The sequence below is a fragment of the Notolepis coatsorum genome, assembly GCF_963971535.1.
Source record: "Notolepis coatsorum genome assembly, chromosome: 19".
NCBI classification, from domain to species: domain Eukaryota; kingdom Metazoa; phylum Chordata; class Actinopteri; order Aulopiformes; family Paralepididae; genus Notolepis; species Notolepis coatsorum.
Window position 1 is genome coordinate 87,050,552 of NC_140183.1, and position 72,089 is coordinate 87,122,640.

At 47.2% G+C, this 72,089-nt stretch overlaps 1 protein-coding gene across 1 annotated transcript; it reads right to left on the reverse strand.

Annotated features, from left to right (window-relative positions):
• Positions 1 to 8,023: 8,023 nt before the first annotated feature.
• tnfrsf1a (tumor necrosis factor receptor superfamily, member 1a) lies at positions 8,024 to 23,324 on the reverse strand. The gene is made up of 10 exons (XM_084336184.1): positions 23,169 to 23,324; positions 22,451 to 22,556; positions 22,193 to 22,307; positions 21,894 to 22,019; positions 21,624 to 21,773; positions 21,297 to 21,384; positions 19,715 to 19,770; positions 14,589 to 14,767; positions 14,364 to 14,493; positions 8,024 to 10,843 (listed from the first exon to the last, which is right to left on the reverse strand). Exons 2-10 carry the CDS (start codon positions 22,517 to 22,519, stop codon positions 10,542 to 10,544), a joined length of 1,215 nt encoding a protein of 404 aa, XP_084192310.1. The 5' UTR covers positions 22,520 to 22,556; positions 23,169 to 23,324; the 3' UTR covers positions 8,024 to 10,541.
• Positions 23,325 to 72,089: the final 48,765 nt, after the last annotated feature.

Sequence of the window (72,089 nt, forward strand, 5' to 3'; positions counted from 1 at the left end):
TGGGACGGGTTTTGGCGAGGAAGGATGTTTGGTGACCAGAGTCACTGCTATATGGGCGGTGCCACCATGGGGGCGGAGCCCCATACAGGTGGGGTGCATGTAGTTTTTTGTTCGTGGGAGATACAATAGGTATCATAGGAGATAAGGATATCTCATAAGGCTCAGAGCGGGACGCTCAGCCAATACTAATATAACTAGGTTATCTACATAACCTATCGTTATCCACCCCGCTACATATAGTAGTGTACATAGGACCCAGTGCCTTTAATTCGTAGCTCAACATTGTATTGCATTTATCTCAGTACTTTTAACATGTCTATTTTATCATGTCTATTTTTATTAGCTTCTACTTATTTTATTTACTATTGTATTCTTGCACAATCTAAGCGGGCATGGTCACCCGCATTTCACTGTATGCCCTGGTATGTATGTGATAAATAAACCTTTTGAATCACTTGAATCTTGAACACACACAGAAACAACATGCAAAAGAAATGATGGACAGATATGTGGGCTACCTAAGGCCCCAAATAATAGACACAACTAAATGGTCTTTAAATCAACACCCCTCAGAGGTGCTGAAGGACATCCATGATGGTATTTCTTCCAAGGCTCACCGTCAACCACCTACAGGAGGAAATCACCAACTGTTCACAACAAATACACAGTATGTTGGGGAGGTGGGCTGCTATTAAACAACATTCTGTTTCATTACAAATGACATTGCTGGCATCTACAGCCAGCCAAACTGGCCCTTCTACATTACCTTGAGTGGAGACTCCATTGGTTACTGCTCAGCCCAATGTACAGTAAATGACCAAGTATGGTTTTGTCAATATTCCGAAGTACAGTTTTGCTTGTACAGTTATACAGTCCCCCCCCCCACCTACCCAACCTCCTCCAATGTACAGTTCCCCCCCACCCACCTACCCAACCTCCTCCAATGTACAGTCCCCCCCCCCCCCCCACCTACTCAACCTCCTCCAATGTACAGTTCCCCCCCCCCCCCCCCACCCCACCTACCCAACCTCCTCCAATGTACAGTTTTTACGTCAAATGTATATACTCTCTTTTATGGACTATTTTTGTATCACAAACAGTACTGTATTTGCAAATCTGGTATGTCATAAATGTATAGATGTAGCAGTACTGTCTATCTGTATGTCGTGTGTGTCATATATGTTATGATGAATTGAAAATGGGGGACCCTGATGTAAACAAGACGAAAGTCTTTCTCTGGTCTGCATCCCCTTAACAATTGTATGTATTGGGCGGCTATGTGGCGTAGTGGGCAAGGCGCTCGCCACGAATGACGGAGACACTGGGCTCGCCTGTTCGAGCCCAGCGCTCCACATTGCTTTCAGTTTAGCTGGTCGTTCATACTAATACACATTGGCCGTATTAGGGGGTGGGAAACTGATGGGTGGGGATCGGGCGTTGTGGACAGCGACTCCTACAGGTCGGTTGGTGCGCCTGCGCAGTAGAATCAGGAAGTGTCGGGGGCAGCGTGAGCCTCCCACGCGTTACTCCTCGCCACTGAGAGATCGAGCTGCGCAGGTGAAAAGATGCGACTACTGTTACCTCAAGTACCGGAGGGGACTTGTGCTATGTATGACTTCGTCCACATTGCAGCCGGCTTGTGGGAGGCAAGAAACAGCGTCCGTGACATGGGAGGGTTGAATTGGATGATACGAAATTGGGATGGGAGAAAATATAGAAAATGGGAGAAAAAGTGGAAAAAAAAAAAAAAAAAAAAAATTATGTATTGAGCTGTACTGTACTGTACCCATTCTGCAATCTGTTAATAAAGTTTTCAATCAATCAATCAATCAATCAATCAGCTTCAACGACTCCAGTCTACCATGCAGCCAGAGAAAAGCACTTCCCCTTATTTGGCAGAATGGAGGACTGGAAACATGCCACGTGCTTTGAACCCACCTTCCGATGGGGAACTCATTGCCACTCTACAGAATGTCCTGTATGGGCGGCTAAGTGGCGCAGTGGGCAAGGCGCTCGCCACTAACGCAGGAGATGCTGGGTTCAAGCCCAGCTCTCGGCGTTGCTTCCGGCTTGGCTGGTCGTTCATACTAATACAATTGGCAGTATTAGGGGGTGGGAAAGCCGGTGGGTGGGGATCGGACGTTGTGGACAGCGACTCCTACAGGTCGGTTGCTGCGCCTGTACAGCAGAATCAGGGAGTATCGGGGGCACTGCTCGCCACAGAGAGATCGCGCTGTGCAGGTGAAAAGATGCGACGGCTGCCTCCTCGTGTACCGGAGGGGACACGTGATGCAAGGCTTCGTCCACATTGCAGCCGACCAGTGGGAGGCATGGTCTAACAACGTTCGAGACAGGGGAGGAAAGAATTGGATAATACGAAATTGGGATGGGAGAAAAATAGAAAAATGGGGAGAAAAAGTAGATAAAAAAAAAATAATGTCCTGTATGGTACAGCAGGGGACTGGTGGGATGTTGCTCGCCGGGACCCGTGGACCTGTGGACCTGGTCAGAGTTTAAGCATAGGTTAGGTTTGTCACTTCATTTTTATCTGAGGATTATTTGGATGAATTGGAGGAGTGTGCATGGACACGGATACAAGGTGAGAATGAAAGCATCAGAGATTTAGCTTACATGTATTCTAGTAGGGGTGTGCAGAGATGTCATTATCTGTATCTGTTCAACCAGCTAAATTATCTGTCTCTGTATCCGGATATAAGCCTGGAAGTGGGCATGTTTTTTTTTCGTTTGCCAACAATTATTGTACAATGGGAACAGATATAATCAAATCAACATTCGATTAAAGGAAGTCACGTTAAATCCAGCAAATGTATTTTCTAACCTAATATTCACTGCCAATACAATCGTTGTGCCTTCAAAGCATCAAATTGATTTAATATTGGCATATAATTAATTATGAAATATGTCTATCTCCTCATACGGTACTTTGTATCACTCTTTCTCTCTCTCTTTTAATTAAAATGTTTAACTAAAGTATGTTGTATGACCTTTTTGAACCCCACCACCACGCTCCTTTAACTGGGGGACATTGAACAATCAGGAACTGAAAATAAAAATGTTTACAACAGTACATAATAGTATTTATTTTTGTATTGTGGTGGAGACTAGATGGAGGTGTCTCACCTCAGAATGGACACTGATTGGGTGGTAATGAGAGGTAATTAGGAGGTGACTTAGGAGTGGCTGTACCTTTGTAAAGCTCAGACTCCATCTGTTCGTCTTAGTTATTAACTTCCACAGTATTCTTTTTTCATCTCTCTCTCTCTCTCTCTCTCTCTCTCTCTCTCTCTCTCTCTCTCTCTCTCTCTCTCTCTCTCTCTCTTTTGTATGAACTGTCTAACACCCCCCTTTAACTGGGAGACACTGAACAATCATTAATAATCTACATTATTACATAACAGTAATACATTAAGGAAACTTTATTGCACAAATTATTATCAAAAAAAATAAAAGTTAGGTGGCTGGGTGGCGCAGCGGACATTGCGCTCGTCACCAACGCAAGAGACACCGGGTTCTAATCCGGCTGTCGGTGTTGCCTCCGGCTTGGGCCGGCCGTCATACTAACTCAATTGGCAAGAGTTAGCGGGTGGGAAGTCGAAGGGTGGTAGTCTGGTCGTTGTGAACAGCGACTCTTATAGGTCGGTTGGGGCGCCTGCACAGCAAGGTCAGGAAAATGGCGGGGGCAGTGTGAGCCTCCCACACGTTACTCCTCGCCAAATGAGAGTCCGCGCTGGCAGGTGAAAAGATGTGACAGGCTGCCTCCACATGTATCGGAGGGGACATGTCATGCAACCCTCTAAACACTGATAGACCCTCTAAACCAGGGGTAGGCAACCCTAGGCACGCGTGCCTGCATAGGCACGCAGGGGCATTTTCATAGGCACAGGGGGCAGCATTAAAAAAATAAAAATATTATATATTTTTTTTTTTTTTTTGCTTTAAAATATTATAGTGAAATATTTTGCACTGTTGTCGCATTTATCTTGTTGAAATCCTCCCACAGGTTCTTTTTACTACCACATATTTAATTGAGACCCTTTATTTGTTTATTATTTCAATTTAGCTGGAACTACATTGCTACATCATTCAGTAACATTTGCAGAGCCTTATAACAAAAACATTATTACGGTCACCATTGTGACCAGTGGGATTAATCAACACATTTTATTATTTATTTGTCTATTTCATTGAACATTGCACATGTTAAAAGCCATTTTTTTACTCAAAATGTGAGTATTACCAAGTCAACTTGTGTTCTTAAAACAATGACAATAAACATAGTTTTATTAGGTTGAAATAATGTGGTTGTGTGCTTATTTTTCTGTTAACTTATTATGGATTGAAAACTGAAAACCTTTATGCACAGTAACTGAACTCAATATATTTACGTTCTGGTAACTTATTATTATAATTTTTTTTACAGTGTAGTCTTGCGATCAATCAAAACGTATTTACACGATATACCTCACATTCACCCTCCATTCACATCCTGGTGTTCTCCTGGTGTTCTCCATTAGGCCTGTAGGTGGAGCTATGACAGTACACGTACAGTACACACACCGATGGTGTGTGATGTCAAAAATGAATGGGCAAATGTGAGTGAAATGGTTGCACTGTATGCAGCTGTTTGTCTGCATTGCATTTCCCCCCCCAACTCAGATTTAGGGTTGATACAACCATCATAATAATATTGTTAATAATAACAATAACAATAATGATGTAATAATGTAAAAAGTATCATTAAAAAGACCTGATTATGAGAAAAAGAATGTACGATGCATGGAATATTGTTGAGGCACACTAGTTACAGCTATATTTCAAACAGGCACTCCATGTCAAAAAGGTTGCTGACCCCTGCTCTAAACACTGTGATAGACCCGACAAACACTGTGATAGACCCTCTAAACACTGTGATAGACCCTCTAAACACTATCACAGTGTTTGTAGGGTCTATCACAGTGTTTGTAGGGTCTATCACAGTGTTTAGAGGGTATATGGTCTATCACAGTGTTTAGAGGGTCTATCACAGTGTTTAGAGGGTCTAGCACAGTGTTTGTAGGGTATATCACAGTGTTTAGAGGTCTATCACAGTGTTTAGAGGTTCTATCAGTGTTTAGAGGGAAGGCTTCTATCCTCCCTACAACCGGCCAGTGGGGGGCATATGCGAGCAACGATCAGGACAAGGGAGGGAGAATTGGCACGAGAGGTAAAATTGGGATGGGGAGAAAAATCATGGAAAAAAGGAGGAGAAAAAGTAGATAAAAAAATATATATATTTAAATCAAACATCCAGATCGTTTATCACTGCTGGTGACGGAAATATGTTGTCAGGGGCCCTCTCACATCCCGGGGCAACACTGGGAGGAACTGAATCTGGCAGCTATACTGGTGGCTAGGGGTGTAATGGTACATAGAAGCCACGATTCGGTACGTACCTCGGTTTTGGGCTCGCGGTTCGGTACAAGTTCGATACAACAGGAAAAGCAACAAAAATCCCAAATGCATAAGGTTAGGGTTTTCTTTTTCATTTATTTTGAACAGACAGTAGTGCAAATTATACTTAGTTCCACCTAGTGTTGTATAGTCCCCCCTGAGAGAGTTGGTACAGCCTGGCCCTGTAGTGCAGGGGTCACCAACCTTTTTGAAACTGAGAGCTACTTCAAGGGTACTGAGCAGTACGAAGGGCTACTTGTTTGATACAAACCTCCTGAATAACAAAGTTGCACAGATCACCTTTTAACCCTCTAAGCCTACATAGATAAAGTTTCACCTGGACATATTTTTGCCAATTCTGAGCTTATTATTTGAGTCAGTATGTGTTATACCTATCATGATTCAGGGGAATCTACCCTTTATTTCTGGTGCAGTGTAAAGTCACCATCATACATTACCATTGTGTGAGCATACAATATGCCCAGTGAAAAAACCTTGTGATAACACCATAGTTTAGCACCGTCTCCAGCGTAATTCACAGGCAGCCATCTTGTCACAGGCAGCACGCCCACTCATAACATGAATGTCTATGGTGCATGTACTATTACATGAAGTGCTCTATGCCTCACCTTCAGCAATGATAACGACAGGCAAAATATGCTCTACACTCTTCCCGGTCTCTAGGTCTTCTAGGCAGGGTTGTCCTATGAGCCCCGGACTATTTGTGCTTTCCCTCGAACCAATTTATTAGGCAAACAGAAGAAATCGCCCCTATAATAATCGATACACCACACAAAATTGCTCTTTATGCGGATGACTTACTATTTTTTTATGAAAGACCCCTCCCATTAAGCCACAGTTACTGAATATAATTGATGATTTCTGTATATTATCAGGCTTCAAAATTAACTGGCCCAAATCGGCTTGTTTGCCTCTTAATGAGTTGGCCAAAGCGGTGCAACTACCGGCTGACATGCCCATAGTTGAACACTTTAGTACTTGGGCATAGAGTTTTTCCGACACTAAATCAGACAACTAAATATAACTTCACAGGTACATATAATAAAATACACCAAGATCTGAATAGATGGTCAAGCCTTCCTAACTCATTACAGGCCCGAGCATCCATAGTCAAAATTAACATACTACCTAGGATACATTTTGTTAGCTCAATGCTCCCCCTACCTCCTCCAATAGACCACTGGCGCAAGACACAAACTATGATATCTAAATGTATTTGGAATAACAAACGCCCAAGAATCAAAATAACTACCACTCAACGTAGGAAACAGGATGGGGGCTTGGCAAGCCCCGATTTTAAGTTGTACTTGTTTATTTCCTGTTGCAGTGAATTTGTGTGACTGAAAATAGTCCTTGGGCCATTGTTCTGAAATTTTTTTTGGTGCAGTCAAATAAATGATTGTATGTTTGACTTTAATCATATTTCTGCTGTGGTTGAAACATCTAAAAGTTTAGATACCCATCTCGATTTCAAAACGACACGGTACATTCAAAACCGCTCTTAAAGAGCACCTACGGGAGGCTGCAATTCGAAACTGGCCACCATAAATGTCCAAACCACCCCCTCCTAATGTACAGTCTCCTCCCCATCATATGTATATATTTTCTGTTAGGATGTCTGGGAAACAGTACTGTATATTTGCATATCGTATGTCACAAATGTAACAGTACTATATACCTGTATGTCATGGTCATGTAGGTTGTGTATTGTATGTCATAAATGTCACTATGAATTGAAAATGGGGACCCTGATGTAAACAAGACAAACATCTTTCTCTGGTCTGCATCCCCCCAATTGTGTGTATTGAGTCGTACTGTATTGTACCCATTCTGCAATCTGTTAAATAAAGTTTTCATTCATTCACATTTTGATTTGATTTGAAAATGCTGAATTGAGAATCATGACTGAGCGACAAGTACAATATTCATTCTAGACAAGTATTAATTTCCGTACTCACGTTTCTACCCATGTTAATCAATAAATCACACAATTTACCTAGGCTTGATAGTATCCATCTTATTACACGCCGTTGTGTTTAGTTTCTGTGAGGCTTCGCTAGGAGAGGTGATGATTGAGGAGGATATGCTGATGTTTTAAGTCAATCAGGCTGATCGATTACCCCGAGCAAACAGGAGGTATAAGCATTTCGAGAGGAGCTATCCCATCCAGTCCATCAACACCCAGGGAGGCGAGACATGAGTTTTCTCTGCTCATTGCATTTTAACAGAGAAGACGTGTAGTCAGCTGATAGAAAGGTGGCTGATACAGGGGCTGGATGGAAATAGCTTATAGGTAGAGGTGAGTTATGGGGAAAAGGAAAATGTAGCCGTTAGGTGTAAAAGAAAAATAAATAAATAGGAATGCAGTAAAGTGTACATAAAAGGAGAGGGAAAGGAAGAGAGGGAGTATGAGAACTCGGAATGTAGAGAGACAACATGCCAGAGGTTATGCACAGCATTACATGCTCATAAACACTCACACTCTCACACACACACGTGACTACATCATAATGTTTCATTCAGACAAGGTGGCATAATAGCCATATTTGAGATATAAAATATTGCTTTATTTGACATTTCAGAAGGTAAACAATAAATCAATACAATCAATTACTGTATTTACTCAAAAAAAGTAATATTATATACATGATTATAAAATATACTGTATATACAGTATATAAAAAGTCAGAAAAGTGAAAAAGTGCTTCAGAATAATAAAAAAATTATCTATTTATAAATGCCTTTCGAGAGAAGAGCTAAATACCTGCCTGCCTGTCTGACTGATGCTTAATCTGGCAGAATCTTTCACCACAAGTCCTGCAACAGACTGAGACAGGGTATGTACTCTCTCAAGTCATTAACAACATCTGTATGATGGGGCTATAACGAATGCAAATGGAGGGAGAACATACTTCCACAGTTTAAGTATGTTAGTATGCAATTATAAACATGGACTTAGTTTGTACAAACAATAAAATGATTGTATAGCACTGATATATGGAAAGCCATTTTAATATATAAAAAAAGAAAAAAAACGTATTCTTACTGTTTACCTACCTAGTAGTAACTCATTCTTGTTGTTATCAATAAATAGTCACTTTTGGAAATGTAGTAGTTACTATTTAAAAGATAATAGACCTAATACTTATTCAGTAGTAACTAGGAACTATTTTGTACTGTTTTAGTAACAGCTTTGATTGTTAATTGTTAATTATATGAGCACCGGTCTCTATTCTAAATTAAGGTATTAACAATCAAAGCTAACAATCAAAGCTATGAGTACATTTGCAATAGTGACTAGCATCATTCAGACCCGTTACTTCTGGCCTAATCTTGCGCAGATTTCCATCTTGTCAAGCTTCACAGTAGCCCCTTTTAAACAGAGATCCTTTTAAAAAGAAGACCCCTCATTCTGCCTGCTTTGCTTTTTTACACAGAACCAAACAAAGCCGCCCAAAATTGTGATATTAGACAGCAGACCGACAACACCGGTGTTCCAGAATCAGAAGCGTGACGTGGAAAAACTAAACTGGAAGAATTCCTAGAGGTCTCATTGTAAACGTTCTAATGCGCTAAGAACATTGTTCCTCTCTCCCCAATTCATTTGGTGGCAAGAAACAGCTGCTTTTATCTCCACTCTTTCATACATGTTAGGCTTATTTGAACCTCCCCTTTGTAAAGTAAAATACAACGTTTTTGTGGCGACCCACATCTTCAAAGGTATACGCGTGGCGATCTCGGGGACGTGCCTGGAAAGGACACACAGCTATCGTGAAAAATTACAAGCTGCCGTTTGAATCAGTAGGAAACGCTCACATGGGGATAACATAAACTATCTAGAGTACTTTTCATTTTTATTAATAGGTTGTGTACCAGGGGCTGGTGCTGTACGACTAGGGAACATCTTGGTGGGAAAATTGGCATGAGACTGTTGAAATCCTGAGGCAGTCATTCAATTGGCTGCAAGTTTGAAAAAACATCCGTCTCCGGAAACAGCACCACTGGTTAGTTTTCTGAGCACCAGCACCAGGCTCCGCTCTCATTGGTTCGTAGTATGATCATGTGATTAGTAGTAGGATGACAGCCCATTAGGATGCCGTATTTTAACTCACTTCTGTGCTCGAGGTTCCCCCCAGACCTACCGTGAAGCCTGATGAAGCGGGAGGTCTGGCTATATGCGACATTAACCTCTAACCTAACTCTGTTAACTGTTTGCCACGTTACCATCTATAAAGAGACAACATGAAAATAGAATACAGCGCATCACCTATTTGACCAATTCAAAACTAGTTTGATCATCTTGGCCATGTTGTTCATCAACAAAACAATGTCAACAACAATAACACAATTCAAGGAAGGACTGTCGATTAGAAATACATACACACATATAGACAAGTATAATATGGAATGATCATAAACATGTGGTAGATTAAACCGCTCAGCTTTGAGCACCTGTTCCAGTGTACAGCATTTAACCTATCATTTAGTTTTGCAGCAACACACAGTCAAATCATGCTGGTAGTGTGATTCATACTTGCAATATGAGAAACAATACTACGTGTTGACCTTTTGCAGAATTCACAACTCAATGGAAGATACAATGGAGGATACATGATATCAAAGTAAATGTAGGCACACACTTTACAAGGATCATCTTCCAAGCCCTCCTCCATCACTCTAACCTACAGTAACTGAATCATTTAAACAGACATCCTTTCAGTAGTTCATCCCTCTCGTCTCAATGAATTAAGGACAAGTGAGTGAGTAGGACAAGGAGGAGTGATCATTCACACATGCTATCACTGTTTGCCGATAATCCTGTTTTGTTCTGCTCACATCTTTGCTCATTGTTATAGCACCATGTTCCTCAGGCTAATGTGTACGTTGTGTGTGTGTGTGTGTGTGTGTGTGTGTGTGTGTGTGTGTGTGTGTGTGTGTGTGTGTGTGTGTGTGTCTCTAAAAAGCACAATACTTGGTCTCAAGAGCTTTTTGCTCCACATCCCTTGTGTGTGCAGAATTCTGGAGTTTGTGTGAGTGCATGTGTCTACTAACCAGATCACATATACCCCTTAATGAATGCTGTACTTTGTTTCCAGCTTCTGGGCTGTGCCTCCTAGGTGCATCTCGTCCAGTTGATCCAGCAGCTCACGCAGTAGGGGCTGGTGAAGGACCCCTCCATGTCCGGCTCGTCCCCCAGCGCGTGCCCTTCGCTCTGCCCACACTCTCAACATCTGGTAGTGGGCCTCCTTGCAGGACCGATGGTCTGTCTCCACCCGCTCGATCTCGATGTCGGTCACGCCCAGCAAACGTGCCAGCTGCTTTACCCGTGGCACGGGCACCAGATCTAGTACTGTGTAAATCAGCTCAGACGCTGGGGGGGGGGGGGGGGGGGGGAGTAAAGGCTTAGTACAAAGAGGACTATTGTGCGATATGAGTCTTTGCATACCATTCGACAGGTGCAGGCATTGGCCCACGCGTGCACTCTGACACACACACGCACACATACACGCACCAACATACATTTTGAATGCTTCACTTGAATCTACCAATTCAATTATACATAACATTAAATAGACATATTCCACGCTGTTCTGAGGGACCACAAAGACTGCAATCGGCTCGGATTACATGCCTGACAAGTAAAATGTGGATTCCGGATTTTCTTTTCCCCATGCGTTTTCATTCAGTCCAAACCAAAGGGTGCATTACCATCCGGGAGACGATAGGGGGTGGTATTTTCCCTGTTCGAGCTCAGAGAGAGTCCCAGTGGTAAAATGAGGCTAGATTGATGAAGAATTAATGGAAATCGCTAATAAAAAAAATAACTATTAATAACAAGATTTCTCGTCGTTGGCACTGAACGGTTGGCATGAAATAACGAGAATTCTCGTCGTTGGCACTCAAAGTGTTAAGGATACAAAGCCCATTGTCTCTGCTACATGGCCTGTAGCTAGTTATAAGCAGGTTTCTTGTTTATCAACATTACTAGTTGGTTAATGAATACCCATTAACAGTATTCATTCAGGCACATTACTTTAATAGGAACACGTTGTGTAAAGCCGGTGGAAGTCAGTGATTGAGGAATAGAGAGGCCTTGCATAAAATGTTTAGAATGCCCATTTGTCTTCCATGTTGGAAGACACAATGTTTTACCTGCTCTACCGCTGTTCAGAAATGAGGCATTCTCTTTTGAAAGTGGTTGCCAATGGTTACAGGCAGCCATGCTTGAAGTAAGAGAACTACACAAACATTCCGCGCGAGGCATCTATTACCAAACTCCTCCTTTGTTCCAGAACACAAATTAATGTGTGCAATTTACTGCACATTAAAACCTTTTTGTCTAATGTCCTCCTAGGCTATGTGTACCCTGGCTGAGCATTCCTCTTTGTCATGACATTACAGATAAACACACCTATTGAAACAGAAACGGAACAGAATCCCAATTGTTTTGGCCCTTTTCTTTGGTAGGCCAGCAATGTTAAGCCACTAACAGCACGTTTATGAATATATCCCAGTTATAATCCTACATATACCGCCAAATATCAGCATTAGCCTTCAGACATAGCCGAGATCTCATTATGTGCCACTGCCGTGATCACTTGGTCATGCTATGTCCAAGATGGCTTACTCCTCAGGCAGGTGAAATATAGCTACAACTAATCATATCAGCTATGGAGCCAGATGAAAAGAGGATGGAACTGAGATATATGAAAGGGGACATATGCTTAAAAAGAAATAAAAAAATTACATTTAGTGTGTTATATACTGTAGCTGAATGTGTGTGTAAGGTCGCTTTCACACAGGGGCTGTTTGGTCCGGACTTTCGGACCAGAATTCGATAGTCCGGTTTTTCGGGTCTGTGTGAATGCGCGTTGAACTCGGTCCGCGGACCAAGCAGGCGAACTCTAGTCCGCCTGAAAACGTAGGTCTCGGTTCGGCTTCAGCGGACCAAACGCGAACCAAATATAGGAAGTGATTATTATTACCACTGCTTGCAGCACTCACTGCAAAACAAGCACACTGCATCTAATCTATCTATCTATCTATCTATCTATCTATCTATCTATCTATCTATCTATCTATCTATCTATCTATCTATCTATCTATCTATCTATCTATCTATCTATCTATCTATCTATCTATCTATCTATCTATCTATCTATCTATCTATCTATATATCTAACTGTGCATCTTGGGAAGAAGGAAGAAAAACGCGGCTTATTATTATTACCGAGGCGCACGGCATTAATAATGGATCAATGCCACGTCAATACTATTATTATTATATTATTATTATTGGTCTACAAGTTGTTTAGCGAGAGGATGGTGGTAATGTGCTTCAATAGAACAATGGATCAATGCCATGTCAAAACTCGCTCCGCTGATCTGGAGGACTCGCAGACAGTCCACACACACGCGCGCGCGCACACACGGCTTGCAGCCACACACACATTTCCACTGTCCAATAGACAAGCGCCCTTTTCGACCGCGTAACATTGTTCAGAAGGTCTCGGTGCGCTGACAGATTTCTCTATGTGAACGCAGGCGAACCAAATGAAGAATGCAACAATGTTGCAACTTCACCCCCAGAACCGCACAGAGTCCACCAAAACTATATGTGAAAGCGACCTGAGACACCATGCAGAGTTACAGAGCTCAAAGTCCATGCCAAAGGGAGTTATTATCTCCGACAGGAAAACACTGCTCCTAAACTGCCTGAAACGCCTCGTTTGTAGTCACAATCCTGTAGTCCATCCGTTTCTTCCGTTACTGCTCTACATCAGTGGTTCCCAAAGTCGGGTTCGCGACCCAAAGGTTGGCCGCGAGCAGCCACGGGAGGGCCGCGAGATAATTTAAAACTATTAGAGGAATTACGGTATATGGTTTTATATTAACTTAATAAATAAACAAAAACGAAAAATCTACTTATTTCAACGAACATTTCAAACTAAATAACAGATTATGCACATAAAATGCTGAAAACAACCGAAGCAACAATAGTATTTTAATGAGGCTATTATTATTATCATTATTATTTTGCAACAAGTTAGCCCTCTCATAAATAGCACATATAAATGAATAACTAACTTGAACTAACTTAATAGGATTGAAGTGATATTTGGCTTAAAAAATCGGTCGCCTGGCCAAAAAAAAAAAAAAAGCCTGACGATGTGCATTGGGCCGCGGCTCTCTGACGCCTTATTTTCTGGGTCCCGGCCTGAAAAGTTTGGGAACCCCTGCTCTACATCACTATGTAACGCGTTGCATATGGGTGGTCCTTGACTTATGTGTCTCTGTTTTTCAAGATTGCGGCTTGCTCGTAAACATTCTCGTTTTCCACCTAAACGGTCCGCTAAAATTTTTCTGACTGATTTTAGTAAAGAAATAGGATATGCAAAGAATATGGAGTTGCACGTCGTGGAGAAGCAGCAGCTCTTTTGCATTTGAAGATGCAGACACTGAAACCGCCTGTTGAGAACAGGACTGAAAACGAGGAGTATAGAGGCATGCTAGAATGCATAATCTGAGTTATTTTAAGCCAAAAACTTCAAATACATATTTTGGGAACCTCAGAGATCTATATTAACTTGTTGAAGAAAAGCCCAATATGGCCTCTTGAAATGATGTACCAATTTGAAAGGGTCACCACTTATAGTGAAGACCAGGGTTGGCGCGCGCGTGCGCACACACACACACACACACACACACACACACACACACACACACACACACACACACACACACACACACACACACACACACACACACACACACACACACACACACACACACACACACACACACACACACACACACACACACACACACACACACACACACACACACACACACACACACACACACACACACACACACACACATTCACTCACTCTTTATCTCCAGAGGGATGCAGTCAGGTAAGTTGTTCAGCTCTTGTTCAGACACTGTTCTGAATACTGGTCTTTGAGGAATAGCCTTGTTGCAATCATTGTACGATGGCTCCCCTCTGTGGATCAATATCTGCAGTCACAGAAATGTAAAATTATTACAATAACTAAGTGTACATCTAATGGGAAGACATAACCAGGCTTCATTTCAGTTGCTAAAAAACGTACCTCAACTGTGTTATCAGTGTCTAGGGAGACTGCAGTCTCAGACGATTGGATGGAGCCTCGAAGCTTTTTCTTGATGCGATGTTTTGTGGCTTTGTAGGTGGTGAGGGCAACAACCATCAATAACACAATCAGAGCAACTCCAATCACCACAGGTAAAACACCAAACTCACTCTTGGGAGCTGGACAAGGAGAAAGAGAGGGACACATAGGACATAAGACATGAATGCATACAGTATGTACTACTTGTAAAGATGACCTATAACCATAGGTGGAGCTGATCCACATCTTACTCCTGAGCGAAGATGTCAAGCCAGAGAAAAGTTATAGCTTAGCACAATGATTGGAAGCGGACAGTGCCGGTTAGCCTTCGGGGGAGGTGTTAGTTGGACAATGCCTAGGCTAACCGGTCATGTCTGCTTCCATTCATTGTGCTGAGCTAGGCTAACGTGCAGCCAGATAGCTTTCTACTGAACGCACAGAGAGGAAACTGGTATCTATCTTCTCGTCTCTCTCTGGAGAAGACGGTAAGCTAATTTCCCTAAATGTTGGCGTGTTCCTTTAAGTTAATACAACACGGTTCTGACCCACCTCACCGCCTATAGCCTAGTGACAATGCCCCCAACATTTTTAGATACCTCTACCGGAGGTAGAACAAAACACAACATTGTTTTTCCTCATCTCTAAGGTCTCCCATATATGAAATGGATTCTTGTATAAAAACAATTTACTGCAAAAATTGTTAAATTGATAGATATTGTTATACACCCCCAAAGGAAAAAAGGACCAAAATATAGCCTGGTCGTATGGGAGTTGAGACATATAAACTCATGTAGATTAATAATACAAGCTCCAAGAGCTTTCAAACTTGACATGCTAGCAGTCAGACAGTTGCTTAACCTAATAGAATAACCTGGATGTGAATATCTTTATGCATGTAGGAAATATATACCTATGTACACATACTTAAAATAAGCAGAAATGTAAAAAAATGAATATCTATGCAGAATGTTTTCATTTACTTTGTAATAGCTCTGCCATGGTCATAGAAACACAGATGAGGGCTTTTTCGGAAAGGTGTGGTTGTGCTGAATCCAGCAATACCACACGTGTAAATATCAGTACCACAGAGATCAGTTTATAGAGAGACACACAAGCGTCTGACCAGAAAGTGACCAAGAGGTCTGGTCAGACAGATTAAATACATAATTGAAATGACGTACATTAGACATCCAGATATGACAGAAAGGTAAACAAAATCTGCCCTAGTGGGAGAAATGAATAAACGAGCCTTGGCTAGGCGGTGTTATTGTTATGTCTTTCACACCAGAGGCCAAATGCTCCTAACCTTGGTTCGTCGTTAAAGAGACAGTCAGACTGTCGCCTAGTGTCTCTGCTGTAGTCAGACCAGTTTACTAGTTGGTCATATTAAACTAGTCAAGGCTATCAGAGATAGAATATGTATTTCAACACAGATCTATAATGACATGATAATATTTCCCTCACGGTGACAAAATGGATCATATTTGGGCAGTCAGGGAAAGCGCAAGAGCAAAACTCAGTGCAAGTCAAGCCCACTGAAAGACATTGGCATTTGCTGGCATCATTGCAGTTTCCATCTTTACAGTACAGGTGGGTGATGTCTCGAACATCCTTAGGTGCCGGTGCTTTCTGGAACATCACAGGTTCAATGGACCCATCTTCTCTGAGCCTCCACCCTCTACCAACTGGGTTCCAGAGAAGAGGCTTGGCCAGGTGGTGGCTGTGACGCCACACTGCCGTTCGCTACAAGGCTCTCCACACATGTTGCTGGAAGGCATCTTCTGTTGGGGGTAGATTAGCAGCTGATGAATCTGTGGTAGATGCTAGTGTGTACCTCAGCTCGTCCAGGTTGGTGCAAGGACGTCCATTCTCCATTTTCTTTTGGCCATACAGGAGGGGGGCATACTTTCTGAAGAAGATGGGTCCATTGAACCTGTGATGTTCCAGAAAGCACCGGCACCTAAGGATGTTCGAGACATCACCCACCTGTACTGTAAAGATGGAAACTGCAATGATGCCAGCAAATGCCAATGTCTTTCAGTGGGCTTGACTTGCACTGAGTTTTGCTCTTGCTCCTTCCCTGACTGCCCAAATATGATCCATTTTGTCACTGATGATAATGGTGATGATGAGTGACGGTGATGTGTTGCTGTAGATTGAAATAAAGGTGTTCTATTTCAATTTCAACCTGATTCAATTGGATCTTTGTTTCCATGTGAAGTATAATAAAATGTATCATATGAAATGTATAATTTATTAAATGTATCATAAATATATTAACATTATAGACCAGAACATTTTGCAGTAACATTGAATTTGTCAACATGCTTCTCATCACTGATAATGGGCTTTGGACTGAAGACTTCATTATGTCAATGTTTCATTTTCTTTCATTTAGGACACCTCATACATTTACTGATGTAACTCCCTGACCATGCATGCTATATTTACACATGTGGTATTGCTGGATTCAGCACAACCACACCGTCCCGAAAAAGCGTTTCTATGACAATCCATGGCAGAGCTACTACAAAGTAAATGAGAACATTCTGCATAGATATTAATTGTTCTACATTTCCGCTTATTTTAAGTATGTGTACATAGGTATATATTTCCTACATGCATAAAGATATTCACATCCAGGTTTTTCTATTAGGTTAAGCAACTGTTTGACTGCTAGCATGTCAAGTTTGAAAGCTCTTGGAGCTTGTATTATTAATCTACATGAGTTTATATGTCTCAACTCCCATACGGCCAGGCTATATTTTGGTAATTTTTTCCTTTGCCGCCTTTGCCTGAGCCGCTATTTGTTCTGTGTGAAGTAAATCTGGACGATTTGTAGTGCGACTACCAAGCATCCCATCACATGTATACACTGTGTTCATGGAAGTACATTTTTATTTTATTTATCTCAACAATCATCGACAAGATAGACAACGTATATGTCTGCGCAAGATGAATAGTTGCACAAGATTTGATCCACAGATTTGATCATACCGGGTAAAGGGCAGATAAAGATGTGTGGAAATGTATCATGATTAATTATATCTCTGGTCTACTACGGCATTCTTAACCAGGGACAATTAAAGAGGGCATGAGTAGTCGAAAAAGTTACATGGTCCTGCTAAGCTTCTCACACCCCAAACCTCACATCGGACACTCGGGTCCGGCCGCTCGAACCTCCTCGCCGTGCCCTGGACAAAGCTGAACAGTATTTCAGCCCTGGGTGCACGGCTGTGGAATCAGCTCCCAGAAACAATTAGGGCCTCAGACGCCATTACTGTTTTAAATCAAAAGGTCACACCTCTTCCACAGTGCTGTTCCCTCGGGTCCTGATGTGTTTTCCTTATTTGCTTTCTTTGGCCATTCTGTTGTTTTAATTACATTAAAATGTATGAACTATAGTGCTGGAGCATATCTTGCTGCACAGGCATCTTTTTGTCATGAAAGAGAACTGGCTCTTGATCCAGCGTATAGTTGTAAAATCACACAATTACTTTAAGGAAGCTATCAAACTATACATTTAAGGGGCGCCCCAGTGGCGAACCACATAACGCACTGAGTCGAGGCACGGCCGACCCGGGTTCGATTACCGGACCCGTCGTTATTTGCCGAATGTCTTCCCCCCACTCTGTCTCCTGTTCCTCCTCTCTCTCTCTCTCTCTCTACTGGACTGCCCAGTAGTAAAAAGCAATACACACAAAAAAAAAACTATACATTTAATATGTAATGGTAATGAGTTGTACTGTGAGTATTGTCACCCCCGACACTCCTGTGTTTGTCGTTGTCCGGGCCCACAGGGTGTGCACTTCAGACAGTCGTATGTTTCTGAGTCGATGAACCTTGTGAAGAAACCGCCTTTACAGCGGCATTCTGTGTTCTTGGATCCTTCACACTTTGAAACCTCCTCTTCATTAGACATTTGCAGTAAAAATTTACAGTATCTGCTTTTTAACGTTTTATTATGATGTATATTTTTTTATTTAGTATGCCATGTTAAAGCACCTAGATACTACACTGTAGTCTGTTAACACTTTGGTTGCCTTGGGTTAAATTAATGATATACCATAGGTTGCCGGCTCTATTTGTCTATGGAGAAGTACCCCTTCTTTGCAGGGCTATAACTTTTTAAATTCTATTGCTACATTGCCATTATTAGGGCCCATTCAAAGTCCTATATGTATTGTTCATTGTGTAGCAACGTTAAACTTTTTCATTCACATATTCATAGTAAAGTATGGTCTAATGTATAAGTATGTTTTCATCTCTTTCTGCAGCTTTCTCCAGAACGTGATCTATAGCCCCAAATGCATTATATTGATGATGCAATACAGTTTTATGGCAATCAGCGCGATATAAAAAATTCCAACTAGACGTACTTCTAGAAAGTTACTACACGTCATCTGATGTTGACCGGATGGGCTAGGGGGCGTTTATAATTCCGTGGGCAGCGTTATACCAATCATCTAATGTGGGTCAAATGTTGATAATAGCAGTTAGTATCGAAGACGGTAACGTTACACGCTGAAACTCACCCCAGTCTCCGCGCGCCGTTGGGCGATCATCGTCGAGTTGAAATCTTATCATTATGGGATGTAAATTTACCCGGTCCATCTCCAGCTTGTATAATGGTATATACGTCCAAATCATGTTGTTTATCGAGTTATTGGCAATCGATCACTGTGTAGTGTGACGAGCCAGAGTCGCGGGACCTATAGCGAGCGCCGGAAGTACTACGGTTGTCTAGGACAACCTCTATTCAACATCCTGTTTGGCGATTGCGCCGATCGGCCACCAGATGGCGCTCCTGAACCGCCAGAGAGCTCAGTGGGTCCTGCTGGTGGATCCCAGGCCAGCGGAGGGGACATATGAATCCGATCGCAGATTTTTGAAATATTGATATAAGGACGCTGTACAGCGTCCCCCGGCAACTTGAGCATGGCCAGCAATGACGTGAAAAGACGTTTCATGGCAGTCAAAGTGTAAGTGTGCTCCATAAATACAATTCATTATTATTATTATTATTATTATTATTATTATTATTATTATTATTATTATTATTATTATTATTATTATAATGTACTCACGTTGTTTGCTCTTAACATCAAGAGCTGGTGGGCAATATTCACAGTCAGCTGTACAACTGTGAAGATACAAGAGGTTTCACATCACTGAGGAAGTGTTTAGTTTGAAGAGGAAGTGATTCACACAGAGGCTGAGAGAGAGACAGCATTATCATTACCAAGCGAGACGTTCAGGCCCTCATGTAAAAACACTTCTGAAGTGTGAACTTATTATAGAACTACCATTGTTACAGAAATGGTTACTTCTTGAGAGGCAGTTATAATTCTATCTTAGAATTCTAGAGCTCTACAGCTTTCAACGACCAGAATCCATTCTGATATAATCACTAGAATGTTCAGTTCTCATATTCTATGGGCTTGGACACCTGAAAGTGTTAAACATAACCAACAGCAGCCATATTTGTATTATGCCTGTCTTTTTTTCTTTTTTACTGCTGTGAAGCACTTTGAGCTGCAATTTCTGTATGAAAGGTGCTATACAAATAAAGTTATTATTATTATTATATTTGTGCAGTGATTATGGTAATTGGTAAAAAAGTATAGTGAATAGGATGGAGCAACCGCCTAACAAGCTACATTACTTAAAGGGAAATTCCACCACAAAGCAACATTACACTCATTTACCAGACTGAAGCATAATTAATTCTCTCGATGTGGCCAAAGCGATCTCTGCTCAGAAACATCGGCTGCGAAAGGTGCTACTTTCAGAGTCAGATGTCATAATGACACTCCACCCTCACTCAATTTTGAAGAACTACAGTGGGCGAGTAATGTGAATTTCCTGATGCCTCGATGCATCTCTTGATCAGCTTCGCACTCTCTCTCGCCAGGTGTTGGGGACGAGTGGGGATGAGTTTGGATTGCTTAAGTGAATACCCCTAGGCTGGCTATTTGTCTTAACACCAGGTAACAGAGTAACCAGAAGTAAATGCTCAGGTAGGCATATCAATCTGAGACCCAGAGACGCCCACCCTTTTCCACCTCAGTGTAGCCCTTTGTGAATCCGGAAGCTGGAGCATGCACAGTAGTTTAGTGCCATATCGCTGGCCTGGCGACACTGACGGAGCTGGCTGCGAGCTCATTTTACTCTGTAATGAAGCAACTCCTCTACAAATAAAAGAGAGACCCTGAGTGGGATGTCCCTGGCCTGTAATGACTAGCAAACTCTGAGTTAGTGAATCATTCTGTGTCATTCACTCAAACTAAAAATGGCTGGGTAATATCTTATGGCTTCCTTTGGTACCTCATGGAAACATTGAACAACATCGGAAGTGTGCTGCAACTTGCTCCGTTTCAATTCAACTTCCCTATCAATATGGATACATGTTTAAAAAAATAAAATAAAAATAATAATAATAATAATAATAATAATAATAATAATAATAATAATAATAATAATAATAATAATAATAATAATAATAATAATAATAATAATAATAATAATAATAATAATAATAATAATAATAATAATAATAATAATAATAATAATAATAATAATAATAATAATAATAATAATAATAATAATAATAATAATAATAATAATAATAATAATGATAATGGTTTTTAAATAATCTCATATACTCACTTTCTGCACGGTAGACACTCCTTTTTGTTGTTGCTATTTCTATAGTAACCCATCTCACATTCACACATCCTGTCCTGCTTGTGCGTACCTGTGCATAGTGACATTCAGAAGATCAGTACAACGTGCATTACATTAAAATGTATGAACTATAGCGCTGGAGCATATCTTGCTGCACAGGCATCTTTTTGTCATGAAAGAGAACTGGCTCTTGATCCAGCGTAGTTGTAAAATCACACAATTACTTTAAGGAAGCTATCAAACTATACATATTAATATGTAATGGTAATGAGTTGTACTGTGAGTATTGTCCCCCCCCCTGACACTCACACTCCTGTGTTTGTCGTTGTCCCGGCCCACAGGGCGAGCACTTCAGACAGTCGTACGTTTCGGAGTCGATGAACCTTTTGAAGAAACCGTCGTTACAGCGGCATTCTGTGTTCTTGGATCTTTCACACTTTGACACCTCCTCTTCATTCGCTGCAGATGAAGGGAAAGTAGAAATGATTATTATTAATATTATTATTTATTTTACATTTATCACTCGCCTGTTAGCCTCCCGTGGTTTGAAAAATTACTCTGAAAAACATAATAAATTACCTTTGCAGCGTTTGCAACGTCTGCAATTGCTGATGTAGTTAATCTGATCTGTGTACTGTCCATCGGGACATCGCTCACAATCACTCCGCCCACCTTCCCTGAGACATTCCTGTTTAAGCTTAAAACCTGGGGGGGGGGGGGGGGGGGGGGCATTGTGTTAAACACAGTTACAGCCAAGAGACCTACTTAAAAATGAGAGGCAACAGTTCAACCAATACAGTGTGTAAATTAGAGACAGTCGGTGTAATAACTTAATAATATTCGGTGTTGTGTTCATCACAGTGGGTCAGACACAGTACCTGCAGAGCACTTGTTACAACAGATTCCATTGACAGAGTGATAGTCCCCATCTGGGCATTTGCCCTCCGCTGCAGGTGATGGCGAGGGTGAACTCAAGGTGGGAACGAGTGTGCACTGCAATAAAGGCGGTACAATAATGTCATTAGTAATACAAATCACTCCGTGTTCATACACAACAAATACAACCATTAGGCTAGAATTTGTTGGAGTAACTTGGGGTAAAAAACACGTTCAAAATGTGCATTTTTCTCTCTCACCACCAAGAGGAGTAATGTGCCAACGGGGGTCTTTTTCTTCCATTTCCCTAGCAAGACAACTCTGGCCATTCTCTTCACAGCTTTCACTCACTCCATCTGAAGTCACCTGCATCATGGCGTGACGTTATATGTGGCATGTGGAATGTGAAACAGTACATTGACGTTAAAAATGATTTGATCAGTAACCGGTAGCCTATAATCTAGGCTAGAGAATGAAAGTGAGAATGAAATAGGCAAATGGTTTAAATTAACAAAAACGCATTTCATGTTCATTTCATTTTTTTGTTGATTGATTGATGATTGAAAACTGTATTAACAGATTGCAGAATGGGTACAGTACAGTACAGCTCAATACATAGGGGATTAAGACCCGAGAAAGGCTTTCGTCTTGTTTACATCAGGGTCCCCCTATTTTCAATTCATCATGTTGTGTTTGTTTTTCTTGTTTTGCGACCTCAGACTTCCGTTGCTACGGGTAGCTGTCAATAAAGCAGACACTATCGTCAAAATTGTACGATTGAAACGAACAAAGAAGACAGCATTTGGACACTTTTAAATAGGCTAGTAGTAACACGTCCATAAACAACTATAACATTCAAAATCGTTCCAAAGTTTAGTTTCGGTTTTCAATACGCCCAGGCCACCCAGCCAAGTCTGATATGAATCTACACAATACATATTCACCACAATGACGAGCAGAGGTTTACCGTCAACTTACCCGGATAACCACTTTCGCGCGAATATGGCCTACTTAAAGTTTCTCCTCGGGCCCAAACTTCAGTAGGAGGCTAAATTAGTCAATGAAATGTAAATAGTTATTTTGAAGTAGAGAGAACGCCTGCCGTTTCCCGTGCTGAGCCTGACTCCAGGAACAAGGGTGGACTCAAAGTACGGGAAATGGCTGGGGACGTCATACTGTTCGAGGAAATGTGAGATTCATTTGGCAGAACGAACAGCAAGCAACTATCTCAAATACATTTCATCGCTTATTATGATTACTGTATCATGTGCAGTACCTGTATGGGCCGGCCTGCCATCTAGACAGTGGGAATAATAATGACAATAATAATAATAATAATAATAATAATAATAATAATAATAATAATAATAATAATAATAATAATAATAATAATAATAATAATAATAATAATAATAATAATCCTACATTATTAAATAATGTGTGATACATTGTATGACAATAACACCGCATAAATAAATCAGACAGCAGTACTGTCTGTATGTCGTGTGTGTCATATTTATATGTAATGAATTGAAAATGGGGGACCCTGATGTAAACAAGACGAAAGTATTGAGATGTACTGTACCCATTCTGCAATCTGTTAATAAAGTTTTCAGTCAATTTATAAACCTATGCAAGGTTACATCCCATATCACCTGTTGTCGCACTTCTAAAGCGTATTAAAGGGGAATGCCACCATTTTATTTTTTAAAGATTAGATTAGATTCAAATTATTATAAATTATAACACCAGTAAATAAACTGGACATAATAGGAAAAATAAAGAAATATATGAATGTAATTTTTTTTGCATAATGTCGCTAAATAAAACCCTCTAAAGCCTAGACAATTCAGGCAGACCTAGCCTTTATTTCTGGTGCAGTGTAAAGTCACCATCATACTAACTACACTAATACCTTTGTGTTAGCATACAACATTTGACATTATATGATGAATTGAAAATGGAGGACCCTGATGGAAACAAGACGAAAGTCTTTCTCTGGTCTGCATCCTCTTAACAATTGTATGTATTGAGCTGTACTGTACTGTACCCATTCTGCAATCTGTTAATAAACTTTTCAATCAATCAATCAAACATCAAAGGAAACGGCAAGTGAAAAAACCTTGTCCATAGTTTACCAGGGAATTGCTTTCAACATGGAAAGTTCTATTTAGGTGTTTTGAACCTCCATGTGAAATGTGGTGCAAATAAAAAAAATCTTCAGTGAGTGACAGCCATATGGTTCAGGGAGTTTTTAGCAGACAATTGTGAAAATATATACATTTTGGTGTTGCCTTTATATTTGGACCAATTATCACCTGAGTCCCTGCAATTTACCCCCCCCCCCCCCCCCCCCCCCAGACCGACGGATTCTCAGTTACAGTGGGTGACAATATTGTCACAAGGAAAGACGAAATTACCTACCTGGGTTCCATCCTAGAGGCAAATCTTTCCTGTGACAAAATGGCATCCAATGTAATAAAAAAAGTCAACCAACGAACTAGATTCTTGTACCGGATCTCCTCTCTGGTAAACAAGAATACCCTGAAGACTCTGGCAGGAGCACTCATTCAAGGGTACTATGACTATGCGTGCACCTCATGGTACCAAAGCACCTCAAAGGCGCTTAAAACAAAATTACAAACATCACAAAACAAACTGGTCAGACTACTACTTGACCTGAACCCCAGAACCCACCTCACCCCTGCCCACTTTGCCAACCTAGGATGGCTTAGAGTAGACGACAGAGTACAGCAACTTGCAATGGGCCTGGTCTACAAGATACACTATACGACCGGGGTGGCCATGTACATGTCAAAATACTTCCCAAAGGTCAGTGAATACCACAACCACTACACCAGAGGAAGCTCAACAAATCATGTTAAACCCAGATTCGGCTCAAACAAGGGACTAAACACGTTTCGCAATTATGCCACAACAATGTGGAACGCCCTACCCAAAGCTGTAAAGGAATGTGAATCCCTGCCCACATTCAAAACCGCCCTTAAAGAGCACCTACGGGAGGCTGCAATTCGAAACTGGCCACCGTAAATGCCCAAAACCCCCACCACCTCCTAATAGACAGTCTCCTCCCCACCGCATGTATATATTCCCTCCCCGCCGTATGTATATTTCCCTCCCACCCACCCACCCCCTCCTAATGTACAGTCCCCTCCCCATCATATGTATATACTCTGTCAGGATCTAGGGGTAACAGTACTGTATATTTGAATACCGCCTATGTCACAAATGTATCAGTACTAAATACCTATATGTCCCTATGCCATAAATGTCATGTATGTTGTGTATGTCATAAATGTCTATATGAATTGAAAATGGGGGACCCTGATGGAAACAAGACAAACGTCTTTCTCAGGTCTGCATCCCCTTAACAATTGTATGTATTGAGCCGTACTGTATTGTACCCATTCTGCAATCTGTTAAATAAAGTTTTCATTCATTCATTCATTCACCCTCATCCATCCACACACACACACACACACACACACACACACACACACACACACACACACGCACGCACACACACACACACACACACACACACACACACACACACACACACACACTCAGACACAGACCTCAGTTATCCTTTTCTGTTGTGGGCTCCTATCAATGTCACTCTCTGCATCTTATCCAAATAGCATAGTTACACACATGAATCATCAACAGGTGATTTTTATTCAAGCTGCACAATAAATTATATAGCTGTCAGATCAATTGATACAAGAGTACGATAGTTCAAACCATAGCTTCAAATGCATCAACTCCTTGAACTCTGAACTGCTCACCAACTCCGCCTGATCAGTCTCTGATCCACCACCAGTAAAAGGATCCAATTCAGATTGCAAAGCAGGGATATTTAAACTTTGGAGTGAATCTGTGCCAAGAGGGCTACAGTATACTATACGGTTCCAACCTTGTCACCCCTCTACACTCACTACAGTCAGTGACCCTAGATGGAGAGCTGGGCTCAACCATTATTATTTGGGTCATTATCCCAGTACATCCAGGAAGTCATTGGATGATGTTAGAAAACGAGATCCAGTCATGTTCGGGATGTAAAGAGAAGTGGGCAGAGAAGAGTCGGTTGTAGCTGGTGAGTGTGGGGAAATGGATGATTGGATCGAGTTTTTTGTTTTTGTAATTACACCATTGCTGTTACCATAATAAGCTAAGATCAATCCATGCCAGTAATAAATAAATGCAAGGAACAACAATACAGCAGAATTATAGATAATTGGTATAGTGACAAACTGTATATATTTTAGCTGTGCAACCAAGTATCTTGCATGGCTGGTCCACCTGTTGGTCAGTCTGTCTCAAAGAATGACACAACATAGTACACGATAAAACTATAATTTGCCACAATGATAAACAGTGGTTTTCCAGTGCATCACAACAAATACCACACCAACCTAATGATGGTGCTTATAATCAAATGTGAGAATGTCCAACTTTGAAAAGCCATACTGTACCTCATACATAAAAACGACAAACAATTTTGTACACATATAAAGCTACCATTCATCTACAACTTTGCCAATAGGAAACGTAAGGTTATCCTATAACCCTAGTTATATGATACTGGCTGAGCGTCCCGCTCTGCCTACTGAGATATAACCCATCATCTCTAGCACCTAGTGTGCTCCAGGAAACAAAACAAATGCACCCACTTGCACGTGACCACGCCACTCGCATGCGCCCTATATTACGCCGGAAGTGGTCACGCCTCACCCTTCCCAGTTCGATTTCCATAAGCGGAAAACATCCAAGGGACCTCAGGGCGCTAAGAGCGGGACGCTCAGCCAGTATCATATAACTAGGGTTATAGGATAACCTTACGTTATATATCAACTGGCTATCGCGTCCCGCTCTGCCTACTGAGATAAGGGCAGAGCAGACGTGTGGCCCCGACAAATGCACCCCCTGAGGGCCCGTAAGCCCCAGCCAGGGAGGAGGGGAGTCCCGTCCACCCGCCCGTCCTAACGAAGGGGGGGAGGCAGTCAACTCCACCAAAGTGCGAAAAAAGGGGGGGAACTAAGAACCCCTGAACGCACAGCGCAAGCGAGACCACGTGTGACACAGCACCCCGCGGTCCACACCCACACACCCCTGCTAGCCCACCTGATGGCAGGATGCAGGAGAGGTCCCGGACCTCAGGACCGCCTGGGAGACAGAACCCCCAGTCACGTCCATGAGGTAAAACCTAACAAAAGGACTCGGGGAGGACCAGGAGGCCGCAGCACAAATGTCCTCCACCAAGGCCCCCCCTAACAGGGCAGCAGAGGCCGCCAACCCACGAATGGAGTGCGCCCTGATGCCCCCGGGGGGAACCTGTCCAGCCAACGTGTAGCAAAGGGCAATGCCCTCACACAACCAATGTGACAGGCGCTGCTTGGACAGCGCCTCACCCGCACGAGGGCCAGCGTAACAACAAACAGTTGATCGGAAGCCCTGAGACCCTGCGTGCGACTAAGGTAAACCCCCAGTGCACGGACAGGACACGACAGGTGAAGGCTCAACTCCAACCCACTAGCGTGAGGAGGAGGATGAAATGCCTGAATCACAATATCCCAGGAGCGACAAGAGCTCCGGATAACCTTTGGCACGAAGGCCGGATCAGGCCACAGAGTCGCCTGCTATCGGCCCGAATAGACAGGTACTCCGACCGCACCGAGAGAGCACATAGCTCACCCACGCATCTAGCGGAGGTGATGGCCCAAAAAGGAATGCGGTCGTAAGACAGACGATCCAATGGCGCCTGCTCAAGAGGCTCAAACGGGGCCCCCAACAGCCTTTCCAGAACAGTTGGAGGTCCCAACTCGGAGACAGAGAACGTTCCACAGGCTTGAGACGCCGTGCGCCAAGCAGGAAACGTCTCACGAGAGGGTGGCTGAACAGTGTTCTGCCCTCAAAGCCCACATGACAAGAAGATATAGCTGCGGCATATACCTTCACTGTCGAGGCCGACCGCCCATCCAGGATAGACTGGAGAAGGACAGAAGCGAGTCCAGGGGGCATGACACCGGGTCCAAGCCCCCAACCTCACACCACTCTCGAACCATACGCCACTTCCCTGCGTAAGCCGCGGTAGTGGACGGAGCGTGCGCGATCCGGATGGCGTTAACCACAGAAGAGTTAAGACGCATCCCCACCAGATTCACCCTTCCAGCAGCCACGCCATCAGAGGCTGCCCCAGAACAGGAGGCAGAACCGAGTTCCACGTGCCTGAAAAAGGGCCCGCGGTGACCACGGAACAGGCCACCAAGAGCTGAATCAGGGCCGGGAACCACACAGCCGTGCCCCGGCCCGGCGCGACCAGGATCAAAGTCCCGCGCTCCTGACGTACCCGCCCCAAAAGCTGAGCTATCAGGTGTATGGGGGGGAACGCGTACAGAATCCCGGGCGGCCACGGACCGAATCGGCCGCCGCCCGGCGGAGACAGGAGGAGCACACTCCTCCCTGTCTGATGACATACGACGCCGACGTCGTGCTGTCCGTCCTGATCAGAACATGCTCGCCCATCACATGATGGCAGAGCCATCCGAGGACTAGAAGCACTGCCTTCAATTCCAACACATTGATATGTAGCGCAGACCGACACGTCCCCCCCCATCCCGTGAGGGAGGCGTCGGTGAAGACCGTGACGTGTGACAGCCTGCCGCCCATAGGGACCCAGGCCCCCCCAGAGGGCGAGGTCCCCCAGTACTGACATGGGAACCGTCAGCAGCTTCCACTTGACTCTCACAGGGTCTATTTTCACACTGAAAAACCCACCTCTGTATCCTCCTCATGAAGAGGAGGCCAAGAGGGACCACAGCTTGAGCAGATGCCATAATACCGTGCAGGCGTATCACGGTCAGCGCCATAACCGTCCTGCCAGGACGGAACCTCCCGAGCGTGCCGAGAACACCCACTCGCCGCCGCTCTGAGAGGGATGCCCATATAGACCTTGAGCTTAGAAATAAGCCCAAGTACTCCACCCGTTGACTGGGAAGAGGAGTACTCTTGTTCCAGTCTACAGCAAAACCCAGGCTGGTGAGGAATCCCACCACCTGCCTGGTATGAGACCTGGCGATCTTCTCTGACCGGCCGAGGACCAGAACGTCATCCAGGGTAGAATTAAATCCGTATCCCCTGACAACGCAGAGGCCCCAGCGCGGCACTTGGTGAAGATGCGAGGAGCCAGAGAGTAGCCGAACGGCAGCCTCTGGTACTCGTACGCTAAGCCCTGAAAAAGGAAGCATAGGTATGTCCTAGGAGGGAAGATCAGGATGCGAATATGCATCCTTCAGGTCTATGGAGGTGAACCAGTCCCCCACCTGACAGCGCTTAACATGTGGGTGACAGTCAACATTCTGAACCTTCCATGGGACAGGTCCAGTATGGGTCTGACACCCCCCCCCCCCCCCCCCCGATTTCTCGGGCACCAGAGAATATCGGGAGGAACCACCGCTCATCGCGTCCTCCCATGGGACCACAACGATGGCCTGTTTCGCCGCCAGAGAACAAATCTCCTTGGCCAGGGCTGTCACTGCCGCGGACTCTGATAATAGAGTCTGTACCAAACCCAAAAACGGAGGGCGGGGGTGTGTAAACTGTAACACAAGCGCCGCCCTAAGCGTTCTCTCCATCCACACCGACACATGGCTACCACTGCAGCCACACGTGGTAAAAAAATCCAAAGCGCCCCCGCCGCCAACTGCCGCTGATCCACTAGGAATCGTAGATAGGTGGCCCGGTCCCTCCCGCTGTGCGTTGTCAACTCTGGTCTCGCCAACCGCGCGAGCAGGGTGTCTCATGGAGCCGGGATATCGCACCCTGACTCTACCAACGAGGCAATTGCACCCAAGGGGGGGACCCCGACAGAAGGGCTGGTCTGATACGGGGGGAGCGGCCATCACCCCTGGTGACATAGGCTCCCCCGCTGAGCATCTTCCCGGCTTAGCTTGCTGAGGACAGCCTGCTCTGCAGCTGGACATGCATGGTGTGTGGTCCTCACACTGCCCGATAGGGTGGGTCTCTACACACCATAGCCCTGTAGTGATATTACTACCACCCAAATTACGCGTGCCTGCTGACCACCGCGGGATCGGAAGTCCAGACGGGGGAGGCACTAACGTAATACCCGGCCTGGCAAGGGCGGGGCTAGGGGGAACCCAAGCTGCAACCTCCTGGGCCTAGAGTTCCCCCTCTGACAAATTCTTTTAGATACAGGGAACCCTGCTCCGTCGACAGATACAACACCAGGCTCACCAAACACAGATGCAGGACATGTGGTGTGGGAGCCGCTTGACAGCACAGCATTCTCATAGACAGACCCAGGCCTAGCTAGCAACTGGGTGTCAGCCCCTGTCTCCATGAGAAGCGAAATGTGGGGTCACTTGCGCTTCACTGGAAGAACGCGGCCCGCAGCCAAAGGGAACAAATCAGAGCCCTGTGTCCCATAGTGTAGCAAGGGGGGAGTAACCGGAGAACGCGCTAGACACAGCTAGATGGCAACGGTTTTTTAGGGCGTGCCCATCTAATATAGCCGATCCCTCTGGCCGCCGAGGCTGTCGGCCTTGTGATCACCTGTTTTATTTGTGTCCAGGGTATCTCAGGCGGGGGAAACATGGCCGCTGGCCGGGGGCCTCGCCGCAGCCGCTGGCGAGGCCGTGCTCTCACCTCTGGCTCCACGGTGTGGGGCGGCGTGGGGCCCAGGTCAAATACCGCCCGCGCCTCCGTGGACAAACCAATGTCCACCCGCGGAGAGGGGAGCCCTGAGGAGGAGACCCCTCCCCTCCTCAAGGGGAGATTGTTCCAACCAAAGATGCCTGTGAACAACCGTTGACAGCATCCTAGCCCTCCCTGCGGTTGTAGCTTGCGGCTAGGTCAAAAGCTGAATAACCTCAAAAACTTGCGTGATGGTTTTGACGTCGGCTGGCCCTAAGGCCCCACCACCCGACACCATTTTTGACAGAAAAGCAGCCAATTGAGCAATGTTGTCAGTTGCTGCTAAATTCTGTACCGCGGCGGTATAAGCTTCATCAGCCCACCAGCCACCTGCCGGGCCGACTCGCCTCATGGCGTCGGCCGGGCGGGACACCGTTCCACCATGTCAGGGCAAAGGACGGATGCCACCTGCTTCACTAAGCACGGAACACCAGTGGTGGCTGCTGACCAAAGTCTACTACTAGTGAAGCACTGCTCCACTAGTAGTCATGCAACAACCTCCACTGCGGTGTGCACCCGTGAAGGGATAAATGAATGAATGAACGAAAACTCTATTAACATATTCCAGAATGGGCTAGCCCAATACACACAATTGTTAAGGGGATGCAGACCAGAGAAAACGTTAGTCCTGTCTACATCAGGGACCCCCATTTTCAATTCATAGATTCACAAAAAGCACACCTGCCCTGAGCCCTGTCGTCAGCCCATCCACCCATGTAAAGGGTAAATAAGCCTCCGCTAAACCCCCAACATTAGACACCGATTGGCCGTCAGCATGAATGGTTAAGAGGAGGAAAGACAGGGCGGTTAGGTGGCCGAGCGGAGATTGCGTTCGTCACCAACCCCGGAGCTGTGAGCTAGATTCGCCTGTTCGAATCCAGCTCACAGCTCCGGGGTTGTCACCAGCTTGGCTGGCTGTCCACACTAATACAATTGGCTGTATTAGAGGGTGGGAGAAGCTGGCGGGGTGGGTCCGGGTCGTTGTAAACAGCGACTCCTACAGTTCAGTCGGGGCGCCTGCTAAGCGCGGATAGGACTTGAGGGGGATAGTGTGATCCTCCCACACGCTACGCCCTCTCAATGAGAATCCGCGCTGCCAGGTGAAAAGAAGCGGTGATTGGCTGGACGTGTGTCGGAGGAAGCACGTGGTAGCCTCCACTCTCCCAGATGATCTGACTGTGGGGGGTAAGTGCGCAGCGACCAGGAAGGGACTGGGAATTGGCATACGACTAACATTGGGATGGGAGAAAATCAGAGGAAAATGGAGGGGGAAAAAAGATAAAAAAAAAAAAAAAGAGGAAGAAAGACAGCCCTCGGCGGGGTACATGGGAACGGCAACACTGTAGCATTAGCATTAGCTGCGCGCTAGGATACTTGGAAAAACATCCAAAAGTGAGTCATGATGACCACGTTTATCCAAATATCCCGCCCTGCGCGCCAATACATCACCCGGCTGTCTCACGAGACAACGAGCAGTATTACATATACCAATGCCTGCTAGTGCAGGCCCTACCTGGGCGCGACATAGCTCGACTGCTAACCGTCGCGCGAAGTCCCTCGGTCTGCTGTCATACGACGAGGAACAAACACGATAGGGCCGTTGTGCTGTCAGGACGTGCCGAGAAGGTTCTGGGGGCTGGCGAACTTCTGGCGAATTCCCAACATTGTGTAATGTCTCCTTCTGCTTCATAACAATCTCCAGTTCCGAAGTGCATCTAGCTGCTTCCGCGTTGGAAACGAATGAGGAAGGGTGAGGCGTGACCACTTCTGGCGTAATATAGGGCGCATGGGAGTGGCGTGGTCACGTGCAAGTGGGTGCATTTGTTTTGTTTCCTGGAGCACAATAGGTGCTAGAGATGATTTTATATCTCAGTAGGCAGAGCGGGACGCGATAGCCAGTTGATATATAACCTTCTGTGTAGCATTTGTGGATGGATGTCTTTCACTGTGTAATTCTAAAAGTTGCTTGGCCAAGTCATATAAGTTATAACCGTCACTAATCTAATATAATTTTGGATTTATTTGTAAATAGGAAGTGAATACTGATTTGCAGCTAACTTCATATGCATGTGTTCTCCATGATGGGGAAGAGCCATCATGTGCACGTTTTTGTATCATTCTGGCGTTATTCGCAAAAATCACATGCTAGAGACATTACATTTTCCACAATGGTTTCTTGTTTATAAACATATGTTCGAGCCAATCAGCAATACCCGCAGAATCACGCGACTGAGTTGCCCCCTACCTGCTCGCTACCTACTGCGCTAAAAAATACTATATTGTAAGCAGCACTCTCCTGACTAAAAGTTGTTTAAAACGAAAACGACTTGGTGTCATTTTGTAAACTCAGCATGGCTGTGAGTGTGAGTCTTTTAACTTTTACATATCTAGCTTTGGCATGGATTGATTGTTTAAACCATGCACTAGCATGGCTAACAAATGCAGATATATTGTAGATTGTAGTCTGTCCTATTGTTCAGACCGGGATTATGTTCCTTTTTGCCTCTGAGTCTGACATTGACGAGAAACCCGTAATCAATGTACGAAAAGTACAACTTACTAGCTATTACTTCACACATATCTAGCTATCGTAGACTACAACACTGGCTTTTGCCATTAGATAATTTCTTAAAGATAATGGATACAGTGCTGAGGTTAAAGCACAAACCCACAGCAAAAAGCAGTAGTACTGGTTTCCTGCAGACAAAATGTTCGCAGCTTATCACAAAATCCGTGCTTGTTTTTAGATGTCTGACAGGTTCAACTTAATGTTAGAGGAGGAGGGAGAATTTTAGGTCACGTGTTTCTGATTTCTGAGGCTCAGTGGAGCAAGACAAGGACTTCCTCTGAAAAACCACATCCTTCCTTTCAATAATGTTGACTGTTTCGGTTTCACCCCCCCTCTCTCCCTCCTCTCTCTCTCATACACACACATACATACATACATATAGAGTTAGGGCCTACACAGTGCAGTCCATTGACCATGCATGTACACATGCAGGCCTATATACTGGAGCTAAATTCAGACTAGCTACCTGGTAGGAGTACAGGTACCTTGGCAGCAGGATGCCCTCTAGGGTCAGTAGTAGTAGTCTGTACACAGACTGTGGGAATCAATGAAAACAATGAAATACATTTTATTTCACAATCTAATTCCTTTGTCAACATTGAACAAAGATTCCTTTTTGAGCGAATTCGTTTTATTTATCTCGCTTTATTTAGTCATGCTGTGGTCCAGTTTTTTTTATTTTTTATTTTTTGGTCTTTTTCCCCCTCCATTTTCCTCCGATTTTCTCCCATCCCAATGTTAGTCGTATGCCAATTCCCAGTCCCTTCCTGGTCGCTGCGCACTTACCCCCCACAGTCAGATCATCTGGGAGAGTGGAGGCTACCACGTGCTTCCTCCGACACACGTCCAGCCAATCACCGCTTCTTTTCACCTGGCAGCGCGGATTCTCATTGAGAGGGCGTAGTGTGTGGGAGGACCACACTATCCCCCTCAAGTCCTATCCGCGCTTAGCAGGCGCCCCGACCGAACTGTAGGAGTCGCTGTTTACAACGACCCGGACCCACCCCGCCAGCTTCTCCCACCCTCTGATACAGCCAATTGTATCAGTGCAGACGGCCAGCCAAGCTGGTGACAACCCCGGAGCTGTGAGCTGGATTCGAACAGGCGAATCCAGCTCACAGCTCCGGGGCTGGTGACGAACGCAATCTCCGCTCGGCCACCTAACCGCCTGCTGTGGTCCAGTTGTATTAAATTAAATTCAACCTGTAAGTCGCTTTGGATAAAAGCATTGGCTAAATTACTAAATTGTAAGTTGTATTCAGTTAGCTACTTGCACATTTGTGTCTCGTATGGAGCTGTATTTACACATGTGATGTTCTCTAGTACTGGGGGAAAGAATTGAGAAATAAAAAGAATCGATTAACAAATGTGAGAAAAAGATTCCTTTGATGTCCTAATGTTAGATCCTAAGGGGGCAGGAATAACCATATTATGAGAGATTGAGAAGATGTAACACATCACATTATTTTAGTTGTCGACCAATAAAGGAACAATTGTTAGACTACATTATAACAAGCAGCAAACTTAGTTTCAAAGAGAAGTGTTGTAGAACCTTTAGAGGGGCTTCTGCATCAGGAAGGCCAGTAACGTGGTGGGGGTGGAGCTAAACTCTCTAGCGGTGGTGGCGGAGAGGAGGAGCCTTGCTAAACTCCACGCCATCATGCAATAGCATAAATCTGCAGTGCCGCAGCCCCATACATAGGAGGGGGCTGTACTGTGCGGTGCACTACTGTGCATGTGGATGGGGGGGGGGGGGGGGGGGGCTCTCTCACTCTCTCATTTATGACATACACAACATACAAATCTAACATACAGATATACAGTACTGTTACATTTGTGATTGATTGATTGATTGAACATTTTACAGTACAGCTCAATACACACAATTGTTAACCCTTTCCCTGCCACACAACCAAACGGTTAACCCTTTCACTGCGACAATACACAGGTTAACCCTTTCACTGCGACACGACAGCAGGTTAACACACACTCGTCACCAACGCAAGAGACACCGGGTTCGAATCCGGCTGTCGGCGTTGCCTCCGGCTTGGGCCGGCCGTCATACTAACTCAATTGGCAGAGTTAGCGGGTGGGAAGTCGAAGGGTGGTAGTCTGGTCGTTGTGAACAGCGACTCCCAGGGCCGGACTGGGGAAATAATTCATACCGGGAGATATAGCGCGAAATATAGCCCCAATCAGGCCACTTTTTAAGCGGGGGGTCTGGGGGTCCCCCACCAGGAAATTATTTGTTACAAAGACTTAATTTCCTGCATTCTGTGAATCACAAACTAATGAGCCAACAATTGCTTAGTACAATGTACTGTTATGGACCTCAAATAAAACTGTTGTGGCACTAGCAATGCTACTCTCTCCACCTTCAAAAAGAAAAAAGCAAGAGCACAACATATTTTTCTATTTACTATTATAATACTGTTAACCACTCTCTCCTGTAAGGGCCTTTCTTTTTCTTTGTTGTATCCCTCTCTCCTCCACCCTTTCTCTTTCTTCCACTGTCCATCTTGACATCAACGTTAATTGACTTTCGCTCTACTGTATCTCTCCCGAGTCCCTCACTACCTGGCTCATTGCCTGGCTGTTATTCTGCATCCGAGTGCCGTCTGCCATTCCATTCGCCGCCTCAGCTGTCAATCAGTTGTATCGCCTGGTCCCGCCTCCACCAATCACAAGCGGCAGCACGGCTCCATTGTGTGTGTGTGTGATCCGCGTGAGGGAGAGAGTCAGATAGTTCTCCAACTCTGTCGCAGACAGTGAAATCCTGGTTGTTCCCCACCCACCTAGGTTATCTAACTATCGCGCCGCGCCGCCGCCACAACTAGAAACAATGGCCTGGCAAATATTTTTTTTTAATTATAATAAACAGAATTAAATAATTTTTTTTTTTATATAATTTTTTTTTTTTAAATCTGTGCAGGCCAGGCCACCGGGAAAACTCCCGGTGCTCCCGATGGCCAGTCCGGGCCTGGCGACTCCTACAGGTCGGTTGGGGCGCCTGCACAGCAAAATCAGGAAAAATGTCGGCGGCAGTGTGAGCCTCCTACACGTTACTCCTCGCCAAAATGAGAGTCCGCGCTGGCAGGTGAAAAGATGTGACAGGCTGCCTCCACATGTATCGGGGGGGACATGTGATGCAAGGCTTCTATCCTCCCTACAACCGGCCAGTGGGGGGCATATGCGAGCAACGATCAGGACAGGGGAGGGAGAATTGGCATGAGAGGTAAATTGGGATGGGAAGAAAAAAATCACAGAAAAAAGGAGGAGAAAAAGTAGATAAAAAAAGGTTAACCCTTTACTATCACACTAACGACGGTTAACCATCGGTAGTGTGATAGTAAAGGGTTAACCTTCTGTAGTGTGGCAGTGAAAGGGTTAAGGGGATGCAGACCAGAGAAAGACTTTCGTCTTGTTTACATCAGGGTCCCCCATTTTCAATTCATCATAACATATATGACATACAGATAGACAGTAGGCCTACTGTTACATCTAGACATTTATGACATACCAGATCTACAAATAATAATAATTATATAATAATAATAATAATAATAATAATAATAATAATAATAATAATAATAATAATAATAATAATAATAATAATAATAATAATAATAATAATAATAATAATAATAATAATAATAATAATAATAATAATAATAATAATAATAATAATAATAATAATAATAATAATAATAATAATAATAATAATAATAATAATAATAATAATAATAATAATAATAATAATAATAATAATAATAATAATAATAATAATAATAATAATAATAATAATAATAATAATAATAATAATAATAATAATAATAATAATAATAATAATAATAATAATAATAATAATAATAATAATAATAATAATAATAATAATAATAATAATAATAATAATAATAATAATAATAATAATAATAATAATAATAATAATAATAATAATTGTGTGTATTGAGCTGTACTGTACTGTACCCATTCTGCAATCTGTTCATTAAAGTTTTCAATCAATCAATTCAATCATATACAGTACTGTTAAATGTGTGACATACAAGATATGCAAATATGGTTAGTTACATAGATGGAGAGACTAATGAACTAAGTACCAGTCTTCTCCTCAGACATAAAATCAGTTTTTCACATTAGGATCTAACATCCCAACAGGCCACATTGTTTATGGTTTGATTCAGTTTTAGTAGAATGTGAAAGACATGAATGACATTGATGTGACATACTATAAAATCAGTGCAATGAAATAGTTCTGGATTACTGTTACTGTTGCTGAAATATCAGAGGTTCTGGGGCTTAATACATGGCATGATTAGGATTGAGAATTGACTCGAGAACTTAGCGAGTTTAGCACCTCGCTGAGGGATATCGAGCGGCCACAGGGTTTTATCTCAAAGAAGTGTTAAGATAAGAGACCCCTGTAGCTCTTAACAGGGTTATACATCGTACAGTATCCCCAATATATAGTGAATAAACACACGTTTTGTAACAAAAAACAGTCCCTCACCAGGAGGGACTTTTTATTTAATAACTAAATTATATGTTGGGGGGGGGGGTAAACAGGGGAGTCACTAGCGCCGCCTGCTGCGTGCAGAGCGCTGTTTGCCCCCACGGGGAGCCGGCCCGGAGGGACGGTGCTGAGGAGCCTGGTCACGTCGATCCCTACCGTACCCTCCGGGCGTGGGGCGACTGGCTGCAGCGGTCACGGCACTCCCTCCACTCCTGGCCTTCTTCGCTGAAGGCCCGGCGGCGGTGACGGAGGCAACGGTCGCGGTCCTCTGCCGGCGTTGCTTCTTCCGGACATCACCGGTGGCATCGGGTCGGGGGAAATGTGGCTGGAGCACGGAGCGCTCCTCCTCCATCTCCCTGCAGGCTGCCGTCATCTGCTGCATGGCCAACCCGAATAATCCAGCATCGGAGAGGGGGGCCGTGAGCAGCGGAATCCTCCTCTGGTCCGGCACCCGTGCCTGCTCCAGCCAAAGGTGGCGCTGGATGAGAGTGGCCAGGGTGCGCTCCTTCCCGGCGGCTATCGCCTGCAGCTGGGTAAGGTGCAGGATGGCTCCAGCCGCCTGGGCGTGAAGGCATCGTTGATGGTCATCCAATACCGACCCACCCGCCATCAGCCCCGACATGTAGCGCGCCAGCTGCGCAATGTTGGAGGTCGCAGCCAGGCTCTGTGTCGAGGCGATGTACACCTGGTCACTCCACGACACCAACTGCCTAGTCGATTTCCCCTGGGGACCGGCTTCCTTAACGGCTCCCACACCATTTCGGGATAAAGTATGGCTGCCATCAAGCCGAGGCACCCCGTCCTTAAGCCCCCCCCTGGACCAAACCCACCACCCGCGTGACTGGCACGTAGGCGGGGGTAAGGCCGATGATGCAGGATATTACCTGTCCCTGTGCCACGTAAGCCTCCATTGCTGGGAAGAATGGGCAGACAACGCCCGTCTCTCTCACAGGACGACGTTGCCAGAGATGACCTATCATGTCATCAGGTACAGGTGCCGGCAGTGGCTGCGGCAACGCTACGCCATTAGCGGCTGCGTCGGCCGCCATGAGCTCGGGGAACAAGGCAAGCAACTCCCCTTGCATACCTTCCTCCACGTCACTCGCGTCCCTCGCGTACGGGAGGCTGCCTCGGCCGCCAACGTCCGACGCGGCAGATAGCTGGGCATCTCGTCTCAGGGTCGGAGGTTCTAACCCAACCCTGGAGTACAAGGAACCCCAAGGAGACTGTGGCAACCCCAAGCCACCCCTGGGCTTGGTGATTGAAGGACGTTACGTAGCGACCCAATGGCTGGGCGCTGCGCATATTTGGGCGTCCGCTTCCGGACGCACCTGTCGCTAGAGGATCATCAGGAGTGATTATCCAATCACGGCGCGGTGCGCCTGTTGAGGAGGGGGGACTTAATGGAGCCGAGGAGCCCCCTCTCAGTCTCCCGTAGCAGCGCAAGGCGAGAGGCCACAGAGCGGAGACGCCGCCCGGCCGAAAGATCCATGCCAGAAAGCAGTTATTATTTAGTGGAAAATAAAGAAGTATGATTTTGGGAACTGCAACCTGTCTGTGTGTTGTTTATTCTGCCACCCCTACACCTGGAATTTCCACAGTGGTGGAGAATGCGGGCATAGTCTACTGGCAATCAGGGGTGCAGAATAAACAACGATAGACTTTATAGAAATAAAAGAAAAGGGGGCTCCCCAGTGGCGAACCACATAGCACGCTCAGCCGCGACACGGCCGACCCGGGTTCGACTCCCGAACCCGTCGTTATTTGCCGAATGTCTTCCCCCCAAACTGTCTCCCATTCCTCCTCTGTCTCTCTCTACTGGACTGCCCAGTAGCAATAAAGCGATAAAACGCCAAAAATTAATCTTTAAAAGAAATAAAAGAAAAGGATTTTTTTTTTATTATTAATAAATAGAAAAGAAAAATAAATAAATAGAAAAGAAGCATGGACGTGCTGGTGCAGCAGCTCGTACAGGCGAACCTGGAACAACAGGCCCGGCATGAGGAGGCCCTACATGAACAGAGGAAACAGACGGGGATGATCCAAGCGGAGCTCCAGCGGATGGCCTCTCACAGGCAGGACGAAGGGCTCACAGGGACGCGGCCTAACCCCGGGCGCTTCATCCCCAAGCTGACGGAGCAGGAGGATATAGAAGCCTATCTCCTAGCGTTCCCCCCATAACCATCAGAACCGGGGAGGACCCGAGACCCCCGAACCCCCCTAGCGGAGGACGGGAGGGAGTCGGATCCGACTGCGCGAAGAGGAGACTTCAGCAACTCAACGCACAGGGTGAGCAGACCGTGGGGCGTACCCACGACTACACAAACGCACAACCCGCATGCCACTAGGGAACGAACGGAAGGAACAAACCACCCCTAATATCACAGGGTCAAGAGCAAAAACCCGACCCCGTGGCAAGGCCGTAGCAGCGGAGCGCGAAGGAGGACCCAGACCCAAAAGGGACTGGACCCCCCCGGGAAAAAGGGGGCCTGGAGAGGCCAACGACGCCACAGCATCGAGACCTCACCAGGCGGTCACTAGTGACACCGCCCCCCACATCGCCAGCGTATTCGGACAGGGCCCACCCAAGAGCAGGCCCTCCCCCCCTATAGCACGCCACTTAGCTCACTGATCCTGGTATACTCAGGCAGTCACCCATCCAAGCATAACCCAGGCCTGAACCTATACAGCTTCCGAAATCGAACGAGATCGGGCGTGTTCAGGTTGGCATGGCTGTAAGCTCGAAGCACTCAAGAGGCTACACCCACAGCGGGAGCAGGCAGCGCACCGGGGAGACGACCCCCAAAAGAGGTCGATCCCTCAATCCAGGCAACAGGCACTTGACCTGAGCCTGGAGCACTGCGGACAAGACAGGCGCCAAAGGGGTCTGCTGAAACAGCACTCCGGCAGAAGGGGTGTATGCTGGAATTGTTGTGCACCATGTCACAGCCTCCACAAAAAAAAACAGACTCTCTAGAGGGGCCGAGGCAGAGAAGGCTGACACGATTGGCAGACAAGTTTCAAGTTTCTTTAATAGTTGTCATACAGAAGTACAGAATACTTTCATACAAAATGTTTCTTACTGTTACGCTCCAGAGACTGTGCTAGACAAGATAGTATCAAATAACATAGTATAGCATGTAATTTAGAAGAAGAAAATGAGGTCACAGTGTTCGGTATAGACATATGTACAATGTTCTGAGTTACCATATAATATACAATACTATGCAGTGTACTAATGTACAGTACTATATAGTGCAAAGCAGAAATGGGATGAGGTACAATTTAGGTACAATTTACAGTAAGGTGTACGAGTTGTAGTGCAATCCTTCATCAATAAATATAAAGTGTGGGGAGTGGGTGCTACAGTGTGTTTGTTTAAAGTGGGTGTGTGCTATAAAGTGTGTGGAGTGGGTGCTACAGTGTGTTTGTTTAAAGTGAGTGTGTGCGTGTGGATGTGTGTGCTATGTGCATTTGGTGGTTGTTGTTGTGTAGTGTTCATTGTTCGTTTAGCAGCCTGATAGCCTGGGGATAGAAGCTTCTTCTGGGTCTTTCTGTGCTCGCCTTGAGACTCCGGTATCGCTTGCCTGACCGCAGCAGTTCAAAGAGGCAGTTGTTCGGGTGACTGGAGTCTTTAATGATTCTCTTAGCCTTGCCCTTGCAACGCTTGTTGTAAATGTTCTGGAGGGTGGGGAGCCCCCCTCCAATTGTGCGTTCGGCTGAACGTGTCACTCTTTGTAGTCTGCTTCGGTCTTGTGCAGTGCTATTCCCAAACCAGGACGTCATGGGGGCGTCAGACGTCATGAAACGTGCGGGGCACACTCAAGCGGCCTACCCCGAGAGTTGACTCCGCTACCAACACACCAGGGAACCAACCACCGCCTTGGTTCAAACATGAGGTGGTTGTTCCTATAACCCCTCAAGAAAAAAACTCCAAAACACTGGCTATACACTGGCTATACCGCAGTACAAGTGTTTCAGTTTTCAAAAAGGGGTTATCCCAGGCCTACGGGTTGACGAAACAATTTCGGACCAGGCCCGGCGGACCGGGACGTACACAGGGATGCCAGAGGAGTTCTATAAGAATCACCTCAACATCCCCCTCCCAGCCATGCTTAAGCGGGAGAAGAGAGGGGTGAAAAAAATGGAGAAGGACCAGGCCCCCTTAGCGCAGCACAAGGTACAACACAACATGGACCAAGCAACAGTGAGGGGTAATACGTAGTAACACAACCACGAACATCTCCATAACGTCAAACCCTGCAACACCCGGGCCGACCCGGCATTTTCCCCCCGAAAAAAGCACAAGTCCCTCAGGGTACCAGAACAGCAGATCTGCATCCCCGGTGGACAACGGGCCAACCGACCTAGACCGGCGTGACCAGAATCAGTCCCGTGCCCCAATCACGCCGACATCCCCAACCCTAGGAGGGGGGTAGGTACGTGTGTCGATCCAAAACATTATAGAGGGCGCCACCCAGACGGTCCCTTTCGTACCACGCTCGGTGGCCCACCCCAAGGGCGTGAGACCCCTCTACCTATGCTTTGATCTATTCCGTTAACATCCCCCAGATATGAATGAGAATTCGTCGAGACAAACCTAGTAAACTGGCGCTCGGAAGAGACAACTCCATCCCAGTTGCCCCATAAAAACAGAACACCGTTTCAATGATGAGCAACCAAGGCGCGCAAGCCCATGCGTGATTCCTATCAGAAACACCCAGGGCCAGCACTATGTACACGTCGAGACCCAAAACATATCAATGGATAGTCTAACAAGACACCAGATACCGTTCCTCCAAGCCGCCTGGGAGAACGACAAGAAGCCGCTTTTTTCACAGAAAAAAATACGGACATGGGTCCCATATGACGCGGCTGAGGGAAAACAACACCCCGTCAACCATGCTCCATAAAAGAGGGGACGGGGAGTGATGTACCCTATGACGGGGGGAAACCCATGACTCAACAGACCATTACCGGCGAGGAGTCAGGGAACTCCCTAAACAATACCCCGTCAACCTGCTCCATAAAGGAGGGGATGGGGAACCCCCAGAGAGACTTCCCACGTGAGCAATAGATTGAAAAGACATATTGCAATATTGAGCTATGTAACAATTGGACTAGGACTCTCCGAGGAGGAGGCTCTGAAAAACTCTGAGGAGGCTCCCTCACTGAGAGGGAGGCTCTGAACTCACCGAGGAGGCTCTGAACTCCCTGAGGAGAAGACTCTGAAACTCCCTGAGGAGGAGGCTCTGACCCAATACACACACTACCAGTAGGGAGCAGAGCAGAAGAACAAAACGTCTCTACTGCGTTGCATCACCCACCAAGCTCAATACACATACAACAGAGCAGAACTTCTTTTTAAGTTCTACTCACCTTGACAATCTAGGGAGGAGGCTCTGAAACTCTGAGGAGGCTCCCTCACTGGGAGGGAGGGTCTGAACTCACAGGAGGCTCTGAAACTCCCTGAGGAGGCTCTGAACTCCCTGAGGAGGAGGCTCTGAAACTCCCTGTAACAGAGGTCCACAACATGGAGCCTGAATAACCCACGGAATAGAATAACCCAATAAAAACGCGCCCAGTGACGTACTCTATGGCGGGGGAATTTCCGTGGTCTACCGCCCAATATGGCGTGGGACCAGGAAACTCCCCCCCCCCCCCCCTACCCTGTGACGCGCTGATCCAGCAACGTGACAGGAAGCCCGAAGGACAGGGGGTTTTAACATACGTTTTGGAACATTATTACAATACATTTAGAAGGGAAGGAAGGAAGAGGCGTTAAGTGTCCAGAGGACCCTTACCTACACCATGAACGCAGGCTGAGAGGACTGCAACACTGGTCTCCACGTTGACGAAGTCCTCGCTGGTGAGGCAAAGAAGCTAAGACGCCCCCCTCCAACAGCCGACCACGGTGTAGGGCCGACTACATCCTCTGTCAAAGATGATGGCCTGCTATTCTCACGGCTAATGTTCAACGGTGTAGCATAAGCTAACAGCCAACTCAGGCCGACTGGTAGCAACAAGCTAACGTTCCTAGCCTAGTGAACGCAACAAGCTAGCGCCGCAGCTAAACAGCTAACTGGCTAACAGGTAGCTCACCCAGCTAGCACGCAAGCTAAGCAGCTATCACCGAACTGCACACGAGAGAACACAATAAAGCCAACACTTCAGACAGCCGCCGTCTGATCCTCATCCTTAGAGAGAAGAGAAAAAGAAGTCAACACAGTTTCCAGAACGGTGATTAACAGATATACAGCGGTATCGGCACAATTCCCTCATGGGCTGCAGCCGAATTGAGCGTGGAGCTTCCGATAATGAAACACCAAACCCACTTTCCTCGTGTTTAGGGTAACTTTCAACTTGAAAGATCGGGCATTCACGTGACAGAGAGAAATCCGCTCGTCCAAAGATCCGGGGTTTTAACCACAGATCTTGGTCACGGCCCACTAGATTGACTACCGTGGGCTTCAAACCAGGACCCTCTCTCTGCCGTCTAAGAGGCAGAAAAAGGGTACTAGTCTGGGGCCGGCTTTCGTAAATCGTGCAGCTAATCCCCTCATAGCAACACAACTGGCGCTTCGCGTAGCAAAATCATCACTCACTATTACGTAACCATTGACTACAGGAAGGCTCGTTATCTGGTCAATGATACATAATAAGGAGACGTAGCCAAAGTAACTTAATAAAGAATATTTAATGTATAATTACCATGGATTTTGCAATCAAAAGAACATAGGATAATAGACAAACAAACACAGAACTATACAGACAGGATCAGCACCAGACAGAAGGGATGACAGGATACTTATACACAAGGGGATGACGAGACAACACACACCTGGGTTAAGGGTAATTGGATACACCTGGGGGAAAAACAATAGGGACTACACACCATGACAGAGGACTACATCTAGACATGACGACTCACATTAGGAGCGCCTGATCAGGGCACAAACATATACCCCCACATAACACACCCCCCCCCCTCAAATTTATGGCCATAACCCCAAAGTGAAATGGGGAAATGGCCATAAACAAGGAAAACCATAAATAAATAAAGGGGAAAAATAGTGGTCGATAAATGGGGGGCCCTGATGTAAACAAGACGAAAGTCGCCCTCCGGTCCGCATCCCCTCAACAACGGTGCATATTGAGCTGCACTGCACTCTGCAATCTGTCAATAAAATCCTCGATCAACCAGGTAAGGAGAATGGGCAGCCTCAGCCTTACTCCTCATCACTCCCGACTCCTGGAAAACAGAGCAAAATCAACCAAAAGCCAACAAAAGAAAAACAACACCACCTCTCACACAACCCCCCCCCCCCCCAGAAACACAGCACAAACCCCACCCCCTCCCTCCACCACTGACTACAACCATGACAACGTGTCGGCCAACACATTGTCCCTGCCCTTGACATGTACCACCTCAATGTCAAAGGCTTGCAGGAACAGGCTCCAGCGCATTAGCCGCTGGTTCGAATTCCGCATCCTGCCTAGAAAGACCAATGGGTTGTGGTCCGTGTAGATTCTAACAGGTGATGGAGAGGAGCCGACATACACCTCAAAATGGGAGAGGGCCAGAACCAAAGCCAAGGCCTCCTTCTCGATTGTCGAGTAGCGCCTCTGGTGGATATTAAACTTCCTGGAGAAGTAAGACACTGGGTGCTCAATACCCCCGTCATCATCCTGCAAGAGCACTGCGCCAGCGCCCAACTCGCTAGCATCCACAGCCAATTTAAAAGGCCTCGTGAACACAGGCGCTGCAAGGACAGGGGCACTGACCAGAATGGACTTCAACTGTTGAAACGCGAAAGAACACCTAGGCGTCCACTGAAACGGGATCTTCGGACTCAGCAGATCTGTAAGGGGAAAGGCCACAGCCGAAAAGTTCCTACAAAACCCCCTATAATATCCCGTCATCCCCAGAAAGCACCGAAGATCCCGACGTGAAGCTGGCTCTGGGAAAACAAGTATAGCCTCCACCTTAGAATGGACAGGGCGGACCTCCCCCCGCCCCACTACCTTGCCAAGATAGGTGACGGTCGCCCTGCCGAACTCGCACTTGGCCAGATTCAGTGTCAAGTTCGCCTTAACCAGCCGTCCAAACACCTCCCGTAAACTAGCCATGTGCCCCTCCCAATCGTCAGAGTAAATGACGAGGTTGTCGAGGTAGGCCTCACAACTACCCACGCCCGACAGTACATGATTCACCAACCTCTGGAAGGTCGCAGGCGCGTTGCGCATCCCAAACAGCATCACCGTGTATTGCAGGAAACTGTCAGGTGTCACGAACGCAAAAATTAGTTTAGCACGGTCCGTAAGTGGCACCTGCCAGTACCCCTTTAGCAAATCCAACTTAGTTACAAAAGACGCGCCCCCCACCCTGTCGACACAGTCCTCCATCCTGGGCAATGGGAAACTATCCGGCTTAGTCACATCATTTACCCGGCGAAAATCAGTACAAAATCTATCTGTCTTGTCAGATTTATCCACCAATAAGCAAGGCGAGCTCCACGAGCTGAAGCTGGGCTCAGCGATACCATTAGCGAGCATATATTCCACTTCCTTTTGTAACCGTGCGCGTTTGTGTGGATTCACACGATACGCGTGCTGCTTAATGGGCAAGGCCTCCCCCACGTCGATGTCATGGTGTAAGACATTCGTGCGTGAAGGGATATCAGAGAAAAGCTCCCCATGAGTCCTGACCAGACTCATGATATCAGCTCGCTGTAGCTCTGATAAATGACCCAGACGACCGCCGAGAGTGACCAAAGACTCCGTGTTTGTCAGACGGCCCTCCACAACCGCTTTAGATGGAATAATTACGTCATCCTCCAACCCATCAGCGCCGTCTGAAAGAAAAAGACTGTCATTACTCACATCGACACTAGATGGGGCCAACACACAAGCCGACGTCGGCATAGCGGGCACAACAGTGCTGGCCACAGGACCCCTTGTATAAAATGGCTTAATCATATTAATATGACACAGGCGGGTCTTGCGCCCACGATCCGGTGTCTCAATAAGGTAATTCAGCTCCCCTACCTTTTCCCTAACCCGATATGGCCCACTAAACCGAGCCTGCAGACTGGACCCCGTTATCGGAAGCAACACCAAGACCCTCTCCCCTGGCACAAACGTCCTATCCCGAGCCTTCCTATCATACCAACCCTTCATCCGTTTTTGTGTCAATCAGATTTGTTCTTGCCAGATCACATGCCCTCTTCAGCTTTTCCCTAAAACCACAGACATAGTCCAACAGGTTCTTCGGCTCGCTCTCCCCCAACCATTTCTCCCTCAACAACCTGAGCGGCCCCCTCACTGAATGCGCAAACACCAATTTCGCAGGGCTAAACCCCAAGGATTCCTGCACCACCTCCCTTGCGGCAAACAACATCAAATGAACCCCCTCATCCCAGTCATCCGCCGTATCACGACAGAACGCCCGAAGCATAGTCTTTAATGTGGAGTGGAACCTTTCTAATGCCCCCTGTGGCTCCGGGTGGTATGGGCTAGAGAAGCTATGTGATATATCCAGCTGTTTCAAAACCTGCGAGAAGATATGAGATAAAAAATTCTCCGCTATCCCCGCCAGCTCATCTTTTGTGCACACGCCTAACAATCCCCCTGTTGGCCTACGCACAAAGTCATCCACTGTTACCGGCATCTTTGTGCCAAATAAATAAACAGGGGAGGAGAGAGAAACAAAACCGGATACCACTAAACACGACCAAACCCTCTATAAAAGAAAGAAACAATCAACACACAGCAAACAACAACAACAACAACAACAACAAAAAAACGGCTTCACCCTATGTGTCTGTATAGTCTGATCCTACCTACTTCGGCCACCGTTCCACTACCGCAGCGCTTAGGGCGGTCCCAACCACCAACCACTGCTACTGCACGTAAGACATCCCCAAACGTTCTCAGCCCTCACTATATCACCCCCTATATAAGTAAACACTAGACACACGCCGGCCTAGGAAGAGCCTGACAGGGTCCTTCTAATACCCCGACCGCATGTGGTGTGTCCCCAGGCGATGGAAGGCACCATATAAAAAAAATCCAACTGCCCTAGCTGGTTGAGAACGCTCCCTATTGGAGAAGTATTTGCCAAGGGGGTCTAAAACATGGGTCACACACACGACACTGTCAACCATACCTCACAGTGTGGATCCAGCCCAGCGGCCACCACCAAATGTTTGCTCCGAGTAGTTTGGCTCGAGCCCCCATATTACGTAACCATTGACTACAGGAAGGCTCGTTATCTGGTCAATGATACATAATAAGGAGACGGTAGCCAAAGTAACTTAATAAAGAATATTTAATGTATAATTACCATGGATTTTACAATCAAAAGAACATAGGATAATAGACAAACAAACACAGAACTATACAGACAGGATCAGCACCAGACGGAAGGGATGACAGGATACTTATACACAAGGGGATGACGAGACAACACACACCTGGGTTAAGGGTAATTGGATACACCTGGGGGAAAAACAATAGGGACTACACACCATGACAGAGGACTACATCTAGACATGACGACTCACATTAGGAGCGCCTGATCAGGGCACAAACATACACCCCCACATAACACTCACCCAGAGAGGCAGCTCGCTTCTCACAACAGCCGTCGCCTCCTGCACAGTCCAGCTGCAGAACCGAAGGTAATACCTGTCCAGCTGCAGCTTGGAGGACTGCAGGTGGGGATTAGATTGCGCATCCCAAACAGCATCACCGTGTATTGCAGGAAACTGTCAGGTGTCACGAACGCAAAAATTAGTTTAGCACGGTCCGTAAGTGGCACCTGCCAGTACCCCTTTAGCAAATCCAACTTAGTTACAAAAGACGCGCCCCCCACCCTGTCGACACAGTCCTCCATCCTGGGCAATGGGAAACTATCCGGCTTAGTCACATCATTTACCCGGCGAAAATCAGTACAAAATCTATCTGTCTTGTCAGATTTATCCACCAATAAGCAAGGCGAGCTCCACGAGCTGAAGCTGGGCTCAGCGATACCATTAGCGAGCATATATTCCACTTCCTTTTGTAACCGTGCGCGTTTGTGTGGATTCACACGATACGCGTGCTGCTTAATGGGCAAGGCCTCCCCCACGTCGATGTCATGGTGTAAGACATTCGTGCGTGAAGGGATATCAGAGAAAAGCCCCCCATGAGTCCTGACCAGACTCATGATATCAGCTCGCTGTAGCTCTGATAAATGACCCAGACGACCGCCGAGAGTGACCAAAGACTCCGTGTTTGTCAGACGGCCCTCCACAACCGCTTTAGATGGAATAATTACGTCATCCTCCAACCCATCAGCGCCGTCTGAAAGAAAAAGACTGTCATTACTCACATCGACACTAGATGGGGCCAACACACAAGCCGACGCCGGCATAGCGGGCACAACAGTGCTGGCCACAGGACCCCTTGTATAAAATGGCTTAATCATATTAATATGACACAGGCGGGTCTTGCGCCCACGATCCGGTGTCTCAATAAGGTAATTCAGCTCCCCTACCTTTTCCCTAACCCGATATGGCCCACTAAACCGAGCCTGCAGACTGGACCCCGTTATCGGAAGCAACACCAAGACCCTCTCCCCTGGCACAAACGTCCTATCCCGAGCCTTCCTATCATACCAACCCTTCATCCGTTTTTGTGTCAATCAGATTTGTTCTTGCCAGATCACATGCCCTCTTCAGCTTTTCCCTAAAACCACAGACATAGTCCAACAGGTTCTTCGGCTCGCTCTCCCCCAACCATTTCTCCCTCAACAACCTGAGCGGCCCCCTCACTGAATGCGCAAACACCAATTTCGCAGGGCTAAACCCCAAGGATTCCTGCACCACCTCCCTTGCGGCAAACAACATCAAATGAACCCCCTCATCCCAGTCATCCGCCGTATCACGACAGAACGCCCGAAGCATAGTCTTTAATGTGGAGTGGAACCTTTCTAATGCCCCCTGTGGCTCCGGGTGGTATGGGCTAGAGAAGCTATGTGATATATCCAGCTGTTTCAAAACCTGCGAGAAGATACGAGATAAAAAATGCTCCGCTATCCCCGCCAGCTCATCTTTTGTGCACACGCCTAACAATCCCCCTGTTGGCCTACGCACAAAGTCATCCACTGTTACCGGCATCTTTGTGCCAAATAAATAAACAGGGGAGGAGAGAGAAACAAAACCGGATACCACTAAACACGACCAAACCCTCTATAAAAGAAAGAAACAATCAACACACAGCAAACAACAACAACAACAACAACAACAACAAAAAAACGGCTTCATCCTATGTGTCTGTATAGTCTGATCCTACCTACTTCGGCCACCGTTCCACTACCGCAGCGCTTAGGGCGGTCCCAACCACCAACCACTGCTACTGCACGTAAGACATATGGACGAGCACTGGCATGACCGTCTAAGCCTCCACACCTAGAGATATTCGCAAATCAACAACTGTCGTGTGTCAAAACAAAACCTAAACCCATCCCCAAACGTTCTCAGCCCTCACTATATCACCCCCTATATAAGTAAACACTAGACACACGCCGGCCTAGGAAGAGCCTGACAGGGTCCTTCTAATACCCCGACCGCATGTGGTGTGTCCCCAGGCGATGGAAGGCACCATATAAAAAAAATCCAACTGCCCTAGCTGGTTGAGAACGCTCCCTATTGGAGAAGTATTTGCCAAGGGGGTCTAAAACATGGGTCACACACACGACACTGTCAACCATACCTCACAGTGTGGATCCAGCCCAGCGGCCACCACCAAATGTTTGCTCCGAGTAGTTTGGCTCGAGCCCCCATATTACGTAACCATTGACTACAGGAAGGCTCGTTATCTGGTCAATGATACATAATAAGGAGACGGTAGCCAAAGTAACTTAATAAAGAATATTTAATGTATAATTACCATGGATTTTACAATCAAAAGAACATAGGATAATAGACAAACAAACACAGAACTATACAGACAGGATCAGCACCAGACGGAAGGGATGACAGGATACTTATACACAAGGGGATGACGAGACAACACACACCTGGGTTAAGGGTAATTGGATACACCTGGGGGAAAAACAATAGGGACTACACACCATGACAGAGGACTACATCTAGACATGACGACTCACATTAGGAGCGCCTGATCAGGGCACAAACATACACCCCCACATAACACTCACCCAGAGAGGCAGCTCGCTTCTCACAACAGCCGTCGCCTCCTGCACAGTCCAGCTGCAGAACCGAAGGTAATACCTGTCCAGCTGCAGCTTGGAGGACTGCAGGTGGGGATTAGACCAGCGACGCGAGCCCCTAATACGAAAATGCTGGTGGAGGTCAGAATGATCATCATCTTCCAGACACCCCAGTGGCGAAGACATTATCGCTGTATGTTCTCGAAAATAGTGAGAGAGAAAACAAAGATATAATGTCAACGTAGCTCCTTCATCTTCTACTTTCTTCAAAAATCCATCAAACTTCAAAGTGGTGTATACAGGCACTCGACGTGGTGAAAACTGAAGAAGGAGCTGATGGTATGGCCACACCCCTGCTTATGTAGGTAGCGGATGGGGGTGTGGCCAGACAGATGATGGTATGTAAAGGTACATGTGAGAATTTATTTCAGTTCAATACTGGATATGAAGAGTATTGCAATAGACGCAGAGCAGAGCTATGCAATATATAACCACGTCATGGGCTGGCGCGCCTTGGTTGCTCATTCATAGAAACAGCGTTTTTTTATGCGAGCGACTGGGAAGGAGATTTTATCTCTTCCGAGCGCCAGTGTACTAGGTTAGACTGGCCGACTCACGTTCATCTCTGGGGGGAGATGACGGAGTAGATCAAAGCATTGGCGGAGGGGTCTCACGCCCATGGGGTGGGCCACCAGGTGCGGTGCATTCACGTACTGACCAGCTTGGTGGCGCCCTCTGTGATGTTTTGGATCGACACACGTACCTACCCCCGTCTTAGGACTGGGGATGGCGGCGTGACTAGGACACGGGACTGGTTCTCATCACGCCGGACCAGGTCAGTTAAACCGTTGTCCGCCGGGGCGCAGATCTGCTGTTCTGGTACCCCGAAGGACTTTGTGCTTTTCCGGGGGGGAAATGCCGGGTCGGCCCGGGCGTTGTGGGGATTGATATCATGGATGTGTGTGTCATATGTATGACACTATGAGTTTCCCTTCACAGTGATGTGCTTGGTCCATATTGTGTTGTACCTTGCGCCTTGCTAAGGGGCCTGGTCCTTCTCCGTTAGTTTCACCCCTCCCTCCCCCTGCTGGGCAGGGATGGGAGGGGGCTGTCGAGGAGTTTTTTCTATTGAACCCCTCTGGCATCCCTGTGTAGGTCCCGGTCCGCCGGGCCCAGGTCCGAACTCGTTCTCGTCGACCTGTGGCCTGGGTTAACCCCTTGAAAACTGAAACAATTGTACTGCCTGTATAGCCGGTGTATACGCGCAGTTATGTTTCTGAGTTTTTTCTTGGTGGGTTAAAAGAACAACCGCCTCCTGTTAAACTAAACATAGGGGGGTGATTGGTTCCCCGGTGTGTTGGTAGCAGAGTCGACTCTCGGGTTGAGGCCGGGCTTGTCCCTTGTTCATGACGTCTGCCAATCGTGTCAGCCTTCTCTTGAACCTCGACCTCACTGGAGGGGTCGTTGTGTAGCCCCTTTGTGAGGATTTGCCTGTTCCCTGAACTTTTCCCTGTCTACTCTCCCTCACCAGCCCCCACCCTTGCGATGATTTACTCTCCTCTACTCTTCACCAGCCCCCACCCTTGGACTACCTTCACGCAGCTGTCATAGTTTATGATTAGCGCCCCAGAGGGCTTTATATACCTGGACCTCCCTTCCAGTCCTGGTCGGGTCGTTCTGTATCTGTGTTCACTCTGTGTTCATGGAGTTCTGTACGTTACCATCCTGTACGTTACCATCTCCTGCCGCGTCTCCGGCGTGAGACGACGTGCCAGCCATCACCACCTGTCGCCGTTTGCCTGGAGTGGGACACCGTCTTCACTCTCTAATTCTCTACAGGAGGTTTTTCAGTGTTCCCACTCCAGACGTCAAGACGGCGCGCATCGCTCCCTATTTCCACGGGAGGATGGCGTCTCTTCGCCCCGGTCCCCTGGGACCCCTTTGTTCTGCGCTGCCCGTCTGCAGCACCCGAGGAGGAGGAAGAGGATCTCCGTGCCTGGAGTGGGACACCGCCTTCGCTCTCTAATTCTCTACGGGAGGTTGCCAGTGTTCCCACTCCAGACGTCAAGCCGGCGCGTCATCGCTCCCTATTTCCACGGGAGGATGGCGCCTCTTCCCCCCGGCCTCCGCTGTCGGGCCCCAGTCTCAAGTCAAGTCAAGTCTCCGTGCCCGGCCCCCCCCCGAGGAGGAGGAAGAGGATCTCCATGCCTGGAGTGGGACACCGCCTTCGCTCTCTAATTCTCTACGGGAGGTTGCCAGTGTTCCCACTCCAGACGTCAAGCCGGCGCGCCACCGCCCTATTTCCACGGGAGGATGGCGCCTCTTCCCCCTGGCCTCCGCTGTCGGGCCCCTGTCTCAAGTCAAGTCAAGTCAAGTCTCCGTGCCCGGCCCCCCCGAGGAGGAGGAAGAGGATCTCCGTGCCTGGAGTGGGACACCGCCTTCGCTCTCTAATTCTCTACGGGAGGTTGCCAGTGTTCCCACTCCAGACGTCAAGCCGGCGCGTCATCGCTCCCTATTTCCACGGGAGGATGGCGCCTCTTCCCCCCGGCCTCCGCTGTCGGGCCCCTGTCTCCGTACCAGGCCTCCGCCGTCGGGCCCCTGTCCCCGTGACAGGCCTCCGCCGTCGGGCCCCTGTCTCCGTGCCCGGCCCCCGCTGTCGGGCCCCTGTCTCCGTACCAGGCCTCCGCCGTCGGGCCCCTGTCCCCGTGACAGGCCTCCGCCGTCGGGCCCCTGCCTCCGTGCCCGGCCTCTGCTGTCGGGTCCCTGTCTCCGTGCCCGGCCTCCGCTGTCGGGCCCCTGTCTCCGTGCCCGGCCCCGCCGTCGGGCCCCTGTCCCCTTGCCAGGCCTCCGCCGTCGGAACCCTGTCCTCATCCCTGTAAGCAGCCCTGGCCCGTAGCCCTGGCCCTTAGCCTTTGTCCCTGACACTTAGCCCTGTCCCTTAGCCTGTTCGCCTCTTAAAGGCACAGTGCCGCATTTTCCTTATTTCTTTGACTCTAGTGTTTTGTGTTCTCCCCTGTTCCCCTCTCCAGTGCCCCTGGTCCTAGTCCTTGTCATTTAGCCTTAGCCCTGTCCCTTAGCCTGTTCGCCTCTTAGAGGCACAGTGCCGCATTTTCCTTATTTCCTTGACTCTAGTGTTTTGTGTTCTCCCCTGTTCCCCTCTCCAGTGCCCCTGGTCCTAGTCCTTGTCATTTAGCCTTAGCCCTGTCCCTTAGCCTGTTCGCCTCTTAAAGGCACAGAGCCGCATTTTCCTTATTTCCTTGACTCTAGTGTTTTGTGTTCTCCCCTGTTCCCCTCTCCAGTGCCCCTGGTCCTAGTCCTTGTCATTTAGCCTTAGCCCTGTCCCTTAGCCTGTTCGCCTCTTAAAGGCACAGTGCCGCATTTTCCGTATTCCTTGACTCTAGTGTTTTTGTGTTCTCCCATAAAGGGACTGTGCCGCCTTTTGTTCTATATTAAAGATTTTGCCCTGTTTTGGCTTACTCTCATACCTGTCTTGTGTTGTGCGATTGGGGTCGGTTACAAACCATAACAGTACGACCCGACCAGTCGACGACCCCAGCCCAGCACAGACAGTGTATGTGAGTTAGCCCCTGTTAGTTCCCTCTAGTTCCCTCTAACCCACTCTAGCTCCCTCTAGTTCCCTCTAGCTCCCTCTAGTTCCCCTGTTAGTTCCCCTGTTAGTTCCCCTGTTGACTCCCCTGTTAGCCTCGTTAGCTCCCCTGTTGGCTACCCTGTTCCCCACAGCTAGGACTGTCCTTCCAGCTAGCTTGTTCTCATTTGCTAGTCCAGCCCTGTCTGCTAGCCTAGCTCCGGCAGCTAGCGCAGCCTCTATGCTAATGTAGCAGTACAGCTGGCATAGGCCCTGTAGCTAGCAATGCTCTGGCAGCTACCCAGTCCCTCTGCTAGCCCCACTTTAGGTGTAGCTTCCCCTGCTAGCATGGCCCAGTTTTTTTTGTTTGTTGCTTTGTCTTGTCCTCTGCCCCGTCATGTTAGTGTTCTTCCCCGTCATGGTAGTGTTCTGACCGTCATGGTAGTGTTCTGACCGTCATGGTAGTGTTCTTCCCCGTCATGTTAGTGTTCTGCCCCGTCATGTTAGTGTTCTGACCGTCATGTTAGTGTTCTGACCGTCATGTTAGTGTTCTGCCCCGTCATGGTAGTGTTTCGGTCGCCCGGTGGCTCCCGTGGAGGGGGAGGTACTGTGAGGATTCGCCTGTTCCCTGAACTTTTCCCTGTCTACTCTCCCTCACCAGCCCCCACCCTTGCGATGATTTACTCTCCTCTACTCTTCACCAGCCCCCACCCTTGGACTACCTTCACGCAGCTGTCATAGTTTATGATTAGCGCCCCAGAGGGCTTTATATACCTGGACCTCCCTTCCAGTCCTGGTCGGGTCGTTCTGTATCTGTGTTCACTCTGTGTTCATGGAGTTCTGTACGTTACCATCCTGTACGTTACCATCTCCAGCCGCGTCTCCGGCGTGAGACGACGTGCCAGCCATCACCACCTGTCGCCGTTTGCCTGGAGTGGGACACCGTCTTCGCTCTCTAATTCTCTACGGGAGGTTTTTCAGTGTTCCCACTCCAGACGTCAAGACGGCGCGCATCGCTCCCTATTTCCACGGGAGGATGGCGTCTCTTCGCCCCGGTCCCCTGGGACCCCTTTGTTCTGCGCTGCCCCTCTGCAGCACCCGATGTCGGGCCCCTGTCTCCGTACCAGGCCTCCGCCGTCGGGCCCCTGTCCCCGTGACAGGCCTCCGCCGTCGGGCCCCTGCCTCCGTGCCCGGCCTCTGCTGTCGGGTCCCTGTCTCCGTGCCCGGCCTCCGCTGTCGGGCCCCTGTCTCCGTGCCCGGCCCCGCCGTCGGGCCCCTGTCCCCTTGCCAGGCCTCCGCCGTCGGAACCCTGTCCTCATCCCTGTAAGCAGCCCTGGCCCGTAGCCCTGGCCCTTAGCCTTTGTCCCTGACACTTAGCCCTGTCCCTTAGCCTGTTCGCCTCTTAAAGGCACAGTGCCGCATTTTCCTTATTTCTTTGACTCTAGTGTTTTGTGTTCTCCCCTGTTCCCCTCTCCAGTGCCCCTGGTCCTAGTCCTTGTCATTTAGCCTTAGCCCTGTCCCTTAGCCTGTTCGCCTCTTAGAGGCACAGTGCCGCATTTTCCTTATTTCCTTGACTCTAGTGTTTTGTGTTCTCCCCTGTTCCCCTCTCCAGTGCCCCTGGTCCTAGTCCTTGTCATTTAGCCTTAGCCCTGTCCCTTAGCCTGTTCGCCTCTTAAAGGCACAGAGCCGCATTTTCCTTATTTCCTTGACTCTAGTGTTTTGTGTTCTCCCCTGTTCCCCTCTCCAGTGCCCCTGGTCCTAGTCCTTGTCATTTAGCCTTAGCCCTGTCCCTTAGCCTGTTCGCCTCTTAAAGGCACAGTGCCGCATTTTCCGTATTCCTTGACTCTAGTGTTTTTGTGTTCTCCCATAAAGGGACTGTGCCGCCTTTTGTTCTATATTAAAGATTTTGCCCTGTTTTGGCTTACTCTCATACCTGTCTTGTGTTGTGCGATTGGGGTCGGTTACAAACCATAACAGTACGACCCGACCAGTCGACGACCCCAGCCCAGCACAGACAGTGTATGTGAGTTAGCCCCTGTTAGTTCCCTCTAGTTCCCTCTAACCCACTCTAGCTCCCTCTAGTTCCCTCTAGCTCCCTCTAGTTCCCCTGTTAGTTCCCCTGTTAGTTCCCCTGTTGACTCCCCTGTTAGCCTCGTTAGCTCCCCTGTTGGCTACCCTGTTCCCCACAGCTAGGACTGTCCTTCCAGCTAGCTTGTTCTCATTTGCTAGTCCAGCCCTGTCCAGCCCCGGCCTCCGCTGTCGGGTCCCTGTCTCCGTGCCCGGCCTCCGCTGTCGGGCCCCTGTCTCCGTGCCCGGCCCCGCCGTCGGGCCCCTGTCCCCTTGCCAGGCCTCCGCCGTCGGAACCCTGTCCTCATCCCTGTAAGCAGCCCTGGCCCGTAGCCCTGGCCCTTAGGGGGCTTTCACACTCAGCCTTTTGTATCGAATCACCGTCCCGGAGCACGGGGGGCAGTGTTCTCACTCACCACTTTTGGGGTGCGAGTCGGCGCTGAATCGTTTCACCCCCCGCTGAACGGGACCAGCTGGCAGAGGTGGTCTCGGGGTCGGTCCCGGGAGAACGGGGGGTGTGGCTTTGCGAGCTTGTACCTTTTCACGGGCGTGGCGCCTGGTGCTGACATAACGTCATAAATGTTGTTTGCCATTGCTATGTCTATACATTTGTTCGAATGCATTTATTTCTATTAGACCAGTGGTGCCCAACAAGTCGGCCGTGGTCGACCAGTAGATCGCTCAAAACGCTCAAAAGCGGACTCTACTACACCATCCATTCGTGATAAAATATAACTTCATATTTATTGGCAATTTGTTCATTTTATATCAACATCCAGAGTCCGCAGTCGTGTTAAGACATTCCCGTTTACATTTTCGGTCGACCAGTAGATCAATGACATTCAATATAATCGATGCGAGCAATTGCATGTGTAGTAACGTTAGCGTTAGCCGTTAGCTTAGCGATATTGTTAACCCTGCAAAACGATCAAAAGCGGGCTCTACAACAGAGTTCCATTCGTGAGAAAAGGGGGGTGGGTTATATTGACAAGGCTTGACAACAGAGGTTCAAATATAGCTTCATATTTATTAGTTATTTGTATCTTTATATCAACATCCATTCTCCAGTCTCCGTGTGAACACTTCCTGTGTTTACATTTCGAGCGTGACATCATCGACAATAGCCGGGGGGGTGTCGTGATTTGTAGCAGCAGCAGCAGCGCTCCTCTAGTGCAACAGCAATGAGCGAGTGCGAGAGGGATCTGTTTGGCAGTAGGCTGCTGTGTTATTAGCTGGCTTGCTAGGCTACTTATCCAAGCTACCGATATCCCTCCCTCCCTCCCATCCGTGCTTTTGCTCATCGACTACGGCAAGCTTACAAGCTCAAAACGCAAACCGTAAACAAAACCCAGAGCGCACCCAGAATGAAGTGTGTACACAAACTAGAGGGGGGAGAGGGGAGGGGGGGGGTTCGGATCAGATCTCGGCACGGGCGGAACGGAACGAAATAGAAACGAATAGAGTGAGTGAGAAAGGGCCCTTAGCCTTTGTCCCTGACACTTAGCCGTGTCCCTTAGCCTGTTCGCCTCTTAAAGACACAGTGCCGCATTTTCCTTATTTCTTTGACTCTAGTGTTTTGTGTTCTCCCCTGTTCCCCTCTCCAGTGCCCCTGGTCCTAGTCCTTGACATTTAGCCCTGGCCCTGTCCTTTAGCCCTAGTCCCTTAGCCTGTTCGCCTCTTAAAGGCACAGTGCCGCATTTTCCTTATTTCCTTGACTCTAGTGTTTTGTGTTCTCCCCTGTTCCCCTCTCCAGTGCCCCTGGTCCTAGTCCTTGTCATTTAGCCTTAGCCCTGTCCCTTAGCCTGTTCGCCTCTTAAGGGGAGACACTGCAGGTGAATAGGGTAAAAAAATTAACTAATAGATATCACAATGAAACTTCCCCAGTTGATTACTTATATTAAGACAAGACTTTTTTGTATTACAAGTTTTCTGAAATTGTATGTTTAAATATGCAAATGAGGCATGATCTACTTAAATATGCACTAATTTGCATATAATTCCAGGACAGAAATCTGAACATTGGATAAAGCCATTTTCAAAATGATAGTTTCATTTTGTTGACATATTAGAGCCAAGGGTTATTACAGAGGGGATTTTGGATATCTATTTTTATCACTCCATAAATCAGAAAATACTCCATTCAGTCCATTTTTATGGTAAAATTCCATATTTCGCCATGTTTTTAGGAATAAAATGTGATATAAATCAGGGTATGAATTCCATATCAACAAACCCTTCTGTAAATACCTTCAAAACATAGATATGAATAGAACTGGAACGTTTGGTGTATGTGAGTGCTACTGAAGTGGAGATTTCTGGCTCAGAGTATGAGGAAAAACTCTTAAAACTCATTTTTGGGAAAACGCCTTCAAAGTTCTGTATTGTAAAATGCCATACTTTTTTTTTAAACAGATATTTACAAACACAATACCTAATCAAACCATTAGTAATAGACAACCTAAACACATGCCTGATAACTGAATAATAATAATAATGATGTTATTGAACTGAACAGAACTACACACAGGCTACAAACAGTGTAGTACAGTGTAGTACCCCCTAATAGGCAAAAGATATTTGAATAGATATCACTATGAAACTTTCCCAATTTGTTATGTACATATAAACTAAGAAAAAATATATTGCAAGTTTTCTGAAATGTATGTTTATATATGCAAATGAGGCACTTCCCCATTAAATATGTGCACATTTATGGATGCAATAAGGCAAAATGAAGTAAAATAAACAACTAAATGTGTGTTATTGACGTTTTATTGTCACTAGTTTCATAGAAGACATGTTTAGGAAGCAAAATATAACAAAATCTCAAAATCAACAAAAAAAGTATATTTGACTATTCACCTGGGGTGTCTCGCCTTAAAGGCACAGTGCCGCATTTTCCGTATTCCTTGACTCTAGTGTTTTTGTGTTCTCCCATAAAGGGACTGTGCCGCCTTTTGTTCTATATTAAAGATTTTGCCCTGTTTTGGCTTACTCTCATACCTGTCTTGTGTTGTACGATTGGGGTCGGTTACAAACCATAACACCCTTAGCTACAATAATAATAATAATAATTGTTCTGAAGGATCAGATTAAACCGAATATATATATTTATTTATATATATATATTTAATTGTATTTGTATATCCCCTGATATCCCTTGTATATTCCTTGTACAATATGCATTGAATATCCCTTCTAGTCTACTGAACATCCCATAATAGTCTCCATTCTACCATTGGACGAGACCTTGGTGCCAGGTCGCCATACCCCTCAGACCAGGTTCAATCGTACCGCTCAACATGTATGGACAAGTCCTAGTTCCGCGTAGGAATATGTCTACCGCACCACTAATGGTACTATTTGTTCATAGTGCGTATATATACTGCGCTATTAAAGTAGAGCTTTCTTTTAGTCCAGTTCCTTACCCTCCAACAGAGTGACAGACGCAAAAGCCTCCCCGCGAACCACGTGTGGGCAGTAAGGCCAATTCGGCCCAGTATCGGCATTGAGACATCGTGTATATTAATATTTGAATAGTCATATTTGGCACTATATCGTCGAGTTGGACGTATTCTATTAAGCTAATAATAGTCTATTCATATGTAGTGCCTCGTGCGGTAAGAGTTCTATAGTAATCAGCACCCCCATCGTTTCGGGCATCAGCTGGACGCTTATCCAGGGTGGTTGACCCCACGTGAAGCTGCACCCGAGGAGCTCCAGGCCAAAGAGCGAGTGGACCTGTATATTGGATTATTCTACCGACGACGGCTAGCCTTCCCCGGCTTGGATTATGCTTTGAGTACTTTGATTATTCTATGGATAAAGGCCAACACTGCGGTGTGTTGGAAATACCCCCTCCGGAGAGGACGACAGGTGAGAAGACGCTCTACACGACGAGGTCGCCTCACGTCTCTCCATCGTGGACCGGAGGACGCCGGCCACAGAGAGTCCAACTGCTTTCATCTGTGGATCGAGGATCGCTGGGCACCGGGTCGCACGACTGTGGGCTCTCCCAGGATACCCTCGGCCAGACGGGATACAGCCAGACTCTACCCCCCCCCCTCCAGCTGTCCTACAAGCAGTCGGAACCTTCCCCTAGTGTATCCAGCTATATAATCATTCAAGTATCATTGCTATTGTTCCCTAAATATTCCAGGTTGTATATTTGCTTCCTGCGCAATCAGAGATTGGACATTCGATATTGATCTACCTACGAATACTCATTTGCCATAAAAGTGCATACTATTTCAAATCATAAATGTAATTAAGTGATCGTTGTACATACCTTTTGCTATGTATTATTATTAAACGCAGACTTTCGACTTGGTACATTTGTGTTGGATCCGTTTCATCAGGTGGGAGTGTTTATCATAATTATTTATACCTAGTACTGGGTGGCCAGAGTCTAAAGTACAAGAGGTAGTGGTAGTAAGTATCATATCTAACAATACAGTCAGGGAATTGTACCCCTCAGTTACAATTGGTCCTTCGAGCCGGATGGTAATCAGTGTAATATTAATATAGTGTTATTAATATTAAAATGGCCTATGATGAACACTCCACGAAACGATCCTCCTAACCAACAACGCCCGCGGCGCAAACGACAGCTCCCTCAGTACCTAGAGGCTTACGCTGTCAGTCAACAACCTAGTCTTCTACCAACAGTAAACGCGGTAAAACTAGAAAGTAAAATTATGTCTAACCCTAACGACCAGGCTACCCCGACCATAGAGGCCCCTATGGGTTCTAACGTAACTGACCCAGCTCACGGTGGGGACCAGGGGGAACCAGACATGACTTTCCACCCCGCCAATACCGAAGAAGTAGTCCCCGACGAGTCCCGGGAGGAAGACAACACTACCGAGAGAGAACTCGGCACGGAAGAAGATGAGGAGAGCACCGTGGAGATAGAGCTCCAAGACTCCGCACGGAGTACCCCAAGGGACGGCTCCCCTATACAACCGTCTTCTCCCAGCGAGGCAGAGAGGACACTACAGCAGGCATTCCTCGTCAGCCTGAAAGCCTCTACTGAACGCGATAGACTCCAGGGTGAACGCGATCGATTGCAGATACAGCAACGGAGCGAAGAAGAGCACATACGCCTGGAAATAAGACGCATTCAGATGGAAGAGAATATGGCAAGAGACCGGGCCGACCCCCCGCAGACCCCCTTCCCCAACCGGTCCAAGCGAGACCCAGCCACCGGGAAGGAGCAGCATACACTGCGGAGAGGCTAAATCAGAGACTACAAGCCCTGGATGACCTAACGGAAGACGAAGAGGAAGAGGAGGAGAACCACGCCCGACGACAGCACAGTACTCTACCGGACCAGGAGGTCCAGTACAGCCCAGGCTATACCCCCGCGGAGCTGCGCTACAGACCCCCGACGCTATTCACGGGTGAGCACGACGCACGACCCGCACCGAGGAACAGCACCTGGACCAGCGGGCCATGGTACACAGCCGGTACCAGCCCACGCCAAGGAGCAGGAGGAGACTCGCCTAGGAGGCCTCTCCCCCAACGCTCGCCGATGTATCAACAATCCGCGTCATACATTGGCACACCTATGGTACCAGACTTCACCCAGGAGAACCGGGCCCAGTATACGGAGCTCCGCATGTGTCTGGAGACAATGTTGGTGGATGTCATTGATGAACGCCATAAATACGCGATACTACTGAAGCATTTAAAGGTACCCCGCGCGCACAACATAGCGCTCGCCTACGCCACTTCCACGACCCCATACACCGCAGCGCTGGTAGCGTTGGACCAGAGATATGGACGTATATGGGATTACGTGATCCAGGAGATCAGGCACATCGACCGCCTACCCCGAGCAACAGACAATCGAGCACTGGACGACCTGTCCATCAGAGTGCAGTCCCTAGTAGGGATGCTGGGAGCGCAGAGGGAAAAGGGTAGGCATGAACTATACGCCAACTCAAATGTAGAGAGGATCTTGGAGAAGCTACCGCCCGCCCGACAGGAGAGCTTTAGGCGGCAGAGAGACCACCGAGACCCTAATGGCCCCGAACCGAACCTCCTCGATCTAGCCGACTTCCTGGCGAGAGAAGTCAGCAGCTTACGGCTAGATACATTCGGACGGAGCACCCCTGGCTCCAGAGAAGGAACCAGGAGACTAAATGATGGAAGAAGATCGGTGACTGTCATGCACCAATCGGAGTCAGTGCCAAGCAGTAGGAGCCACAGTACCCCCTCAAGAAAGGAGAAGTGGAAGATAGTGTGCCCCTACTGTGAGAAAGAACACTGGCTGTCACAATGTGACTCATTCCCCAAGATGAATGCGGAGGAAGCGAGTCAATGGATAAAGTCCAACAGACGCTGTTTTCGCTGTGCGCGATCACACATGGCAGCCGAATGCCGCTTAAAGAAAAAGTGCAGTCGGTGCGATGGAGCCCATCTGGACATACTCCACGACAGTAACAGACGGCGGCCTCCACCCGCACCATCAAGCAGCAAAGCAAGCGTCATGTACATCGACCCCGCCAGCAGCAGCGGAGCCAGAGTGCTCTTAAAGGTAGTCCGTGTGACATTGAGCTACCAGAATAAAGTCATGGACACTTACGCCGTCCTTGATGACGGGTCAGAGAAGACCCTTCTGCTCGCGTCCGCTGCGGCCCAGCTAGGGCTGCGGGGGAGCGAAAACCAAATGACAATTCGGACAATAAGAAGAGATTTGAAAACGATAAAGGGCGAGAATGTCTCATTCTCTATCGCAGCAAGCGGCCAGCCCGAGCGACGGTACAGGATTACAGACGCTTTCACCAGCCAAGAAATAGGACTGTCGCGGTACACATACCCCGTAGCCAAGCTGATGGAGAAATATGTACATCTATGCAAGCTACCGATCCCACTCATAGACGGTGCTACCCCGACACTGTTGATAGGCTCCGACCATGCAGACCTCATTGTCCCGATAGACCGGGTTCATACCGGACCCAGAGGCTGTCCTGCAGCAGTCGAGACCCGCCTAGGATGGACTCTCCAAGGCCCACTCGCCAAATCTCTCAACCGAACCACAGCCACTAGCTGTCTCCACTCCCGAGTCACAGAGGGAGACACCGCACTCCTGCAGCATGTAGAGAGGCTATGGACCTTAGAACAAATGCCCTTTAAGAACGAAAAGAAAGACATTCGCTCTAAAGACGACATCTACGCCATTAACCTCCTCGAGACGGGAACAAAGAGAGTCCCAGTCAGCGGCGTGTTGAGATACGCCACGCCACTCCTGCGGCGGGAAGGGATGCCTACCTTTCACGCAAAGAAAGACGCCACAGAGCGGTACCTACTAAACACAGAGCGGCGCTTAGCCAAGGACCCCGCCCAAGAAAGTGTATACCGCGCTGAGATTGAGAAGCTCATCACAGCGGGACATGTCACAAAGATTGACATTAAAGAGGCCGACCAGACGACTGAATCGTGGTACGTGCCCCACCACAAGGTTCATCACAACGGCAAAGACCGCATCGTGTTTAACTGCAGCTACCAGATCGGATCCCAAAATCTGAATAAAGAGCTATTGCCCGGTCCTACACTCGGCCCCTCCCTACTAGGCGTACTACTCCGCTTCCGCCAGGACAAGGTGGCTATCAGCGGGGATATCAAAGGGATGTTCCTGCAGGTGAGATTAGTAGAGGAGGACAAGCCCCTGTTGCGGTTCCTATGGAGAGAGAGGCCAGGAGATGAGCACCCAGCCATCTACCAATGGGAAGTCCTCCCTTTCGGAACTACATGCAGCCCATGCTGTGCTACATTTGCACTACAGAGACATGTCGCAGAGGACCCAGCAGCGGACGAAGAGGTCCGACACAGTGTGAAGAACAGCTTCTACGTAGATAACTGTCTACAAAGCGTTTCGACCCAGGAAGAAGCCGAGGCTCTCCTACATAAACTCCGCGCCTCTCTGATCAAAGGCGGCTTTGATCTCAGGCAGTGGGCCAGCAGCGATCCGCACGTACTGCGCAGCCTCTCCTCCGAGGACAAGGCAGCGAGCAGCGAGACCTGGATGGCCACAATCCCAGGAGAAGCCCAAGAGATGACACTAGGACTAGTGTGGCGCTTCAAAACAGATTCGCTCCACTATAGACACAAACCCCTGACCACGGAGCAGGGAAGGTCGACGGCAATACCGACCACCAGACGGAGTGTGTACAGAACACTCGCCCGACAATATGACCCGTTAGGATGTATACTACCGTACACCACCAGGGCAAAGATGATTGTACGAGCATTGTGGGACAAGGACCAGGGCTGGGACGACCCCATTCCCGCACACCTTGCATCCACCTGGAGAGAGTGGGAGATGGAACTCCACTCACTCCCAGGCGTTAATATACGCCGAAGCTACTTCCCACCCACGGTGAGGCCAGAGACATGTAAAATGGATCTACACGTCTTCAGTGACGCCTCCGAGGTCGCCTACGGATCAGTAGCCTACTTGCGGGCCCAAGAAGAGGGGGGAGAGATCTACACAGCATTCATCCTCGCCCGCTCGAGAATAGCCCCACGCAAGCAACAGTCTATCCCACGTCTAGAGCTCTGCGCAGCCCTCGCAGGAGCGCATCTAGCCACGCTCATCCAACGTGAGCTCACCATTCCGGTGCATAGAACAATCCTGTGGTCAGATTCCACGACAGTACTCGCCTGGATCAAATCGGATTCATGCAAATACAAAGTCTTCGTGGGAGTCAGAGTCACTGAGATTCAAGAGTTAACCGGAGAGTTAACCGGAGAAGCAAACTGGCGCTATGTTGATACAAAACACAACCCAGCTGACGTCATCACCCGGGGAATGTCCCTAGATGACTTAACCCGTCATAACATCTACAGTGACGGACCAGCATTCCTCAAGCTCCCGGAAGGAGATTGGCCCACGCCCACCCCGAGGGAAGCAAGTGACGAGGAGGCTGAGAATAAGAAACCCATGTTCTGTGGATTGAGCACTGTTGTCTCCGCAGACCCCAACATAGACGATTGCATTACCATAGAGAGTGCGCAGCAACGGACATTCCTGCGGCACCACCCAGAGATTAAGTCCCCCGCTGATATGTCAGCAGCTGACTACGAGGAAGCAGAACTGCTTCTACTGCAACGAGCCCAGAGAGACTCGTTCCCCGATGAACTAGACTGTCTACAGGGAGGAAAGCCCGTCCCATCAGACAGCAGATTGATTCATCTGGTCCCCGAGAGTGACACACATACCCTCATCAGAGTGGGTGGTCGCCTGCGGAGAGCCCCCAATTTACCGGATGACATTAAGTACCCGATCGTATTGAACAGCCGACACAAGGTCACAGAGCTGATTATAAAGAAATACGACGAGGATGTACACCACGCAGGAGCAGAGAGAGTCTTCGCGGAAATCAGACGTCGTTACTGGATACTTCAAAGAAGAGAGGCGGTGCGACGCTTCCAGCGAACCTGTCTAGACTGCCGAAAGTGGCGCGCGCAGCCCAGCATACCACGGATGGCTGACCTACCTCCATGTCGCCTCCGACTCGGCGACAAGCCATTCCACTCAACAGGCATGGACTGTTTTGGCCCGCTGCACATAAAGAAAGGAAGAGGCACCGAGAAGCGGTGGGGTATTGTATTCAAATGCATGACCACCAGAGCGATACATATCGAGCTCCTTCCGACCATGAGCGCAGACTCATTCCTTATGGCCTTCCGAAGATTCACATCACGGAAAGGAAAACCGTCTACATTATTGTCCGATCACGGGACAAACTTCAAAGGCGGAGAAAGAGAGCTGAGGGAGAGCTTCCAAGCTATGGGCCCAGAACTTAAGACCCACCTCGCTCCAGCCCAGATTGACTTCCAATTCAACCCCCCAAACGCACCCCACTTCGGTGGAACTTGGGAACGAGAAGTACGTTCTATAAAGACAGCCCTGTACGCAGTACTTGGGGCCCAGACTGTGGCGGAAGAAGTCCTAATGACAGTCCTCATGGAGATTGAGGGAGTATTGAACTCAAAGCCCCTCGGTTACGTCTCCAGTGATGTAGCAGATGTCGACCCAGTCACCCCCAACACCCTCCTGATGGGGCGGCTAGATCCCGCGTTACCCCAGACAATGTACCGGCCTGAAGAAGCGAACGGCCGACGAATGTGGAGGTACAGCCAAGTATTAGCCGACAAGTTTTGGAGCAGTTTCCTACTGCACTACCTACCGTCTCTACAGACCCGCCAGAAGTGGGTAAAAGAGAGAGACAATTTGACGGAAGGAACAGTCGTCATGATTATTGACCAGTCACTACCCAGAGCTATGTGGCCGGCTGGCCGCGTAAGCAAAGTGATCACCGGTGCCGATGGCAAGGTCCGAGCAGCTGAAGTACTCGTCCAGGGGCGCATTTACACCCGTCCTGTGGCGAGGCTCATAGAACTGCCCCGACTCCCAGACACAATCGATGATGACCATGACCCTATGACTTTGTGAGTTGACTGACCCTTACAGCGAACCCTTGAGTGGTAGACAGTGCGGTTAATCTGTCTCTGCTTAACTAATTGGGTTGGGACCAATTAGGGGGCGGCTGTTCTGAAGGATCAGATTAAACCGAATATATATATTTATTTATATATATATATTTAATTGTATTTGTATATCCCCTGATATCCCTTGTATATTCCTTGTACAATATGCATTGAATATCCCTTCTAGTCTACTGAACATCCCATAATAGTCTCCATTCTACCATTGGACGAGACCTTGGTGCCAGGTCGCCATACCCCTCAGACCAGGTTCAATCGTACCGCTCAACATGTATGGACAAGTCCTAGTTCCGCGTAGGAATATGTCTACCGCACCACTAATGGTACTATTTGTTCATAGTGCGTATATATACTGCGCTATTAAAGTAGAGCTTTCTTTTAGTCCAGTTCCTTACCCTCCAACAGAGTGACAGACGCAAAAGCCTCCCCGCGAACCACGTGTGGGCAGTAAGGCCAATTCGGCCCAGTATCGGCATTGAGACATCGTGTATATTAATATTTGAATAGTCATATTTGGCACTATATCGTCGAGTTGGACGTATTCTATTAAGCTAATAATAGTCTATTCATATGTAGTGCCTCGTGCGGTAAGAGTTCTATAGTAATCAGCACCCCCATCGTTTCGGGCATCAGCTGGACGCTTATCCAGGGTGGTTGACCCCACGTGAAGCTGCACCCGAGGAGCTCCAGGCCAAAGAGCGAGTGGACCTGTATATTGGATTATTCTACCGACGACGGCTAGCCTTCCCCGGCTTGGATTATGCTTTGAGTACTTTGATTATTCTATGGATAAAGGCCAACACTGCGGTGTGTTGGAAATACCCCCTCCGGAGAGGACGACAGGTGAGAAGACGCTCTACACGACGAGGTCGCCTCACGTCTCTCCATCGTGGACCGGAGGACGCCGGCCACAGAGAGTCCAACTGCTTTCATCTGTGGATCGAGGATCGCTGGGCACCGGGTCGCACGACTGTGGGCTCTCCCAGGATACCCTCGGCCAGACGGGATACAGCCAGACTCTACCCCCCCCCTCCAGCTGTCCTACAAGCAGTCGGAACCTTCCCCTAGTGTATCCAGCTATATAATCATTCAAGTATCATTGCTATTGTTCCCTAAATATTCCAGGTTGTATATTTGCTTCCTGCGCAATCAGAGATTGGACATTCGATATTGATCTACCTACGAATACTCATTTGCCATAAAAGTGCATACTATTTCAAATCATAAATGTAATTAAGTGATCGTTGTACATACCTTTTGCTATGTATTATTATTAAACGCAGACTTTCGACTTGGTACATTTGTGTTGGATCCGTTTCATCAGGTGGGAGTGTTTATCATAATTATTTATACCTAGTACTGGGTGGCCAGAGTCTAAAGTACAAGAGGTAGTGGTAGTAAGTATCATATCTAACAATACAGTCAGGGAATTGTACCCCTCAGTTACAATAATAATAATAATAATAATAATAATAATAATAATAATAATAATAATAATAATAATAATAATAATAATAATAATAATAATAATAATAATAATAATAATAATAATAATAATAATAATAATAATAATAATAATAATAATAATAATAATAATAATAATAATAATAATAATAATAATAATAATAATAATAATAATAATAATAATAATAATAATAATAATAATTTCGGGTCATATTTGTAAATGATGGACTCAATTTAGGCCCCCTTCATTCTTCCCCTCAAAACTATAATATTGCAAACGGTTAATCTTCCTGGCTGGAACCGCCAACTCCTTTAGCCAAAAGTCCTCCGCTATGCGCTATGTGGTCAGTCCATCAGCAGTCTTTCAGTCCAATAAAGTCTATTTTCCCTCTCTCTCTCTCTCTCTCTCTCTCTCTCTCTCTCTCTCTCTCTCTCTCTCTCTCTCTCTCTCTCTCTCTCTCTCTCTCTCTCTGTTTAAACCACAATCCCTCTTGGAGTCCAGTTGTCTAATGGAAAAGCAGCATTTTCTACCTGATTCCTTTACCATGTGTTCCCCACACACACACACACACACACACACACACACACACACACACACACACACACACACACACACACACACACACACACACACACACACACACACACACACACACACACACGCACACACGCACGCACGCACGCTAATGTTCAAACCTTCGTTTTTAATTAAAAAAAACTATATATATATATTCAGCATTATATTTTTTTATATCCTCAAACTAAATCCTCAATTTGAATAAAGTGATTAATCTGATTAAATTAGTATTTTTTTTTTAATTAAATCAACTTTCCAGCCCCAGGTGCGTGTATCACTTCCGCAACGGATTTGATTTCCGGGGTTGGCCTGATTGGCCGCGACGGCCACGTGACACGCTGTGGCACGCCCCCGTGGCAAGCGCGCTGCTGCTGGAGTTCACTTTGCCTTTCACATCGCTGCTGTTTAATAATATTGTCGCGTTGGCGAAAGCAGGATGAGAGAGCATAGATTTCAGTGTGTATATCATTTAATCATTTATCATTTAACATTTGAAAGGCATACATTGTTGTCATACAGAAGTACAGAATACTTTTATCCAAAATGCTTCTTACTGTTACTGTTAGAGACTGTGCTAGACAAATGAATGACTAATTCGGTCAGAAATAGCGTAACTAATAACGTTAGTAAGCACTGCTTATATGCTTATTATGTCTGCGGGGTACAGTAAACGTTTCTCCCGGTACATTCTGAAGAGCACACCGCTGTATGTTGGAGAACCAGCGGTCTTCCGCTCCTCCTCACTCAAGTGAGAGCAAAGCCGTGCGAGGGGTGCGGCACCTCGGCACAGCTCAGCCCTGTGTGACGCGAGCAGGAAGGAGGAGATGGGAGTCCTTCCAATCGGAATATGTTGTTTCTTTACACATATGTTGGATTATGAATATGTCTTACGAAGCATTTTGGATAAAAGTATTCTGTACTTCTGTTTGACAACAATGTATGCCTTTCAAATGTTAAATGATAAATGATTAAATGATACACACTGAAATCTACGCTCTCTCATCTTGCTTTCGCCAACGCGACAATATTATTAAACAGCAGCGATGTGAAAAGCGAAGTGAACTCCAGCAGCAGCGCGCTTGCCGCTGCGGCTGCCGCGGGGGCGTGCCACAGCGTGTCACGTGGCCGTCGCGGCCAATCAGGCCAACCCCGGAAATCAAATCAAAAGTGATACACGCGCCCCAGACCCAGCCCAGGGAGAAGCCCCAGCCCAACTAAATCAATTAAATCAACTTTCTTTAATGAATATAACTCATCAGTGTGAGGATTGGCCCGTTGCCGCTGCACGCTTCAAGGTCAAGGTACCAATTACCGTCGAACACCTGATGTGTGTTGTAATCAGCTCTCTGGAGGTCTTCTTATACTCTGGGTTTCCTAACGTTCATTGTCGGGTCGTTTTGGATTTCCACTGGCTGCTGCTTGTTTTCCCCGTTTTGTACCTCGCCTTTTTCCTCTTCAGGACGTCTGTTGGAAGTCGCCGCTGTTGCTTGCTTGCCATTCTTTGGACCCCTGCCTCGTAGACCGCTTTGCGCAATTGCGCCTTGGTGAGTTTTTGGAACGTTCTTTTTTGGATACTGTTTTTCTCGTAAATTCCGGGACTCGGGACCTTTATGTTTTTGTGTGTTTTGTTAAACACTGAAGAGGAGCCGCTTGTTGTTATCACGGACTCTGCTAGTTAAACACTGAAGAGGAACCTCTTTTTGTTATCACGGACTCAGCTAAGACAATACTGGACTGCTTGTAATCCCATTTTGCTCGTCTAGTGACATTTTCTCTCTCTCTGTTTCCCGAGTTGGATCGAGGAGTAGCTGCAGAGGCAGAGGCGCAACGCCACGGTGCCTCTCTGCCCAGAAGACGTGCTGCAGAGCCGCGGACAACTCTGCCAAGAACATTCTCCCTTGTGTTTTGTTGTTTATTTGCTCTTTCCTATTTCATGAATAAATACGCCCTAGTTTTTGGCTAACTCTGAACTACCTGTCTGTGCCGTGCTGTTGGGGTCGGTTTCAAACCATAACATTACGATCCGACCATGACGACCCCAGCCGACACAGACAGAGTTAGGGCAGCGTTGGCGGTCCAGATCGAGTTGACCAACGACCATAGCCTACAGTTAGGTGCGGCTGCGGCTGCTGTGCAGGACATCCGGGCCCAGGTCCGGCCTATTCAGGAGTCTCTTAGCTCTCTAGCCACCCTGCAGACAGCTCAGAGTAATCAGCAGACTGATATTCTGCACCAGCTACAGACGCTCAGTGCAGCACTTAACGCCCTGCTTGTAACCCCACCTGTTCCAGGAGTCTCAGCCAGATCACCACCCGCAGCCGCGGCAGACCCCGCACCTCCCAACCTCGCACCTCGGGAGCCCCGTCTCTCCGAACCACGTTTGTTCAAGGGTAACTTCGAGGATTGTGCCACATTCATCATGCAATGTGAGTTGGTTTTCCTTCATCAACCCAGCCGATTTACATCAGAGGGAGCCCGAGTGGCTTACATGACTAACCTGCTCACAGGGCGAGCAGCACAGTGGGTTACTGCCTCCTGGTCAATGAGGGCTGATTTTTGTTTTTCCTACCCAGACTTCGTGGCAGAGCTCCGCAGGGTTTTCCACCACCCAGCTCGTGGCCAGGACCGAGGAGCTCGG

Coding starts and splice junctions, on each gene's coding strand:
- tnfrsf1a (XM_084336184.1), bottom strand. CDS start 22,519: ATGGCCAGAGTTGTCTTGCTAGGGAAATGGAAGAAAAAGACCCCCGTT. Junction 21,385..21,623: donor ACAACGACAAACACAGGAGT/GTGAGTGTCAGG, acceptor CACTATGCACAG/GTACGCACAAGCAGGACAGG. Junction 19,771..21,296: donor GAGTGTCTACCGTGCAGAAA/GTGAGTATATGA, acceptor GTATCTTCACAG/TTGTACAGCTGACTGTGAAT.